The sequence below is a fragment of the Moschus berezovskii genome, chromosome 16 (genome assembly GCF_049115385.1).
Source record: "Moschus berezovskii isolate FMDL1 chromosome 16, NW_MosBer_1.0, whole genome shotgun sequence".
NCBI lineage: Eukaryota > Metazoa > Chordata > Mammalia > Artiodactyla > Moschidae > Moschus > Moschus berezovskii.
The window spans coordinates 82,206,333-82,275,359 of NC_142475.1; the positions used below are offsets into that span (position 1 = coordinate 82,206,333).

Consider the following 69,027-nt stretch of genomic DNA (forward strand, 5'->3'; position numbering starts at 1 on the left):
TTGTAGGCAATACATTTTATCATTTATCCCCAATTGTCACACAAGCATTGCATATGAGCTTTAAGCAGGGCACTTGAAACAAGCAGTAATACGTGTCTGTGACAGCTTCACCAGAGAATTTTCTTTTTTAATCTTGAACACTGGGGTCAAAAGCATGGTTAAAAGTGAAACAATACCTTTCCATTTTGCTGGGAAGACAAACATTGGGTGGACAGTGCAGTTGGATTAGCTGGGTGGCTCTCACAGGCCTGATCCAGGTTGAAAAGCAGCTGTCTGCCACTGTTGTTGTCTTCTTCTCGTCTTAATAAGGGTGCTATTTGGGGTCAACAGTCTTTTCTATGGACAGTCCAATGCACAGGCCTTTCTCAAGTGGGAAATATGAATTCAAGAGTCAGTCCCCTTCAGTGCTGCTGCACGGGTACTAGTTAAGAGTACCTGGTATGGGCACTTTTATTTAGTTTGGAGACAGTCCTTTAAAAGATGCCTTTTCCAGCGTCCGTCATCTTTTAGTTGTAACTCACAGGGCATCTGATCTTCATCTGAAGGTAGATTATTGTGACTGGCTTCAGAAACAAGCTTAGAATATTCTTCTACTAATTCTATTAAATTTTATAATAGCCAAACAGAGCAACAAGGAGTCATCTTGGACATAGCAAAGCCTCAGTAAATACAAAACTTCAATATCCACAAAGGTATACTATTGAAACAAAGTTTTTCTCTCTAGATTATCCTCATTTTTATTAAATCCAGACAAATCAAGCCTGATTTGTTCCAAATAAGTCTGTTTTCAATAAACATGGCCTGCTTATTCATATAAATGTAATTGTTCATATAGGCTCTTTTATGCCTTCAGATTTTACCTGTGCTTCTCTGGTGGCTCAGATGATAAAGAATCTGCCTGCAATGCAGGAGAATTGGGTTTGATCCCTGGGTTGGGAAGATCCCCTGGAGAAGGAATGGCTACCCACTGCTGTATTCTTGCCTGGAGAATTTCATGGATGAGGAACCTGAAGGGCTATAGTCCATGGGGTTGCAAAGAGTCAGACGCAGCTGAGCGACTAACACACACATCTCTTTTTTTGTTACCCAGAATATCTGACTCATGTGAAAAGACCCTGATGCTGGGAAAGATTGAGGGCAGGAAGAGAAGGGGACGACAGAGGATGAGGTGGTTGGATGGCATCACCGACACAATGGACATGGTTTGGGTGGACTCCAGGATGGACAGGGAGGCCTGGCGTGCTGCAGTTCATGGGGTCGCAAAGAGTCAGGCACAACTGAGCGACTGAACTGAACTGAACTGAATATCTAGATTCTTGTATATGTCAAGGGACAGTCTTTTTCATTCACTTGATAAAGTTGCTTAGACCTCAAGGGTCTCCAGTTTTTGAAGAAATCAGGCAGAGAGAAAATAAAAATATTTTAATTTTATCCACAGGTGTATATTACCAAATTGTTATAAATCAAAAGTCGCTTGAGGAAAAGGGTTTTTCTATATCTGAAAAACAAAGATTAGAGGCCATTAGTATGTTAGACAAGTCATAAAAATTATAATCAGATTTAGCTGTTCATTGAATCCCATATAATTCATCTTTGTTCTGTTTGAGTCCAGTTTTCCCATTAGTGTCATTGACCATGCCTAATGATTGAAGATCGTAGTGACAGGGATACTTTCAAGACGTTTGTAAATTTTTTCTTAAGGTTTCTATGATTTTTTCCAGTTAAGTGGGTGTCTTGATCACTGGAGATTGTAGAAATTATATTCCAGATAAGAAACGTATTTTCTAACCTTTTATTTTTCATTGTGAGGACATCAGCCCTGAAACCAGGGAAGGCTTTAACCCTTCAGAAAGAAAACGAGGTTGTCAGGGAGCTGGGAAAAAGCCAAGCAGCTGTCTTGGATTTCCCACACCCTTGACTTTTAAAAAATTTATAGTTATTGTTTATTCATTTTAAATTCCCTGATTTAGGAGTAGACTGTTGTCGTGTTTTAAGGATATCAGGATAACAAAAGTCTGACAACAAGGGATTAATTTTTTGTAGACACAGAATGAGCTTTATCTATGTGTGCCATAATCTTCATAGATCATTGTGAAATAATACTCATTTACCTTATCAAAGTAACAGAAGATTTTAAAAACAAATATAAATCACTTGAAGGCAAAGAAATTTATATAGCCTGTTGTTAAAAGCTGCATTCCAAGAAAACTTTGTTCTCCTAACAGAGAGAGAAAGCCAGATTCCAGTCTGGTACCAGCTCATTGTTAATAACAAAATTTGTTCATCTAGTTAATTTTAGTTTAATCTTAGAAAGACCCTTCAATAAATCTTGAAGAGGTAGTATTTTTGTAAAGGCATCAGAGTGAAACTATAGATTTCTATAATGAAAAAAGGCTCAAGAAGACATGTATAAAACCTGATTACAATGAAACTGACAAGGCAACTTGGTTACTACTGTGACATGTGATTAAGATAGTAACTAGAATTATGACTGATAACATTTTACCAATACATATCAAATCTTTATGAATTCTATGTAATTTCTAGATTATCTCCATTAGTAACATTTACCATACAATTCACCTGAGAAGATTTATTACTTATTTGACAGTACTTCCCATGTACATTTAACATACCAAATTAACCTAATTAATTTAATATCTTTCTTTGGGATGCCTCAAAAGTCCTCTGAAGTACCCCAAAGTTAGTTAGAGATCAAAAGAAGTTCATCAGAATTTGCTTTTAGGAAGTTCCATCAAAAAATATTAGAGAGTTTAGAACATTCAGTCAGATCGATTCATAAGTCACTGTGAAAAAATAGTTATTCTTGCAGCCAGAGTAACAATAAAAGAGATTGGATCAAGATGGCAGAGCAGAAGGACGTTTGATAATCTTCTCTTGAAAGAGAACCAAAGTCACAAATAACTGTTAAACAATCATTGATCAGAGGATTCTGGAATCCATCAGAAAAAGATACCCACGTCCAAGCACTCAGAATAAGCCATAATGAGATGGTAGTGAGTGAGTGAGTGAAGTCGCTCAGTCGTGTCCAACTCTTTGCGAACCCATGGACTGTAGCATACCAGGCTTCTCTGTCCATGGGATTTTCCAGGCAAGGGTACCGGAGTGGGTTGCCATTTCTTTCTCCAGAGGATCTTCCCAACACAGCAGTTGAACCTGGGTCTCCCACATTGCAGGCAGACGCTTTACCGTCTGAGCCACCAGGGAAGCCATAATGAGATGGTAGGAGGGGCACAATCACGATTAGATCAAATCCCACACCCGCCAGATGGGCACCCGACAAATGGGAGAACAACACCAAAGAAGTTCTTGGACAGTTATGAAGGTTCTGAGCCCCGCATCAGGCTTCCCACCCTGGGGATCCAGCAAAGGGACTAGCAATCCCCAGGGAATCTGAGCATGAAGTCCAGTGGGATTTAATTGCAGGATTTCCACAGGACTGGGGAAAACAGAGACTCCACTCTTGCAGGGCACAGGCAAAACCTTGTGTGCACCAGGAACCAGGGGAAAGGAGCAGTGACCCCACAGGAGACTGAGCCAAACTTACCTGTGAGTGTTGGAGGGTCTCCTGCAGAGGTGAGGGTCAGCATTGGCTTGCCACAGGAACAGGGACACCAGCAGCAGCAGTCCCGTGAGGTGACCCTTGGTGTGAGCCCTCTTGGAGATCGCCATTTGCCCTACCGTAGAGCCTGTGGACTCCAGGGCTGAGTCCCCTCAGGCCAAACAACATGGAAGGAGCCCAGCCCATCAGTAGACAATTGGATTTAAGTTTTACTGATTATGGTTTGCCCACCAGCTATGTAGTCGCTCAGTGTCCGACTCTTTGCAACCCCATGGACTGTAGCCTACCAGGCTCCTCTGTCCATGGGATTTTCCAGGCAATAGTACTGGAGTGGATTGCCATTTCCTTCTCCACTGCCCACCAGAGGGAGACCCAATTTTCTCTGCCACCAGTTCCTCCGATCAGGAAGCTTGCCTTTTAGCCTTATCCACCAGAGGGCAGACGAACTACAAGAAGCAAGCAAGCAAGAAGTACTATAATTTCGCAGCCTCCAAAATGGAAAACCACAGTCACAGAAAACTAATCAGAATGAAAAAGCATAGGATTGTCTTCCAGATGAAAGAACAAGATAAATCCCCAGAGAAAAACCCAAATGAAGTGGAGATAGGCAATCTTCTGAGAGGGTGACAGGCAGGAAGGCCAGGGGTCTCCAAGGAGGAAAGAGCCTGCAAGTGTCAGACATTTTTTATCTCTCTCTTAAGCAGCAAGAGGAAACAAACTAGTTTTATATATTTTTCCCTTCTCTGTACAAATTTAAAGAGGTTTCTCTTAAAATTCTGTGTTGCCATAATGACACCTGGTACCACCTGAACTTCAGTTCAGTTCAGTTCAGTTCAGTCGCTCAGTCGTGTCCGACTCTCCGCGACCCCATGAATCACAGCACGCCAGGCCTCCCTGTCCATCACCAACTCCCGGAGTACACTCAAACTCATGTCCACCTGAACTTAACTTGTCTTAAATCTTGAGATAACCAATGCATTTTTCTTATGGAAATATTTGTCTTAAGCTATGTTAGTGTACTTTGCATTTACCCTAAATTCTGTCTTCAAGTCGGTTCTGAGCTCCTCAAGTCAGTTCCACCTAAAGGCTCAGAACCTACTTGACAAACTAGTTTGTTACACTCATACATTGTTCTCCTAATCTATGTTAATGAAACTATATATCTGTATGGAAATCTTCCTTTCTTCAAGATTCATGTCAATTGTTTCATATGCCTGGATGACTCACCTGGTGCCAACCTTATCTCAATGCGTGTTGTGGGTGAGGGGCCTGGTGCCATTCTCTGAGTTTTGAGACATTTCCTTTCTCTAATTAGCAGACTGCTAGTAGCTATGTAACATCCAGCTAAAGACTAGCAGGGGGGCACTCTTTCTGCTCCCTTCTGACGTCTATGTCAGAAGCTTTCCCTATCTCTTAAAAGCTCTGAGAGATCAAGCCTTGTCACTGGCCCCGGATTGAATTCTTTTCCTCCAGAGGCCAAGAATCCCGGTGTCTTTCATGGTTCAGCGACAACCTTTCACTTCCAGAAAAATAATTCAGCATAACGACAGTGAAGATGACCCAGGAGCTCAGGAAAAGAATGCAGAAGATGCAAGAAATGTTTACGAAAAACCTGGAAGAACTAAAGAACAAACAACAGAGATGAACAATGCCCTAGAAGGAATCAATAGCAGAATAACAAGGGCAGAAGAATGGATAAGTGCCCTGGAAGACAGAATGGTGAAATCACTAAAGCAAAACAGAAAAAGACTAAAAAGAAATGAAAACAGTAGAAGAGACCTCTGGAACTACATTAAATGCACCAACATTTCATATTATAGGGGTCCTAGAAGGAGAAGAGAGAGAAAGAGAAAGGACCCGAGAAAATATCTGAAGAGATAATAGCTGAAAAGGTCCCTAACATGGGAAAGAAAATAGTCAACCAAGTCCAGGAAGTGCAGAGTCCCAGGCAGGATAAACCCAAGGAGGAACACACCAAGACACACAGTAATCAAACTGACAAAAATTAAAGACAGATTAAATATTAGCAAGAGTTCCCAGAGCTCACACAAGGTTGGAGGACAAACATTGTGTCGACTGAAAAGCAAAACAAAACCCTGCACAACTTAAAAGCTATGCATTAATGTTTTATTTGGGGACCCTACTAAGGACTACTGGGGTTTCCCTGGTTGCTCAAAAGGTCAAGAATCCACCTGCAATGCAGAAGACCCAGGTTCAATCCGTGGGTCAGGAAGATAACCCTGGAAAAGGGAATGGCAACCCACTCCAGTATTCTTGCCTGGAGAATTCCATGGACAGAGGAGACTGGCAGGCTATAGTCCATGGGATACCAAAGAGCTGGACACAACTGAGTGACTAACACCTCCGCTTTAGTTATCTAGGGCCAGTATTCTGTTTTCCTCCACCCTGAATTCCCCTCAGGGAAACTATCAAACCCATGGAACCCAGAAGTTCAATGAACTTCAAGCACAAGAAATTGAAGAAAACTACACCAAAGCACATTGTGTGATTAACTGCTTAAAACCAGTGGTAAAGAGAAAACACTAGAAGCAGACATTACATGATGCACAGAGGATTGAGGACAGGGCTGCCAGCAATTTCTTATCAGAAACAGTGAAGCCAAGGCAGTGAAGCAATATTTGAAATACCAAAGCACAAAAGCAAGACAAGCAACTTGGAGTTACATGCCCAGTGAAAACATCTCTGAAAAGTGAAGGGGAAATAAAGTTTTCAGACATGCAAAAGCAGAAAGAATTCCTTTCTAAAATCAAAAAAAAAAAAAAAAGAGAGAGAGAGAGAAAAGACAGAGGAAGAAAAGAAAAATCAAAGAGCTCTGCTTAATAAAGTAACAAAGGAGATAAAATGGAATCACAAAAGATTAATCTGTTCACAGAAGAGAAGGCAGAAAAAGAGGGGAAAGGAAAAAAGAACAGGTGGACAGAGAACAGGGAAGGCAGGATGAAAACCTTAAACCCATGACACCTACATTCACACTGAACGGTCCAAACACGAGGTCACTAATTTAGCTGCTGGAGACACAGACACCGGCCGGCGGCTGCTGTCCAGCAGTTCTGGAAGGCTACCCTGCCCTTCACTGCCGCCCTCACTCACAGACCCTGCTCCCGCCTGGGGGCAATCGGCGCTCCCAGGAATTGGAATGTACCTCCCACGTCTCAGCTCCTCCTGGGCCCCGAGGCCTGGGGTGTCCCTTGAGGGATGTCCCCTCTGCGGAGCCTTTCCTGATCCCACGTGGCGACAACCTCCTCCTCCGTTGGGAACTTTGCCGGCTGCCCCGGGCTTCCGAGGGGCGGGGGTGGGGGTCCCCAGTGGAATCACCCTCCCTTCCCTCCAGGTGAACGTCCCTGTCCCCACTCCCCACCTCTTGATCCGAAGCCCAGCCACACGGGCAGCCTGCCGTGGCACTGAGGACAAAGCACATCCCTCGCCCGGCGCGCCGCAGTCCCTCTGCCCGACCTCCGTGGCCCGCGTGTCTGACCCGTTCTTTTCACTCCCTGCTGCGGGTTCCCGGGCGCCCAGGGCCTCTAGTGGGCTCCGAGTTAGGGGCAAGGCACCCCCCTTTGGCAGCTCCTCCCGAGGACCGGCTCCCGCGTGTGGCCACCGGGAGGCGCGCTGGTCCTCGGAATATTCCCGGCGCAGCAGGAGCGGCGGCCGGATCGCAGGCCCTGCGAGGGCGGAGAGGGAGAGGCCAGCTGCGGCCGGCGCCGGGACCTTGGACCTCCGACACAGCGGCGCGCTGGCTTCCCCGGGCGCGCGCCGCTGGCACGCGTAGGGCTCCCAAGCTCCGGGAGCGGAAGGGTCTTGCTCAAGGCCACCTGGTAGGACAAAACGGGACCCTAGCGACCCTGGACCGGCGGGGCTTGGACGTGGGCGGTGGGTAAGGGCTGGCAGAGTGGGCGGGGTGTTCCACTGGGTGGTCTCAGGCAGTCAGTTGGAGAGCTCGGCCTGCCCATCACGGCTGCACCCACCAGCTTCTGTGCCCTGCTTCTGCTCAGGCCTCCCCCAGGAGGGCCTTCCTTGTCTGGGGCTACAGAGGAGGGGCCTGGGGAGGGTCATGTCCCCTCCAGCAAGGCGGGATGACGGCGGCACTTCGGGCCTAGTGCATGCTGCCCAAACTGGTTCTGGGTGACAAGCCTTGGGACTTGGGGGCCTGTGTGTGCGGATGTCCGCCGCCCCCCATCCCTACACCCCGGAATAGCATCCACACGTCCACACTGGTTTTCAGTCATTTATTCGAACGCTGGGCTTTGAATAGAAAAATAAACAGAAAGCAAACTGAATGAAGATGAGGGAGCTCTCAGGAGGGAGCGGAAGGCCTCCTGTCCCCTCCCCTACCCCGCGGCTCCGCGAGGGAGGCGCGGTCTCTTGTGCCGGGGCGGCTCCAAGCCTTCAGCTCTTCCGGCCCCTCCGCCGTCTGCCTGGCCCCAGACCTTCTGTGGAGCCCCCAGCCCCGAGTGTCTGAGCCTCCATCCTGGCCAGGGAGAGGAGGGGGTGGGGCCCCAATTCTGGGGGTCACAGGACAGGGGCCCAGAGGAGGGCAAGGAGGCCACAGGCCAGCGCCAGGCCGAGGGTGGCACTGGTGTGGGTGGGCGCCGCGCTCTGCAGACCCTCGTTGCACAGGTCGCCCTTGCAGCACAGAGTGGTCTCCTGGCCCTTGCTGACCTGGCCCTGCTGGCTGTTCGTGGGCGTGCACCATACGGAGCAGTTCTTCTCCACCAGGTTCCCAGACAGAGGCTCCACTGGGGATGGGTGGGAGAGGTCAGGCCAGGTGTCACCCCTGTCCCCCAGGGCCTCCCAAGCCCCAGCTGCCATCACCACAAGAACCAGCCCATCACTGAGATCCCTTCCACAGGCCTCCCCAGGGATGATCTTCGAGCCCTGGGGTGCCCCACAGGGCCTCCTTCCCTCCCCTAGGTCGCTCACCCCTGATTACAGTCTTGCAGAAGCTGGAGCTGGCTGAGCAGATCTGCGGTTTCTTGCAGTTGCTGGAGCTGGTGCACACGTGGCAGTGGAGTGCCTGGGCTGGGGTGAGAGCCCAGGGCTTCAGCAGGCCCCAGGGAGCCCTCCCAGAGAGGCTAGGAAAGACCCCTGCTAGACAAAGCCCTCTGCCACCCCTGCCCTGGGCCAGTCCCTCTGTGGTCCCCGGGCCCTACCGGGGCTCACATCTTGCACACAACCCCGGGAGGCAGGAGGTAACATCCCTGTCCCTACCGGCTGGGGCCCTGGCGCCTCCCGCTCCCTGGAGGAGCTGTCCAGCATGGGTTGTCTCAGGACTGGCGAGGCGGCCAGTGCGGTTGCACTGAAGACCGTCCCCAGGGGCATCAGAGGCTCGGGGTGGAGCTGGCTGCTGGCCCCTCCCTGGGGACTGTCTCTCAGTGGGCAGTGGGCAGCCCACGATGAGGGCCTGAGGCTGAGTCGGCACCCTGGGGGCTGTCAGTTTGGCCATGCTGAGCCTGCAGGGAGATGGGTGACCCTGGGAGAGCCCGGGGTCCTGTGGGCGGGGGACGGGATTTAGGGCTGGCCTCTGGCCTCTGTCTTTCTCGGGGAGAAGCATAGCAAGACAACTACCAGCATTGCTCCCTCTCCGCGTGTCTGATCTGCTGGGCTGACTCTAAGATTCTCTGATTCTTGTTGTAAGTCTGTGATCCCACAAAGTTAAGTTGCGGGTTTCACTTTGTTCTAGCCCCCGCAAGCCAAGGGTTCTCCGTGCCTAGAGGGAAGCCACTCCAGGCTTCCAGGGCCTGGCTCCCCACTCCCCCAGCCCCCACCCAGCCCCTCACCTGGCCCAGCGGCCGCAGCCAAGGTGACAAGGAGCAGCAAGGCTGTCTTCATCTTGGGACGCCTCTGGGAGCACTGGCGCCCCCTCCCCCCTCTGGAGGCCTTATAGTTGGGGCAGGTGCTGGTGGGAAGGGCGGGGACCTGCCCCACCCTTCCCGGCCCACACCCTCCAGCCCAGCACACCCCTGCCCTGCCAGCTGCAGGGCTCTCTGCCCCTCTCCACCTCCTTCCCTCTCCCCCTCGGCGGGCTGTAGACAGAGGCCTCAGCTGGGTCTGCAGCTCACCCTGCTCTCACCCTCTGCCCAGCTCTGGTCGCTGTCTCCAACTCCCACCCTCAGATAGGGTCACAGAACCCCAGGTCTGTGCAGGAGTCCTGGGGGTGCTCAGTGGCATGCTCGGGCCAGGGTGGGAGGCAGGAGGAGGCCCTAGATTCTTGCGCTCCAGGGGCTCAGGGTTGCTAGTTCAACCACCAGGTCTCCTGAGAAAAAGACTCCAGCGTCGACTTAAAAAACAGTCACAACCTAATAGTTGAGAGTTATGTTTTATTCTGTGGGAATGTTTAGGACTTCAAGCCTGGAGGGCAGCATCTCTAGTGACCCTGAGAGAACTGCTCCAAGGAGCAGGGCAGAGAGGAGTCAGCTTATATAGGAGTGTGTAACACAAGGCGTGTAGTCTGAACATCCGAAGTATTTCTTGTGAATTAAAGAAAACCAGTTATCTCGAGTTAAGCATTTTAGGGTTTTCCTCTGTACGGAAAGGAGCTCAGCCACCTGGGCATCTTCAGTGCTCACTGCAGGGGAGCGGCTGCAGCCCAGTGGCTGCCCGGTGGCAGGCATCCTTCTCCTTCCGGTTGCCCCGGATGGCCGGGGCTGCTCTCGACTGTGATGTCCTTGTTTCTCACCTGGAGGCAAAGCGTTCACTAAGTTGTCTGGACCCGGGTGAACAGGGAAGGAGAAGCCCTCGGGGCAGGAGTGTGGATGCTGGATGTGCCTGCAGAGAGGTGGGCACCACAGCTGGGGGGGGGGGGCATGTGATCCAGTGGGACCGGGAGTTGCAGAGGAGGGAGTGGGCCGGGCTGCTGGGGAGGGGGCGGTGTGAAGCAAAGGACTCGGGCCCTCATTGTGACGGGTGTGTTCTGTGTCTGCTTTGGTCCTGAAAGGCAGCGTGCTCTTCCCGGCCAGGCCCAGGGGCCCGTCTGGTGCGGGGTTTGCCTGGGGGTGCCAGGCAGATCCCCACCAGCATCCCGCTCTCGCAGTGTTCACAGGAGGGACTCGGGCCTCTGGGAGGCTCCCGCCCCCTGCCCCTCTCCTCTGTCCACTCGCTGGCCTTGAAAGTGCACGTGAAGTCGCTCCGTCGTGTCTGACTCTTTTGCAGCCCTATGGACTGTAGCCCGCCAGGCTCCTCTGTCCATGATTTCCCAGGCAAGAATATTGGAAAGTGAAAGTTCCTCAGTCCATGTTGGACTCTTTGTGACCCCATGGACTGTAGCCCACCAGGCTCCTCTGTCCATGGGCTTCTCCAGGCAAGAATATTGCAGTGGGTTGCCGTCCCCTCCTCCAGGGGATCTTCCCAAACCAGGGATCGAATTCAGGTCTCCCACATTGCAGGCAGACTCATTACCGTCTGAGCCACAAGGGAATCCCTTGCTGGCCTTAGGACCCCACCACTTCTTTGTTGTGCCTGGAGAGCCTGCTGGGTTGTGTGGGTGAGATGCACAGAGGCAGGCCGTGAGGACCGCGGGTTTGGCTGGAGCATTGATGAAGGTCAGCCCTGGGCCCGTGCCAGCAGCGAACGTGCCAACGGAACTGCCCCTGAAGATCTGGGGGCAGAGCCTGCCGAAGGCTCCCTGGGGCACCGGCTCAGGCCTCTCCTCCTCTTGGCCCCCAGCGAGCAGATGGCTGAGCTGGCCCCTGCTCTTCCCTGCATGGTGGGGCCAAATCAGACCGCAGTGGGGAGCACGGAGCTGGGGCCCAAGCACCGCCTGCCCACACGGGGCCTGCAGGACCCTCCTGACGGTGGAGAGGGTGTCCCAGTGCCTTTCGGAACCCCAGGGCACAGGAGGGGGGCACCAGAGCCCATGAGGCAGCCCCACTCAGCCTGCTGAGCCTGAGAAGGCTGCCTGTCCTGTGGGCTGATCCCAGGGCTTGTTTGGGGGTATGGACTGAGAAGGTAGGCAACGTGGGGATCTCATGCCCTGATCCAGAGAGAGAAAGTCACCCCGCGCTCTGGGGCCTCCCCACAGGCAGGAGGCAGGGGCAGGCGGGAGGGGGCCCTGGAGGCCTGGGAAGCGGGTGCAGCGACAGGGCGAGGTCTGGCAGGGCTGGGGAACGCAGGAGGGGATGGGTGACTCACGCGGGCCTGGGGGGAACAGACACTGCTGGAAAAACAGGTTTAGGGGATTGGATTTCCTGTCAGCCCCGTGCTGCTGCACAGTAGCGGCTGGGAGTAGAAGTCTGGGCATGAGGCCTCTGGGCAGTGGGCTCCCCGCATGTGGGGCTGGGGTCCCTGTACCCCGGGCCCACCTCCGGGGCAGTGGCTGTGTGCCCTGGCAGCAGGGCTGCTCACTGGAGCAGAGGCGGTGTTGGATCCTGCTCTGTGGGGAGAAGGCCTTTGCCCTGGACAGGGCTCTCGCCTCTCCTGGGGGCTTCCTAGCAGAAACATCAGGCCCAGATACCCTTTACTTGTGGGAGAAAGTGGGAGATCCCAATGACAAGAGCTCTCAGAGGACTGGGAGTTACCAGGACAGTGTAGTCAGGAAGGGCTTCCTGTAGGCAGTGACCTGGCCACTTCAGTCTTGGAGGCAGGATTCAGGTGAGAGAGGAGCCCTGAAGTTGGTCTTTCATCCTCTTTCACTGGTAAAGAAATGAGGGGTCAGAGAGCTCGGGGTTGGCGCCAGGTCACCTGGGAGTGGGCAGAACTTGGCACTTCTCTCTACTATCGGTAGCCCTTTCTTCCCTTCCCTTCCTCCTCTCGTGCTGGAGAGAGCTGCTGCTTTCTGGGCCCCAGCCCTCCCGTCAGCCTGGGTCCCTGGCCTGACCGTACCAGCAGGCATGATAGCCAGGAGAGGCCTTGCAGGGGAACCACCCCCTCTACCCCCCGGCTCTGCTTGTTCCCTGGACTCAGGGGGCCAGGAAGCCAAGACAAGCCCTGCCCCTGCCTGCTCCTTGCCACCCTGCCCTCCTCCCCGGTCTCAGCCTGGGCACGGGACGGGACTGGGCTCAGGCCTCCTGGCCATCAAGACCACAGGGCAGGAGGGTGGCCCAGAGAGGGAAGGGCCCGGCTCAGCATGGCACAGCGGCCAACCCAGGCCTCCTGGAAGTGTAGCCCTGGGAAGGCCCCGAGGCCCATCCTGGGCTGAGGGTGGGCACCAGGGCGGGGGAGTCAGGCCCAGTCTGGGCCCCTTGAAACCTGGCACCGGAACAGGCTTCTTCAGCTTCAGGTCACTACAGGGACAGCGTCGCTCCAGCTGTACCCCCAGACTTCCCTCCACCTCAAGGTGCACAGTTCACCCTTTCCTTCGTCCCTTCAACAGCACTTTAGATGGACTCAGCACAGGCCAGGCACAGAGGGTGAAGGGGAGACCAAAACGGGGGAGCCAGGGTCTGGCCCTGGGCCCCCGACCAGCTGGGGAGGCGTAGGGGTGCGCCTGTGGTGCCCTGTGTGTACCGCGCGTGGGCATGGTGACCGGGGAGGCCAGGGGCCTGGGTGGCGTAGGGCAAGGGCACGCCAGCCAGGGAGCCAGGGCCTGGCTCAGAGGCTGTGCGCGGCCTACGGTCGGGCTCCGTCCCTATCTTCCTTCCTCTGCAGCTGGAGAGCTGTGACTTCCCCGTGAGTCAGGCCTCCGATGACGCGGCACCTCAGGCCTGCTCTGTTCCTGTAAGTCACACACCTGCCCACACTTTCGGGCCCCTCAGTGATGCACAGAGGCATGGGAGCAGAGCGGGCCTGGCCCCCTGGCCCGGGGCTCTTCCCTCGCCCAGGCCTCCCTGCTCCTCCCTCCTGGTCAAGGAGAATCATCTTGTCACCCAAGGCCACGGGCCAGCTACTTCCCAGGGCCTGAGGTGGTCCCCCACCCCCCATCCTAGCCCGACCCCAGGCCCACCAGCTGCCCTTCTCCAGGGGGGCTCCCCCCACTCTGAGTGAGGCTCCCAAGTGCCCTTACTGTCCTTGGGACGGGCTGAGGGGTGGGGCTCCAGGCCACCTCTGTCCCACTGTGCTGGCCTTGCCTGCCTGCAGGGCCCTTCTTTCCTGCTCTGCTAGATGGGAAATCCAAGGAGTAGCCACATGGGCAGCCTTCCCTGCCTTGGGGCGCAGCCTGTTGCCAGGAATTGACAGACAGGAGCCCTAGCTTTCTGAAGGCCAAGAGAGACAAACTCTCCCGAGCCCCTGCAGGACCCCTGCCCACACCAGCACCTAGGACCAGCCCCGGGCACCGCTCTGTGGAGCCCTGCATGGGCCCTGACTGTCAGCTCCTCTGGCTGCATCCCTGAGAGGACACCGGAGCTTTTGGATCTGGGTGATGAGGGCGAAGCCCTCAGGTGTGAGCTGTGTCCTTCTTGAAGGCCTGGGTAGAGGTTCTAGGGTCGTGAACGTGGGGCCCTTCTCACCTTCCTCCCTCACTCCACTGCCATCACTTGCTCCTAATACCCAGCCACCCAGCCACCCACCTATCTATCCATCATGCATGCATCCATCCATCCATCCATGGACCCACCCACCCATCCATCCCCCCACCACCCATTCACTCGTCTGCCTCTCCATCCGTGTAGCTACCTACCCTTTTATCCATGCATCTTCCATCTTCCATCCATCTATCCATCAATCTATCAGTGCATCCATCCATGTTTCCATCTCCCCGTCTATCTATGCAGTCATCTTTCTTCCATTCATCCATTAATCTGTCTGTCTGTCCATCCATCTACTCATCCAGGACTTCCCTGGCGACTCAGATGGTAAAGAATGTGCCTGCAATGCCAAAGACCTGGGTTTGAGCCCTAGGTTTGGAAGGTCCCCTGGGAAAGGGAATGGCCACCCACTCCAGTATTCTTGCCTGAAGACGTCCATGAACAGAGGAGCCTGGTGGCCTACAGTCCACGGGGTTGCAAAGACTTGGACATGACTGAGCGACTAACACACACACTCTCTCATCTGCCACTCCATGTATCCATGCATCCGTCTATCCGTCTGTCCATCCACCTACCCAACCACTCACACCACTCACGTGTGATCGTCACAGTGATGTTTCTCTATGTCCGCAGTGCTCTTCCCTTTCTCATTATGTACACGTCTAGTCATGCTCCAAGGCCACGGAGTGAGGCCTGATGGGGCTCTGAGAGCCTTAGGTCTGTGGGTAGTTGGTGGGCAGCTCTGGGATTTGCATTCCTAAAATGCAGAGTCTCCCTTTTTATTAAGATTGCCGCAGTCCATGGGGTCGCCAAGTTGGACACAACTGAGCAACTGAACCCAACTGATACGAGAAACCGGGGAGGAGGAGGCTTTGGGAGGACATCACTGACCATAACCCTTGCTGCTGCTGCTGCTGCTAAGTCGCTTCAGTCGTATCTGACTCTGTGTGACCCCACCAGGCTCCCCCGTCCCTGGGATTCTCCAGGCAAGAACACTGGAGTGGGTTGCCATTTCCTTCTCCAGTGCGTGCAAGTGAACAGTGAGAGTGAGGCCGCTCCGTCGTGTCCGGCTCTTCAGACTGTAATGAGTATCTAATGAGAATCATGGGCCCTGCTGGTCTGCCCATCTCTGGCACTCGTAACTCTTATCCAGAGCACTGAATAAATTCCTTTCCATGACAACCCTCCATCCTCGTCACTCTGTCCCTTGCCCCTTGGGAGCAAGAAATGGCCCCTTATTTGGTGATGCTACTCTTTAAACCCCAGTGAAACATAGCCAGGACAACCTAGAGTTTTCTTACAAAAGGTCCTCTGGAAGCTGCTGATGAAACTGTGGAATGGGGACTGCTGTTTTCCCAAGCGTGTGTCGCGGTGAGAGGGCTTCTGCCTGTCAGTGAGACCCAGATTTCAGACGTGGACAGCCTCTCTTCAGACCTTACATTTTACCGACAAGGTTCCTGGGTCCGGGATGATGGGGGTCAGCAGCATGGCCCCTGCGGCAGCCGTGTGGCCTGGGAACTAATGGCGCGTTGTCCTCATGTGACCCAGAGCGGAGGAGACCTGGTGTCTGCTGCTCCAGGCCTCAGGCTGCTGCTGAGCGAGAAATCTGGAACCGCCCAGCCCAGCCGCTCTCTGCTTTGCTTGGTGGCCTTGGGGGCCCGGCACTGGCACCAGCCTGGTCCAGGGGTGTGTGTGTTGTTGCAGCCTGCTCTGGGTGTGGGGACAGGCCCCTGGGCAGGGAGGTGGGTCCCCACCTGGGTCTGCCAGGAGTTCAATCACAAGAGCTTAGGGGATCAAGGCGTTTGTGTCATCTTAACTTGGGGATGTTATATAAGATGGGAGCAGGGGCAGCCCCCTGTGGAGTGGGGAGAACGTGACTTTGGGGGCCCCTGGAGCCCCAGGGCTATGCCCAGGCCAGAGGAGGCAGCTCTGAGAGTAAACCCCAGAGCACAAGCAGGGCTCAGGGCTCCCGGACCCCTGCTGGCCGGTGGTCTCTCTGAGCTGGTGCCTGAGCTCCTGCCTTGGCCCTCCCTTAGGGACGTTATTCCCTTAGGAATAACAGGCCGCAGCCCGAGCCTTCCACTGGCAGCCCCACCCCCACGCCACCCGAAACGCCACTCCCTAAGCCAGCAGCAGGAGCAGGGCCTCGAAGGTGAGAGCCGCCCCCCTTACCCTGCCACGCTGCCCAGAGCCTGCCCTGCGGGGGCGTCTGCCGCCCGCCCTCCGGTCTCCTGCTGGGGGTCAGCCCTGCCTCCCTCCAGGCCTTTGCACCTTCCGCCATGCTGCCTTCCCGCGGTCAGGATGGCCGCCACAGCCCCGCCTCTGAGCCCTCCAGCCCCCGTGGGAAACAGCGCGCCTGTCGGTCTGTGGGCCGTGGCTCCGGGTGTGTCAGTGTGGGGTCCTGCCATGCGGGAGGCGCTCTCCGGGGCCTGCGGACTTGAGACAGGGTGGGGGGCGGGAGCGGGCAGCTGTGGACAGGGGTGGACAGAGAACTCAGAGAGGACTCAGGCTTCCAGGAGCCGGCCGGTGTGGGATCGGGGGTGGGGAGTGTTCCAGAAAGCTCTGAGATCTGAGGACATGTGAGCGACCATCCGAAAACAGTCTCCTCACCCCACCCGCTTTGCGGAATACAGAAGAGGCGGCCACAAGTCATGGGGGGTGCATCCAACATGGTTTTCCGTTGGGACTTGTAGGGGTGGGGCCTGCCCTAGAGGGAAGGTTGGTCTGACAGGAGAATCAAGAAAGGAAATTTCCACTTTCCTTAAGAAGAGAAACCCCAAGCTTCTCAGGCTGGGCAGAGTGGCCCAACCCTGAGCTCCAACTTTGCTGCGGGGATGGCCACCCTGCAGGCTCACCTCCTCCTGGATCTCCAGCCTGGTCTGTGCAGGCAGCTTGCGCCAGTGGCTTGGATGTGCCCCAAGGGCATCCTGACTGCCTTGTTTCAAGGCAGGGCACCAGCAGCCTGTCTTGTCCTCCACACAGCCAAGATGCAACGGCAGGAGGAAGCCCCACAACAGGGCAGGGCCCCCCCGCCCCACCACTGGCCTGACTTCTGCTGTCCCGCACGTCCTGGGACCACTATGATGGAATGGCCACCACCGCGCTGTGACAAGCACAGCAGCCCTGCAGTGGCTGGGCACACAGGCCCTGGGGCCAGAGAAGGGCCTTCCTCCCTTTGGGGCAGGTAGGGGGGCTCCCAGAGGCCCTAGGCAGAGGGTCCGGGGAGCAAACCATTGGGAGAACTGGAGACCTTGGAGCCTAGAAGGAGCCCCAGAGCCCTGGGTGCCTGGTGTGCCCTGATCAGGGAGGTAGGGTGGGCAGGGGAGAGGGGCGCAGAGCTGACCACCTGTGCTAGGGGAGGCTGAGGCTCAGAGGGGCGCCCCAGGGGCTGCCATGTCATCCCCCCAACTCGGGGTTTGTTGAGAGCGTGTTTCTGCCACCCTGGCCAGAGGGCTTGGGGACAGACCCTGCTCTTCGAGGAGCAGAAGTGCTGCTTCCCCACCTGAGCATATGCGCTGTAGTTCCCCCACACTTACAGCATGTCCCCCGCCCGCCTTCAAGGCATGGGGTTCCCCAAGACCAAGGACGAGAACCCTGCCCGCCTCCCCAGACTCAACATCTCAGACTGAGCTGAGAGCAGCCTTTCAGCTTTATTCCTTCTCTCTTGACATACTCCGGGAAAGCCCCCAGGAAGATAGGCTCATCCCCGCAGTGGTCGGCCAACCTGGCAGGGCTGGCAGGGGCACTGGTGACTCCAGAAACCGCATCCCACCCCTGGACTTCAGCACCCCGAGCCCCAGGGTGAGAGCCCGAGGAGGCAGCCCCACTGGCCCCAAGGACGTCCCCTCGGTCTGTGAGGCGTGGGTGCTCCAGCTGAGCAACGGACAGGTGGGTGGGTGAGCGAGCGTCCATGTGGGGCAGGAGCGGCCGGTGGGGCGCGTGCAGAGCCCTGCTGTCAGGTCCGCCTTCGCCCTCACAGGAGTGGCCAGAGCGGGGGTTGCCGTGGAGCACAGGGGGCCCTCAGAGGCAGGGCATGAGGGAGAGGGGGTCCCCAGGGGGAGCCCCTCAGTGGGCTGGAGGGGGCTGGGGAGAATCCAGGCGCCCTTCCCACTGCTCTATGGTCAGGGGACCCCCAGAACCCAGGAGAAGGCTGAGTGGGGGTGTTTCTATGCTGATGGTTCCCTGAGGCGGGGAGAGCTTCTCGTGGGAGGGGGCTGGTGGGGCCTGGGGGAGGTGGAGAGGAGAGATGGGGAGACAAGTGCTGCAGACAGATCCCATGCAGGCTGCGAGGACTTGGGTGAGACCAGGGCTGGCCCTGGCAGGTGGGCTCAGCAGGCCGCCTAGAGCAGAGCCCACAGCAGGCTGGCCGCGGCGGTGACCCACAGGGTGCCTGGGCCTCCAGGCAGCCCCACGGCCGCGCTGCTATTGCACTGGCTGTCCTGGCAGCAGGAGACGGAGAGGGCCACGCCGTCCGAGGTCACAGTGCTGTTGGGGCAGGTCGGGGCGCAGGACTTCATGACCAGGACGCCACTGGGGCTGGCTGTAGAGAGAGGGGCAAGGGCCCGTGGGTGCCTGCTCCACCACCCAGCTGGCCCTCGGGGAGGGCCTGCCACTGGGGGCCCCGGATACTGCAGGCACAGCTGGCTCCAGGCTCCGGGCTCTACAGCGTGAGTGTGTGTGTCTCCCGCTCACACCGGCTCACTCACACTGACTCCTCCATGACGCCTGGGGCCAGGGACTGACACAGCGACTCCCACACCCTGCCTGTCTTCCAAGCCCCTCTGACGGATGTGGGGGTGCTTCTCTGCTCTGGGTTTCAGGCTCCAGAGGGAAGGCCAGGCCCTGTGTTCACCTGTCCCTGTGTGGGTCTGGCAAGCCCTAGAAAAGGTAGGTGGGGGCTAGAGGACACGGGGCATCCTGCACATTTGCCTTCAGAGCTTCACATCCCTTGTGCAGGGAGACAGGGTGAGCCGGGGCCCTGGGGAGTAAGCGGGGCATTTTGGCAAGGTGCCTTCCTCCATGGACACTGGCTCAGCTTCTGCACTTGTCCTGGGGTGGGGGGCTGCTGAGTGGGGCCCCCGAGATGATGGTGCTGGCAGCTCAGAGCCCAGTGGTGCTGGGTCAGCGTGAGTCGCTATTCTCAACGCAGAAAATGCTGGAAACTGTGAGCCCACCCGAAGGGGACTCCCATTCACAGTCAGCCCAGAGGCCAGAGAGGATGCCGGGTCTGTCTCCAGGCACCTCGAGTTCCTCGTCTGGAGAGTGTGGATAATCAGAGAACCAACTGTGCAATTTTTCAGGGTCAGATGGGTTCATCCGTGAGGAGCGCTGAGAGCAAGCTGAATGAATGTTGGCTTTCAGCTGACATGGCTGGGACCCACGTTTAGGGTGCTGCCGTCAGAACCACCAGTGCCAGGAAGGCTCTCACTCTCTAAGGCCAAGGCCTTGGCCAAGGAGGACAGAAACGCCTTCTCCCAGCAGGTCAAAGCTGTGCCCTGACCAGGAGGGTCATAGGCCAGTGCGACCCTCTGAGGGGCCTCGAGCAAAGACCAGGTTGCCCAGGTGGGCAGCTGTCCCTCCCCAGGAAGCCCCTGGCTGAGGGGACATCCCAGGGCCGCACACTGGATGGGGTATTTCTTTACCTCTTACTCCAGCAGTGGATTCAGTTAACACAATGATTAATTGCGATTAACGATTAATAACTCTGCTGAGTTATTTGGGTAAGGAGCTGTGTTTCTGTGGGCAGAACGTAACAGGGGTGGTCTTGGTGAAACCAGTAGGGCCTTGGGGGTCTCCTGGATACAAGCCCTTGGTGTCCTTGCTTCTTGTTTGGCCCTCCTCGAGCTCCAAAGAGCAAACTTGAGCAGCTGATGATCAGGACGACAGAGCCAGGGTGGCTGGCTCCTCCGGAAGGGCCACGGATGACACTCTGATGCTTGTCATGAACTGTTCTGTGGAAGCTAAGACCCCCCCGCCAGTGGAGGATGATGACTGCACGCTGACCACAAGCACTGGACTCCAGATGGCTTGAAACCAGGTGGTCAAGATTCCAGAAAATACCGCAGTTAAAAACTTCGCCACCAACCCATGCTCACGCACCTTCCACCCTCGTCCCTAATGTTGCCTTTAAAATCGGCCTTTGGGAAGTTTGGGGCCTTTGAGCATGAGCTGTCCATTCTTCTTGCTGGATCCTCAGTAAATGCTAACTTCCCGTCACCACCACCCGGTGTGAGAGACTGGCTTTGCTGCATGTCGGCTGAGCAGACATGAGTTCTGTTTGGTAACTGGCTAACCCACTTCTGAGTTACAACTGAGAAGACATCTCCCAGTGTGCCACGTCCTCCCCTGAAGGCTCTGAGCTCCAGCTTCCTGGCCTGAGGAATGGCGTATTAGGCCGGGGCTGTCAGCGACTGACGGAGAAGATAACTAACACTCTGGGCCTGGTGCCCAGTGGGGGCTGGCTCTTTGCGGCGAGGACCTCTGTGGGGCCATGGTCTCAGGCCCCTCCTCAGCAGATCCACAGAAGTCGAGGCCCAGAGACCACCCCAACTCCCAGGATTGCCCAGCTGCCGTCCTCACGATCAGATGAGAAGACCAAGGCTCGGGGAGGACTCACAACCTGCTGGAGGCGCTTTGGGTGACACAGGGGGTGACCACCTGTCACAGAGTGGTGACCACCCCACCATTGCCCAGGCCTGAACCGGCCAGAGGGCCCTTGTCCCTCCACTGGCTGCCCCAGGCCCCCGGCACCATCCCCCTTGGGCGGGGTCTCACTGCTCCGTCCCTACTTGTCGGTCCAGGGAACCCTTGACTCAGGTCAGGCTGAGGCTGACTGCTGGCCCTGGAAGGGATACTCAGGGAGTGCTGCCTGGCCAGACAGGGGGATGGACAGACAGATGGATGGCGAGGGGCAGGTGGGAAGTGGGGTGAAGGCAGAGACAGCAGACCTGGGGCATCTAAGGGAAGCCCCCGACCCTGGGATGGAACTGTGGGCCTTCAGGGTGTCAAGTCCTGTCCAGGGTGAAAGAGCTGAAGTTCTTGGGGTGAAGGGAGCTCCAGGGGGCATCCTGGGCCTGCTGGGAATTGCTGGGAAGAAGCAGCACCCATCCCCCCGCCTTATTCCTTCTCACTTCAAGGCTCACTGTGTCCTGGCCACCTCCCCCTAGTAAGCCCCTTGAGACCAGCAATCTTGTGGTCCCTGCCTCACACCAGGGCCAGAGCCAGGGGCACCTGGTGGGCACTCAGGGCCACCTGCCAGGTAACTTGGAGGGGGAGTAGCTCACATCTGTGGCCCCGGCAGCTGGGACTCTGCCGGGAACAGGGCTCGTCTCCTAGTCACAAGACAGGGACATGCTCATGCCTCTGGGTGAGGTCTTTCTCTGCCCGACAGAAGGGGAGGCTCCAAGAGGTGTCAGAGGGGTGCCCTGCTCCCGCACAGTGTCTCTGGGCTGAACATGGCCGATGGCCAGCTGGGTTGGGGGAGATAGACCCTAGCGTGGGTCCCAGCACTGCCGTGCACTCATCAGGGCTCTGGGCCAGACCCTGTGACTCCTGTCATGTGTCCTGGCTGCAAGGCCTTTGCATCATTGGGACTGACAAGGAGCGGTGGCCCAGAGGGTGACCCCTGTGAGGCTGTCTGGCTGCCCTGCTTCACATGGGGAGCCTTGGGGACTCTGCGGGGCCTCTGCAGACATGACCCCTGTGGCAGCAGCTACCTGCAAGGAGGAAATGGCAGCCCACTCCAGTATTCCTGTCGGGAGAACCCCATGGACAGATGAGCCTGGCAGGCTACAGTCCATGGGGTCACAGAGTTGGATATGAGTGAGCGACTAAGCACACACTTGCAAGGGGAGAGGGGCCTCATTCCCTCCCAGAATCGGACCAGCTGCCCAGCCTGCATCTCTGGGTCCTCACGCAGTGCCCACATCTGCCCCTCACCGTCATGTCTCTTCTCTCTGAGGGGTCCCCTTCATTTCAGATCCTTACCCAATCTCTGCCACCCATCCAGGCCAGGCGTTCCCACTGAGCAGACTCCTGCCATGCGACCTCCTGGGGCTTCACCTGCACCCTGACCCTACCTATCATTGGCACCACCCGGTCCATGGCAGCTCAGACCTGAGGAGGGATCCCAGGAGGTGGGAGAAAGGCGTGGGCCTGCCCTGGGGAAGGCAGGGTCCCGGCGTGGCTGGGCAGGCAGTCTGGGGGCCCGAGCACAGCGCAGGGTGCCCAAGTAAGGGGTCACGTGTCCTGCAGCCCACGATGCAAGGCAGGCAGCCCGGGAAAGGCACACTGTCCGAGCTGCCGACCGAGGCCAGGCTGTGCAGACGTCCCCCTGGCGCCCTGGCCCTGTCCTGGAGAATCCACGGGCTGCCTGCTCCCTCCCTCCCTCCCAAATACTTGACATTGTTGTTGTTCTCAGTCACTCGGTCATGTCCGACTCTTGGTGACCCCATGGACTGTAGCCCGCCAGGCCCCTCTGTCCATGGGATTCTCCAGGCAAGAATACTGGATTGGGTTGCCATTTCCTTCTCCAGGAGATCTTTCTGAACCAGGGATCAAACCCCAATCTCTTGCCTTGCAGGGACTCACTCAAACAGGGAAGCCGGCACTGGGACCTCAGGGTGACAATGTTGTTGGGTTGCTGAAGGAGTTTTTCTTAACCAGCCCTTGCACGGACGCGTGAAACCTACAAAGAAGGATGGGTCGTCCCTGCCCCCTACAGCCCCGGGTGGGCCCCACTGCCGGGTTCCTGCAGGAGGACATGTTGTCCCCGGGGTCCGGGCTGGGCCGAGAGGCCCACGTGCGGGGTGTGGGGCCGGTGTGGGTACTCACCGGCCCGAGTAATCACACAGTACTTGTCGGGCGGGGCACACTCCACCAGAGGCTCGCACTGCAGGGCCCGGGCTGGGAGGAAAGGAAGCACAGACCCACGGTCAGTCTGGGCTGGGGGGTCAGGCAGCCATGTGGGGGTGGGATCCCTGGGGGCCTGGGGCTGGGCTGGTGCCTCCTCTCCCTCCTCCTGCTCTGGGGGTGCTCCCGGTCAGTCTGGGCCAGGCCTCGGGCAGTCATGGGGGGCAGGGACCCTGGGGCCTGGGCCTGGGGCTGGGCTGGGCGCCTCCTCTTCTCCTCCTGCTCTGGAAGCGCGCCTGGTCCCCTGAGATGAGCTGCAGGCTCGGGCTCTGCTTCAGGACAGTTGCCACAGGCCCCCTGCAAGTGCCAGTCTGGCAGCAGGAGTGCAGGTGGAGATGGTGGGCGGGGTCTGCAGGTGGTCCCCAGAACAGAGGCGATCGGAGTCCTCCTTCTCGGCCCCTGGCCCTCTTGGCCACAGCGTCCTCTCCTGGCCCAGGACTGCTGCCTGGACCGGAGGACCGCGGCTCTGAGATTCTACACACAGCAGGTGCTACAGGTTGCTGACTAACAGGCGGGTGGATGGGGAGTCTGCAGCGAAAGTCCAGTCCCGGCCAGCCCCTGAGTGCTGAGCGCCTGGCTCCAAGTCCCACAGACACGGAGATGGGGACAAGGCTCCCGGCCTGGAGACCCCACAGGCCATGCAAGTGTGGCCGACGGAGGGACAGCATGTAACCTGGAGTGGGCTGGAATGGGGCGTGCACTGGGCACTCTGTGGGCACCTGGCCAAGAGGGACTGTGGTCTTCATAGAGGGTGGGGCCATCTGGGAAGGTTTTCTGGACTGGGTGGCCCTGGAGCTGGGCCCGGAGAGATGAATGGATTTTTATTTGTCATCCGAGGAAAGAGCTCTTGGGCAGAAGGTGCAGCATGGCGGAGGCCGGACCGGCAGGGACCAGGCTGGGAGGGCCCAGGAGCTGTGATGGGACAAGTGGGCAGGTGGGACCGCCAGAAGCCCCTTACTGCAGTGTGGGGGCCGTGCTACAGGAGCAGCACCTCTCTGCCAGGGTTTTGGGCAGGGGGACCTGTGGGGGTCCCTGGGGGTTTTCTGGGAGGGGTGCCCTATGGGGGTGTTCTTGCACACGTGGATCGACTAATGTCAAAATCTCCCCTCTACATGGGGAGTCGGGGTTCGGTGGCTGCAGCGTGGGTAAGCAGGAAGGAGGCCAAGTGCAGACCCTCAGAGCCCCAGGGTCAAAAGCCATCCTTCCCAGGTCAGTGTTCTGGAACTCCCAAGAAGAAGAGGCCTCTCTGCCTGAGGGTGAGCCCCAGGCATTCCTAGTCCCACGTGTGCAACTAAGTCCTGGGTGCTGGTGGGCAGGAGACACTCTGAGGTGCCTCAGTTTCCCCCACAGGGTCCAGGTAGTCCCCATATGCTTGAGCTGTGCTGAGCCTTAGTGGGTTAATCTCCCAGGAAACCCAAGACCAGAGGTCACCCGCCCCTCCTCGATTCCCACCGCTGAACTGGGCCTCCCAGCACCCGCTCTCTGTTCCCACTTCCACCTCTGCACCAGGCTCTCTTTTTAGAAGCGAACTTGCACACTGCCCGGGCAGCCTAACATCCTTATACAAATGTCCATCTGTCTTTCCAGGCCCCCCAATCTGGGGCTGATCCCCAAGGAGCCCCCTTCCAACTGCAGCGCCCCCCCTGCCGCCGCCCTCCACACCTGCTCACCCCCTGGCCTTCCCCAGACAGCTCCACCTCCACACCCGCCCCCCAGCCAAGCTGGGGGTGGGGGGAAGCGATGGGACTAATTACCCCTGGGTGATAATTATTCAGTTAATAATCACAGGCTCTATCACCCCTCCCCAGGCCCCATTTCCGGTGACCTCAAAAGCTGCAGGCGCTGATGTTCAGTGTCATAAAGCCAGGTCATCAGGTAGGGGCAGAGCTGGGGCTGAAGAGGGGTGACCAGTTTCTTTTCCTGGTTTAGCACTGGAGTCCCACTTCCCAGAAATCCCAGGGAAACAGAACACTAGGTCCCCCTGGCTAGAACCCAGATCCCCCTGCCTGGCCCAGAGCTCTGCAGCCTCAGACCTCTCACTGCAGTCTGTCACCTCCACAGGAGGCAGGTGTTCAAGAAACCGTGCCCCAAAGAGTGCCAAGGTCTCTGTGTCTGGCTGGTCAGGGAGCAGCCTCGATAGCCTCTCCCTCCACTCTCTAAAGCCTCCCATCCAGGCTGACGCCACAGACCCTCAGACTGGAGCCAGCCCTTCCCGGCACTGCCCACCCAGGTCAGCGTCCCTTACCCAGGTCAGTGCACAGCATGGCCAGAAGCAGAAGCACCAGGAGTGGCCTCATTGTGGGGTATCCGCCAGCTGGGACTGGGGAAGAGCCAGCAGCGGGCGCCTTTATATGGCTTGCTTCCCGGCCAGGGCAGACCTAGTAATTTAGCTGGAGATGAGCTTGGGCCAGCTGGCCAGCCTGACTCACGCCGCCTGGGCTTCCCTTTGCCCTGCCCCCATGGTCCCCAGGGGCTCTCAGAAGGTCCCCTACGCCTCGACCCCCCTCTCTCTGTCTGAACCATCTACTTCCCTGTCTCTGCAGTCATCACGAGGCCCAGGTTGAGCTGGGAAGAAAGGAGGAGGTGCAGGAATGGTGTCTATGGTGACAACCCGCTCTGGGAGTCTTAGGGACAGTGTCCTGCCTGGGGTCTGGGGGACACAGTCCCCCAGAGCTCTTCCAAGTAGGCATAGCCATCTTTCCCATGCTTCTCCCCTGGGCCAGGGCAAGCAGGGAGGCCCCAGACTCATTTTAATGGAGAAACTGAGGCATCACAGGCTTTAAGCTGGTTTTGGACCAGCATGCACATGGATCACCTGGGGCTCTGCTAAATGCTGCTGTGATTAGGAGACCCGGGCAGAACCTGAGCCCGCATTCCTAGCAAGATCCTTGAGGAGCTGGTGCTGCTGGTTTGGGGGCCAACTAACCAGAGGCGAACAGAGCCAGGGGCCACCCGATATCCTGTTGGGAGCTGTGACACTGCCCATCAGGCGTCTAGGCCAGGCTTGTGGGAAAGTGGGTGACCAGGGTGCCCTGGGAGGGTGCAGCCTGCTCACAGTGGGTGGCCTGCGTTTGGTATCTTGTGGAGGGCGCTCACATCTCCTGAGGTCTCTGCTCCACCCACTCCGGGGGCCACCAGCCTCTCTCTCCTGGCAACTATGGTCCCCTCCCCAGTGACCACAGCCACCTTTCTGGATGCAGCTCTGACTGGGTCTGTCTGCTCGGAGTTAGCACCGTCTGCTTTGAGTAACTCTGCCCCCGGGTCAGCCCCCAGCGTGGACCCCCACTCACCTCTTGGCCCTCCCTCACCCAGACCTGGCCAGTGCCCATGACCCTCTCCCCAGCGTCCCCTCCCCAGGAGAAGTGTATTGTCTAGAGTGCCCTCAGACCCCGCTTCCCTGCCTGTGCCCTCAAGGTGCCCAACTGCAGCCTGTGGCCTTTCCCAGTCTCCATCCCCCTGCAGAGAATGGGCTGAGCTGCTGAGCATGGGGCAACTGTTGGTGAGGGTGGGAGGTGGAGTTGTCTAGACTGGGGGCCACATGCACGCATGTTGGGCCCCTGCAGAGAAGGATGGGTCAGGTCTCCGGCTGGGGCCAAGCTCTCTGTGCAGCCGAGGAACCTGGAACCTAAATTCACACTAGACTGTTGTTTCTTTTCTTTCTTTGCACACGTGACCCATGGGATCTTAGTTCCCTGACCAAGGATAGAATCTGTGCCCACTGTGTTGGAAGTGCAGAGTCTTAACCACTGGACCACCAGGGAAATCCCTGTCCAGTTTGTTTTGATGGTATATTTGTCAACGATATTTTAGCTTTTCTGAAGCTTCTCTTAAAGCAGTCACGTTTTTGGCTCTATGGTGTGTGGGCTCCCATTTGTCCCAGGTCCCAAAAGATGAGGGTGGGCAAGGAACCAGAGCTCTGCTCACTTCCCCTGAGACTGTGCGCGTCTGTGTCCTGAGACGGGAGACACTGGCTGAGCAATCCTGGCATCTACCCCATCCCGTTTCCAAGGCAAACCATTCAATATTACAGTAATCCAGGCCTATGCCCCAACCAGTAATGCTGAAGAAGCTGAAGTTAATCGGTTCTATGAAGACCTACAAGACCTTTTAGAACTAACACCCAAAAAAGATGTTCTTTTCATTATCGGGGACTGGAATGCAAAAGTAGGAAGTCAAGAAACACCTGGAGTAACTGGCAAATTTGGCCTTGGAGCACGGAATGAAGCAGGGCAAAGGCTAATAGAGTTTTGTCAAGAGAACTCACTGGTCATAGCAAACACCCTCTTCCAACAACACAAGAGAAGACTCTACACATGGACATCACCAGATGGTCAACACCGAAATCAGATTGATTATATTCTTTGCAGCCAAAGATGGAGAAGCTGTATACAGTTAGCAAAAACAAGACCAGGAGCTGACTGTGGCTCAGATCATGAACTCCTTATTGCGAAGTTCAGACTTAAATTGAAGAAAGTAGGGAAAACCACTAGACCATTCAGATATGACCTCAATCAAATCCCTTATGATTATACAGTGGAAGTGAGAAATAGATTTAAGGGACTAGATCTGATAGATAGAGTGCCTGATGAACTCTGGATGGAGGTTCGTGACATTGTACAGGAGACAGGGACCAAGACCATCCCCATGGAAAAGAAATGCAAAAGAGCGAAATGGCTGTCTGAGGAGGCCTTACAAATAGCTGTAAAAAGAAGAGAAGCGAAAAGCAAAGGAGAAAAGGAAAGATATAAGCATCTGAATGCAGAGTTCCAAAGAATAGCAAGGAGAGATAAGAAAGACTTCCTCAGTGATCAATGCAAAGAAATAGAGGAAAACAACAGAATAGGAAAAACAAGAGACCTCTTCAAGAAAATTAGAGATTCCAAGGGAACATTTCATGCAAAGATGGGCTCGATAAAGGACAGAAATGGTATGGACCTAACAGAAGCAGAAGATATTAAGAAGAGGTGGCAAGAATATACAGAAGAACTGTACAAAAAAGATCTTCCCGACCAAGATAGTCACGATAACGTGATCACTGACCTAGAGCCAGACATCTTGGAATGTGAAGTCAGGTGGGCCTTAGAAAGCATCACTACTAACAAAGCTAGTGGAGGTGATGGAATTCCAGTTGAGCTATTACAAGTCTTGAAAGATGATGCTGTGAAAGTGCTGCACTCAATATGCCAGCAGATTTGGAAAACTCAGCAGTGGCCACAGGACTGGAAGAGGTCAGTCTTCATTCCAATCCCAAAGAAAGGCAATGCCAAAGAATGCTCAAACTACCGGACAATTGCCCTCATCTCACACGCTAGCAAAGTCATGCTCAAAATTCTCCAAGCCAGGCTTCAGCAATATGTAAACTGTGAACTCCCAGATGTTCAAGCAGGTTTTAGAAAAGGCAGAGGCACCAGAGATCAAATTGCCAACATCCGCTGGATCATGGAGAAAGCAAGAGAGTTTCAGAAAAACATCTATTTCTGCTTCATTGACTATGCCAAAGCCTTTGACTGTGTTGATCACAATAAACTGTGGAACATTCTGAAAGAGATGGGAATCCCAGACCACCTGACCTGCCTCTTGAGAAACCTGTATGCAGGTCAGGAAGCAACAGTTAGAACTGGACATGGAACAACAGACTGGTTCCAAATAGGAAAAGGTGTACGTCAAGGTTGTATATTGTCACCTTGCTTATTTAACTTATATGCAGAGTACATCATGAGGAATGCTGGGCTGGAAGAAGCACAAGCTGGAATCAAGATTGCTGGGAGAAATATCAATAACCTCAGATATGCAGATGACACTACCCTTATGGCAGAAAGTGAAGAGGAACTCAAAAGCCTCTTGATGAAAGTGAAAGAGGAGAGTGAAAAAGTTGGTTTGAAGCTCAACATTCAGAAAACAAAGATCATGGCATCTGGTCCCATCACTTCATGGGAAATAGATGGAAAAACAGTGGAAACAGTGTCAGACTTTGTTTTTTTGGGCTCCAAAATCACTGCAGATGCTGATTGCAGCCATGAAATTAAAAGACACTTGCTCCTTGGAAGGAAAGTTATGACCAACCTTGATAGTATATTAAAAAGCAGAGACATTACTTTGCCAACCAAGGTCCGTCTAGTCAAGGCTATGGTTTTTCCCGTGGTCATGTATGGATGTGAGAGTTGGACTGTGAAGAAGGCTGATCGCCGAAGAATCGATGCTTTTGAACTGTGGTGCTGGAGAAGACTCTTGAGAGTCCCTTATACTGCAAGGAGATCCAACCAGTCCATTCTAAAGGAGATCAATCCTGGATGTTCATTGGAGGGACTGATGCTAAAGCTGAAACTGCAATACTTTGGCCACCTCATGCGACGAGTTGACTCACTGGAAAAGACTCTGATGCTGGGAAAGGTTGGGGGTGGGAGGAGAAGGGGACGACGGAGAATGAGATGGCTGGATGGCATCACCGAGTCTGTGGACATGAGTTTGAGTGTACTCCGGGAGTTGGTGATGGACAGGGAGGCCTGGCGTGCTGTGATTCATGGGGTCGCGGAGAGTCGGACACGACTGAGCGACTGAACTGAACTGAACTGAACCCCCTCCCACTCCATTTTCCAACCTAGCTTGGTGACTTCCTGTGGTCATGAGCCATGGCAATGACCAGGCCTTGCCCAGCAGCCCATGGCTTCCCTGACCTGAAGCCCAGCCTTGCCTGGAGCTGTCCTGACAGACGGACTGGACTCTGAGGCCTGGGTGTCTTTCCAGATTCTGCCTGAGCACTCAGCCCAAGCCTGAGCAAGTTCTTTGATCTTCTTGGAGGAACATGTGGTTGGGAAGTGCAAGATGGGGCCCAGACTGGAGAGTTCTATCTGGAGCAGTGGGCCAGCCAAAGACCCAGCTTAGGGTCCAGAAGGCGGAGGCCAGATGCAGCCTTGGGTCTGTGTGCGCAGCAGAGAGGCTGTGGGGGCAGAGACAGCACCTGGAGCCCCAGTCCCACTGCTGCAGGTGGCGAACACTGACTAGTCAGGTGTTGCTGACTGCTGCTCAGTGCCAGGCTTGGGTTCTGGGGTGCAGGGACGAGGGACTGGGAGAGTCACATTCAGAGATCAGTTGGTCAGGGCACACACAGGGCAGCCGTGTGCACAGCCTGGAACAGATTCCAGGGTGGGCTGCATTTTGAAGTAGGGTGGAGAGGGGGTGCCTTGAGGAGGAGGAGCCAGGGCAGAGCAGTAGGCAAGGGAGGTAGACTACCAAAACCCTCTGACAGGCAAGATCAGCAGGGTCTCAGCCAGCGGGCACAGCACTCCTCAAACTGAGGTTGATATCCCTGGGGACCCGTGAGAGCTCCTTTCCCCTAGCAGGTCGGTATGGAAAAGCATGGACTCTCAAAGGGCCTTCTGCAGCAAAGCCTCAGCAGTCCTGTGGGGTGGGGGTCTGAGAGGGCCAGCTACCTTTAGAGACCTCTTCCAGGGATGGGGTCTTCTCCTCCCCACAAAGAGAGCAGGAGGGCAGAGGCTGCCTGGCCTGGGTATGGGCAGAGAAGTGCATCCAAGTACCTGTTCACCCAGGGGCTGGGTTAGGGGGAGAGTCCACCCAGCAGGCATCTAAAACTCACCCTTTTACAAGCTGGGTGCTCTCCTGTTAAGGTTAGACTCTCAGCACAGACCAGTTAACATAAGGCCTCCTCGGGCTGGCACTGCCGTCCTCTCCCCAGAGCAGCTGAGAGGAGGCATGAAGCATCTTGCCCCACAGGCCTGCGGGGCAGGTGAGGAGACTAAGGTGACAGTGAGACCCGAGGCTGGACACTGCCCAGAGGAGCTTGATCCCACCTCTGGGAAAAGACCTTGGCCCAGTGACAAAGCCCAGGACCTCCCCTTAAACAGGAGGCTGAGGCCTGCTCCTGCTCCCTCCCTGCTTCCTACCCAACCTCCCACCCTGTGCTGGGCATGGGGCAGTGAGGTCCCAGGTGGGACTCAGATCCCCTGCAGTTCAGAGGTTGGGAACAGGGTGTTCCTATGTCTGTTCCAGCAAGGAGTCTCCAGTGCCCTGACCCTGGTCCCACTCTGAGCCCTGACCCTGGTCCCACTCTGGGCCCTGACCCTGGTCACACTCTGATCCCTGACCCTAGTCCCAACTCTGAGCCCTGACCCTGGTCACACTCTGGGCCCTGACCCTGGTCCCACTCTGAGCCCTGATGCTGGCCACACTCTGAATCCTGATGCTGGCCACACTCTGATCCCTGACCCTGGTCACACCCTGAGCCCTGACCCTGGTCCCACTCTGGGCCCTGACCCTGGTCACACTCTGATCCCTGACCCTAGTCCCAACTCTGAGCCCTGACCCTGGTCACACTCTGGGCCCTGACCCTGGTCCCACTCTGAATCCTGATGCTGGCCACACTCTGAATCCTGATGCTGGCCACACTCTGATCCCTGACCCTGGTCACACCCTGAGCCCTGACCCTGGTCCCACTCTGAGCCCTGACCCTGGTCACACTCTGGGCCCTGACCCTGGTCCCACTCTGAGCCCTGACCCTGGTCACACTCTGGGCCCTGACCCTGGTCCCACTCTGAGCCCTGACCCTGGTCACACTCTGGGCCCTAACCCTGGTCACATGCTGAGCCTTAGTCCTGGCCACAAAGAATGGAAACTCTTCTCGTCTTAGGGCCCATAAGCAGAGTGCTGGGAAAGGAGAGGAAGTCACTCTGGCATCCGCCCTGACCAGTCTCGCCTCCTCCCTCTCTTCCTTCTCACAGAGCCTGGTCCCTGCTCCCAGCACTGCAGCCTTCTGTTTTCCTGCAGCAAGGACAATTTCAGCTTCTCCATACTGATCCCGAAGGACCCCTGCCTTGGGGTGGGTTTCTCTGAGTGTCCACGTGGACAGGACTGTCCCAGCTGCTTCCTTCCAAGGAGGGCCAGAGCGAGCTGCAGGACGGGATCATTCCCTCTGGGTCCCGCTGCTCCGGGTGGGCAGGTGCTCCAGTTCCAGCTGGTTTGGGCAGCAGGGAACCAGGGTGCCAGGACGCCTGGGCCCCTGAGCGTGGGCAGCTGGTATTTTCCAGGAGCGGGAGGGTGGTAAACTGGATAAACAAGGGTGTCCCAGCAGCCAACATCCTGTGGGGCACACCCGGGACAGCCTGGCACGCCCTCCCTGCAGGTTGAGGCTGAGTCACGGATTTGGGGGCCCTGGAGGTGGGCCAGGAAGCTCACCAACCAGAGCAGGGGCCAAGGCCTCCAGGAAGTGGTGCGTGAGAGAGGCTCCCTGTCTGAGACGGTGCCCTTGGGTTCTGTTTCAGCAGCACGTCATGGAAACTTTGGCACACCCTGGGCAGAGACTGGCCGAGGAATTTCACTCTCCGTTATCCTGTTAAATGTAATGCCAAGGAACAGCCAAGTCAAGGCAAGCACTTGCCCTCCAGCGTCCAGCTCCTTCCAGCACCCCCTGCTGGCAAAGTGGGAGTGTGGCAGGCAGTGTGGCTGCCAGGAGCTGTGCACCTGCGGGGTTGTGGAGGTGAGCCTGGTTCACCACCAGGCCCGTGAGAGTAACAAAGGGAAAGTCCCTGAAGTGGAGGGCCTGTGTCGCGGCGGGGCAGGCAGCTCCTGCAGGAGCACCCGTGCACGGCACGTCCTCCTCGAGGTCAGTGCAGGTCCCGACAGGAAGACATCTACCACGCCTCTCTGGCAGGCGGTGACTCAGACCAGAAGGAGGAAGGAAGATTTTCTCCCTGCCCGGCAGCAGCCCAGCCAATGAAAAGCCACTGCGGTGTGAACTCCCAGTTTCCTCCAGTGGACATTTTGTTCATAACGGCCCCTCCCCACTCCCCTTCTCTGCAAGAGTTTCGTCTTTGCTTTACTAGACGTATGTAGCTCACCAGAGCTGCGTTCTTTGAAAATCCCAAGTTGTCATCCTTTGCTGTTCCTGAATAAACCCATTTGGCTGGTAAAATAATGGCTGCTTTATTGTTAGCAACCCCTTCCCCTGGCAGAGACCACATGCCCCTCAGGGTTCCATCAAACCTCAGGGAGTGGAGTGGACTGACGCTCCAGTTCAGGACTGGAAGTGTTACTGAAACCATGGCGTTGGAAAGAGACAAGCGGCACTCAAAGATGCAGAACGGCAGGGTTTATTCAGCACCGGTCCTGGCTCGGCAGTTACCTCCAAAGGCTGAGTGTCCTGGCTTTGTTCTGGGTGTCTTTTATGTACCAGAAACTTCCCACTCAAAAAGCTCAGATCCTTCCCCTGCAACAAACAAGCAAGATCACAGAAGCAAAAGTGGTGATTGATGAGCAGCAGCTGTTTAAAACAAGATACGGGAAGAGAAAGCAAACAGTTGTTACTTTAGTCGGGGGCTTTGATCTCTCTCCAATCTCAGAAAACCCCTCTGAGGGCGTCTTGGGCCTGGCCTGGAGCATACTTCTTGTCACGCTTCTAGGCCTCCAGAGGGTGAGGCCACCTAGGGGCAGGAGCAGGGTGGCTCCAGGGCCACTCTCCCCACCCACATGAGGATGCAGGGGATAGCTGAGGCCATGCTTGTCCAAGGAGTGGGCTGTCTCTGCCAGGTCCAGACCTTCCGCTCGTGTCCCCTTTCCAGGTGGGGGAGGGTCTTGAATGGGCACTGACATGGCTGAATGGGCACAGGGTTGCCGCCTGTCTGTCCCCAGCTTGGAGGATGCCAGGAGGAGAACCTTGTGTCTTTAATGCTGCCCTGAGGTTCTTCCTTCCCGTGTTCAGGTGCCCTCTAGGCTGGCAAGGGTCCCGTCCTAGCTCCACCCCATGCAATTCCTGCCACCACTGGGCCCCCTGTCTTCCTGTGCCTGCTGTGCCCATCTTGGGGCCGGCCACCTGGGCGGCCCATGTCACTGTGGAGCAGGCGGCCCCTGCAGGACTGCACCTCGGCCTGGAGAAGCCCACTGGCCCCCCTGAGGCTGAACGCCCCAAGAGCGGCACCACCTTGCTGGTTCTGCTGCAGAGGTGTAGACGCTGGGCACGCGGGGCCTTGGCACCTCGGCCACCAGGACCCTGGCAGCTCTTCTCAGTCTGCATCTGGGAGACAGGTCAGGGAGGACAGGCAAGCTGGAGACAGTGAGGGCCCCTGCACACTGTAATCATGCATTTATTCACTCATCCTACAAATATCTATTTATGTGCCTCCTACACGCTGGGCACTGTGCCCAGCCTTGGCTCATGCATCTCTGAACACACTCTGCACAGTCCCAGGGGGCAGAGAAGACCTGGAGAGGGGTCTGCATGTGGCAGGGGCAGCAGCCCAGAGGCCTGACTGCAGCCGCAGGCCCCCAGCGGTGGGGCCTTAAGCAAACTTCTTGCTTCACTTCCGTTCTTACCGAGGAGTCCCATGCGGCCAGCCCTGGAAGGCATCTACAGCAGCACCCACAGCTGTGCCCGAGGTTCCCAGGCCTGGTCGGCACTTCCTGGCCTGGACCCCACCCCCATCCTCAGTCCCTGAGGCCCCAACACCAGCCCCTGGGGTTGGGGAGCCCGCATCCCCACCCCCTTGCCCAGGTGGGACGATTCTGAGGATCTCGGATGCCCAGGACAGAGTGCGTGGCCTGCCTGTGTGGGCCGCAGCACAGCTAGATGGTGCCTTCCCTCCCCGTCTCCCCTGGAGACGTGCCATCCCCTCCAGAAGAAACCATCAGCCCTCCAGCCCTCATCTCCGGTCTGCTTCTGGGGGGCCTTCGGCACCTGGCCCAGAGCTGACTGACAGCCTGCAGCCACAGCCCTGAGGCTCATCATTATTCCAGGAATTACGGAGCCACCAGAGAGGCCGCGGGGACCCGGAGAGCAGACCAGAGGTCTGTTTGACTGTCCACAGCCGAGGACTCAGGAAACTGTGGCTGGATCTGCCCTGGGCTGCTGAGTCCGCAGACCCTCCCTGAGCGGGACCTGAGCCGAGCACGTCCCTCAGACCATTCTGGAGCTGCCGAGACCCCATGAGCAGGGAAAGCCATGCACTTAACTTGCTGTTTAAACTAACAGGACACAATGAATGTACTTGGTTCAGTTTAAAAACTGCAACAAACAGCAAGACACAGACACTTAAGATCTCTTAGGATCATGTCCTGACATCCCCTGGTATTAAAATCAAATTAATTCAAATTAAATAACGTAAAATCAGTTCCTCCATCACAGCAGCAACCCTTCCTGCCCTAGGCACCTGCGGGCGGGCGGCGTGGAAGCGGCCCAGGCGCAGGGTGGTACTGACAGTCGGAGAGTCCCCAGCCCTGCCCACCTGAGCTCTCCTTCTGCCCCCACCCCCCCAACCACACACAAACCAGCGCTCACATTGGGTGCACAATTCTTCTGCTTGCAAACCAACCTTGTCTCTTAAGTTCCACCTGTCCCAGTGATCCTGTGGGAGGTGACCATGATCCCATCTTCCTCCGTTTGCCATAAGGGAACAAAGAGCCGTCCAGAGTAACTGGCTGTGCATGAGGAGGCAGCCCTGCCATAGGACTTTCCAGCCCAGCCCTTGGGCTTTCTGCCGCACCTTCTGAAGCCCTGAGTATGTTTCCCAAAGATCTGACAAGGAAAGCAGAGCCCAGAGGGAGCCACCAGAGCCCGTGGATCAGTGCTGGTCTAACCACTTCTTTTTCCTGTAAAGTGTCCTGAAGAGGAAGAACGTTTCTGACTTGGCTTGTTCTGGGGCTTTACCCTTGTGGCAAGCTTGCAATATGTGTTCAACTGAGCCTTCATTTTCTCACCTGTCAGCTGGAGAAGGTGGGAGTGCCCTTCTCACTGGTGGGTCTGTGAGTGGCGAGCTCAGGACAAGAGCCTGCCACATACAACTCACTCATTTATTGATCACCAGCTGCAAAGACTCAGCTGCCTTCTGATCATCAGGGGATTCTACTGTGAGATTTCCCCATAAGAAGTCCTGGGCTTCTGGATGGTTTGAGGAAGTCTGTGTCACTTTGCAGACGAAGCTCCATAATGAGACTGGCGGAGGGGGAGATGGGTTGCTTTGTTCACTCAGCGTCACTCCCTTCAGGTTCATCCATGTTGCTGCCTGTATCACGGGTCTGTTCCTTGTTATTGCTGAGAAGCATTCCATGACATGGACGGACCACAGTTGGTTTAAACACTTGCCAATTGAAGGACATCTGGGTTGTTTCCAGTCTGGGGCTGTTTTGAATGAAGCTGCAATAAACATTTATCCACAGGGTTTTCTTGTGAACGTAAGTCTTCATTCTCTGGAATAAGCACTCTAGAGTGCAGCTGTAGGCCATCTTGTGGTTGCATATTGAGTTCTATAAAGAGCTGTCAGACTGCTTCCCCTGCTTTCTTTGTGATGATACCATGTTACCTTCTCACCAGCATGGATGGTGATCCTGTTTCTATGCCTCCTTATCAGCATTTGGTGTGGTCACTATTTTTTACTTTAGCCACTTAGAAATGTGTGTGGCGCTATCGCATTGTGACTTTAACTTGCATTTTCATAAAGGAGAGTGATGTTGAACATCCTTTCATGTGCTTATTTCCCACCTACGTCTGCTTATTGGTGAAATGTCTGTTCATGTGTTCTAGCCCATTTTCAAATTTTCATTTTTTAATTGTTGAGTTTTGAGAGTTCCTTATAATTTTGGATGATATTTTGTTGGATACATGGCTTGCAAATCTTTTCTCCATCTGTAGTTGGTCTTTTCATCTTCTTAACAGAGACTTTAGCAGAATATGTTTTTAATTTTAATGAAGCCCACCTTATCAATCATTCCTTTTATGGATTGTGCTTTTGGTATCAACTCTAAGAACTCTTTGTCTAGTCCTAGATGGTACCTTTTTTCAGTGTTTATAGGACCTGTAGACATGTCATCCTTTTTATTCCCTACATTGATAATTTGTGTCTTCTCTTAGTCATAATCATTCTTTCTAAGGGTTTATCAGTTTTATTATTTTTTCAAAGAAGTAACTTTTGATTTTTATTCTTTTGTGCATTTCTATTTTACTAGTCTGTTTCTACTTTTTTGGAGCTTGTTATTCTTTTTCTAATTCTTGAAATATATACTCAGATCTCTGACTTTCAGATTTTCCCCAATAATATATGATTTCAGATAACAAATTTCTCTTTATAAGTATGGCTTTAGCACTCTATCACAGATAACAATGTGTCAGATACACTGCAATTTAATATAAATATATTTACATTATATTTATATTATATATAATATTATATTATATTTATATATTATATTATACAATATATTATGGAGAAGGAAATGGCAACCCACTCCAATGTTCTTGCCTGGAGAATCCCAAGGACGGGGGAGCCTGGTGGGCTGCCATCTATGGGGTCGCACAGAGTCAGACACGACTGAAGTGACTTAGCAGCAGCAGTATACAATATATTATATAATATATTGTATAATATATTATATAATATATTTTAATTATATTTATATTATATATAATATTTAAATATTTTCTATTATTATTTTTTTAGTCTTAGGCTATTCAAGAATGTATTGCTCAATTTCCAAATATTTGGGAGTATTTTAATTTTTGTTCTTAGTTTCTTATTTAATGTCGCTATGGTAAAACACATACATACTCCAGATTTCAATCCATTGAAATTGTTGAGAATTCCTTTACACCCACGCATATGGACAAATGTTTGGTGACTATTCCATGTCCCTTGACAACATTGTTTAGTACTTGGATGAAATAATTCATATATGCTATGTGGAATTAAAGAAATCTCAGCTAAAGTTGTTGCTGGGACAGACCTGAAGAGGGGAGTTCTCCCCCTACATGCATTATCAATTACTTCAAGGGGAACAGACAAGGGGCTTACATCTTCACGGGAACTGACCTCTGCTTACTCTCCTGCAGAAAAGACACCTCTCCGTAGCGTGCAGCTCAGCCAGTCTGCAGCAGCAGAAACAGTGGGAAGCCTCCATCAATCGCACTCTCAGTTCCTCTGATGGACTCCGGTGATCATCACGGCCCCGCCCATCTCCTCCTTTTTCATCTAAAGCCAAGTTCTCCGTCCTTGTCCTGCGGGTTTGCTTACTATCGGCACCAGATTGCTTGTCTGAGGTGGAAATTTCTGTTGCTGTTCCTGAGTAAACTCGTTTTTGCCAGTAAACTATCTGGCTGTTGTATTATTGAAGTTGACAGTTACTAGGTCAAGACTGTTAGTCATGATGTGCAAATATTCTACACCTTTATTGATGTCCTGCCTTGTTCTATTGATGCTTTTGAACTGCGGTGTTGGAGGAGACTCTTGAGAGTCCTTTGGACAGCAAGGAGAGCAAACCAGTCCATCCTAAAAGAAATCAGTCATGAATATTCATTGGAAGGACTGATGCTGAAGCTGAAACTCCAATACTTTGGCCACCTGATGTGAAGAACTGACTCATTGGAAAAGACCCTGAAGCTGGGGAAATTGACGGCAGGAGAATGGGATGACAGAGGATGAGAAGGTTGGATGGAATCACCGACTCAGTGGACATGAGTTTGAGCAAGCTCCGGGAGATGGTGAAGGACAGGGGTGCCTGGCGTGCTGCAGTCCATGGGGTCGCAAAGAGTTGGGCACGACTGAATGACTGAACTGAACTGAAATTGTTCTGTCCTAACAGAGAAAAATGTGCTGAAATCTACCAATTCGTCTTTTACTTCTGTTAATGTTTGCTTTAAAATTTGTGGCTATGTGAATAGATGCTTGCCCATTTAGAATCATTTCAGCCTCTCGGATTCACCCTTTGGTAATTAGGAAGAGCTCTCCATTATCGTAATGCATCTTGTGTTGGAATCACCTTTGTCTGACATTGGATGCTCTACCACCCTTCCTTGGTTTACTGTTTGCAGCCTATGCCAGTGACTGGCTTTTGACTCAGCATCTGCACCAGTCCAGGAAGCTGACCATCCTCCACCCTACCCCCAACCGCCTACTCGAGATCCCACTGGAGCGTGCTGGTGCCGCCAAGCGGGGCTGGGCCGCTAGGGGCGCCAGAGGGGCCGGTGGGGCTGGTGCGGTGGGAGCACACGCTCCTTCCGTCCTATTTCCGGTTGTGTTTGGCCGCTTCCTACCCGAGAGCGTGTCTGCCAAGTTTGGGGCTTGAGGCCTTAGCGCAGGTTTCAGCGTTTCCGTCCGCAGCTGCTTAACGGGGCCGCGGTTGTGCTGGCGTGGAAGCCTCGGTCTCCACTCTCCCCGTGGAGCGGGGGTCTCGTCAGCTCCGTGAGCTGGCCCGTTCCTTGGCGCTGCTGCGTGTTAGCGGTTTCCTGCGGCCAGGCCGGCCGGCCGCTTGGTGTTACAGCCCCTGGGCGCTGAGACTGGCTTTCGTACACGTGAGCGGTGGGGGGGTGGGGGCGCGGGGGCAGGGGAGGGCGGCATCTTTTGTGGAAATCTGTGAAACGCAGATTTCGTTGACCAACAGTAATGTATGCATGTGAGAGTTGGACTGCGAAGAAAGCTGATCGCCGAAGAATGGATACTTTGGAACTATGGTGCTGGAGAAGACTCTTGAGAGTCCCTTGGACTGCAAGGAGATCCAACCAGTCCATTTTAAAGAAGATCAGTTCTGGGTGTTCATTGGAAGGACTGATGCTAAAGCTGAAACTCCAATACTTTGGCCGCCTCTTGCGACGAGTTGACTCACTGGAAAAGACTCTGATGCTGGGAGGGATTGGGGGCGGGAGGAGAAGGGGACGACAGAGAATGAGATGGCTGGATGGCATCACCGACTCGATGGACGTGAGTTTGAGTGAACTCCTGGAGTTGGTGATGGACTGGGAGGCCTGGCGTGCTGTGATTCATGGGGTCGCGGAGAGTCGGACGCGACTGAGCGACTGAACTGAACCGAAAGGTGTCTTTGAAAGGCCGCGAGGCTTGTCTATTTTCGTGTTTACCGGCTCTCAGAGCACTGGCCCAGTGTGTTGGTTTCTCGCTGATCCCTGTGCCGCTCCTGTCGTAGGCAGCTCTTTACACTATGATATCATTGGGTTAACAATGTATGTAGTTCTTTGTATGTAGTGACACCCCAAGACCTCATTATTACTGCTTCAATATTCATTTAGATTGACTCACATTTGCTTCTTTTCTTTCCTTTTTTCTCTGCATTTCTGGGCTTATGTTTGAGATCGTTTTTCTAGCTCTTATGTATGTGTGTGTGTGTGTGTGTGTATATATATATATATATAATTTAATGTGGTCTGCTGGGGATAAGTTTTTTGAGATTTCTGTTTCATTGAATTTGCTGTTAACCTTTGCGGACTTACCAAAAAAAATTCACAACCTAAAAGTTGAGACTTATGTCTTATACTGTGGGAATTTTTAGGACTCTCAGCCCAGGAGACAGCATCTCAAGTAACCCTGAGAGACCGTTCGGAGGGGATGCGGGGAGGAGTCAGGTTATTAGAGGTTTTGCAGCAAAGGGCAGTTAGTCTGAACATCAAAAGATTATTATTAATTAAAATAATTTTTAAAATATCCCAAATGAAGGAATTTAGTGTTTTATTATGTATGGGAAGATGCAAGAGTCTGGGCTTACTGAAATCATTACTGTCATAGCATCTCACTACCTGGGGCCAGTATCCTATTTTCACATCTTGAGCTTCCTCAGAGCTCTCCAGCTCACCATGCATGGTAGCTGCAGTCACTGGTGACTGGGACGTCATTGGTTACTGATATGGCAGGAAATGTTTCATTTCTTACCTTTGAATTTTGAGCAGTATTTTTGTTTCTAGATTGGTAGCTATTTTTTGCCAGTCTATTGACGATGTCATTGCACTGTCCCCTTTCATTGCTTACTTTCTGTTTTGGAACTGTTATTAGTTTTGTGGCTATTTTGTCTGGCTGTTCCTCAGATTTTATTCTTGGTGTTCATTAGTTTCACTGTGATGTGCATAGATATGATTTTTCTTGATCCTACTTCAATTTTTTAAAGAGTGCCTTAAATCTGTGGGGTGATAGGTAATCAGTTTTGGAAAAGTTTTAGCTCCTGAACCTTGAAACGTTGTGTCTGATCTGCTCTCCTTCTTTTCCACTTAATGGGTCCTCATCATCCCAACCGCTGCTGTGTCACCAGAGGCTCCAAAGTTCTCAGAGTTTAAGCACTGACAGTCTCATCTGTGCCTCTGAGGGTAGGCTGGGCCCAGAGGGTAGCTCTGCTTCTCACTCAGAACTGGGCTCAGCTGAGGTTATTCAGCCATATGTGTTTCTCATCCTTCCACTACAAGGGCACTCATGAGCATTTTCTCATCATGATGGTGCATTTGTGCATACATGCTAAATCGTTCAGTCGTGTCCGACTTTTTGTGACCCCGTGGACTGTAGCCGGCCGGGCTCCTCTGCCCATGAGATTCTCCAGGCAAGAATACTGGAGTGGGGTTGCCATGCCCTCCTCCAGGGAATCTTCCCAACCCAGGGATTGAACCCGCATCTCTTGTGTCTTCTGCATTGGCAGGCGGGTTCTTTACCACTAGTGCCACCTGGGAAGCCCCACTGATGATGGTCATAGAGGCATAAATAAGAAAGTCAGTCAGTCAGTTCAGTCGCTCAGTCGTGTCCAACTCTTTGCAACCCCATGAATCACAGCACGCCAGGCCTCCCAGTCCATCACCAACTCCCGGAGTTCACTCAAACTCATGTCCATCGAGTCGGTGATGCCATCCAGCCATCTCATTCTCTGTCGTCCCCGTCTCTTCCCGCCCCCAATCCCTCCCAGCATCAGAGTCTTTTCCAGTGAGTCAACTCATCGCATGAGGTGGCCAAAGTATTGGAGTTTCAGCTTTAGCATCAGTGCTTCCAATGAACACCCAGGACTGATCTTCTTTAGAATGGACTGGTTGGATCTCCTTGCAGTCCAAGGGACTCTCAAGAGTCTTCTCCAGCACCATAGTTCCAAAGTATCCATTCTTTGGCGATCAGCTTTCTTCACAGTCCAACTCTCACATCCATACGTGACCACGGGAAAAACCATAGCCTTGACTAGACGGACCTTTGTTGGCAAAGTAATGTCTCTGTTTTTTAATATGCTATCTAGGTTGGTCATAACTTTCCTTCCAAGGAGCAAGCATCTTTTAATTTCATGGCTGCAATCAGCATCCGCAGTGATTTTGGAGCCCCCAAAAATAAAGTCCGACACTGTTTCCACTGTTTCCCCATCTATTTCCCATGAAGTGATGGGACCAGATGCCATGATCTTTGTTTTCTGAATGTTGAGCTTCAAGCCAACCTTTTCACTCTCCTCTTTCACTTTCATCAAGAGGCTTTTGAGTTCCTCTTCACTTTCTGCCATAAGGGTGGTGTCATCTGCATATCTGAGGTTATTAATATTTCTCCCGGCAATCTTGATTCCAGCTTGTGCTTCTTCCAGCCCAGCGTACCTCATGATGTACTCTGCATATAAGTTAAATAAGCAGGGTGACAATATACAGCCTTGACGTACTCCTTTTCCTATTTGGAACCAGTCTGTTGTTCCATGTACAGTTCTGACTGTTGCTTCCTGACCTGCATACAGGTTTCTCAAGAGGCAGGTCAGGTGGCCTGGTATTCCCATCTCTTTCAGAATTTTCCACAGTTTATTGTGATCCACACAGTCAAAGGCTTTGGCATAGTCAATGAAGCAGAAATAGATGTTTTTCTGGAACTCTCTTGCTTTCTCCATGATCCAGCGGATGTTGGCAATTTGATCTCTGGTGCCTCTGCCTTTTCTAAAACCTGCTTGAACATCTGGAAGTTCACGGTTCACATATTGCTGAAGCCTAGCTTGGAGAATTTTGAGCATGACTTTACTAGCGTGTGAGATGAGTGCAATTGTGCGGTAGTTTGAGCATTCTTTGGCATTGCCTTTCTTTGGGATTGGAATGAAGACTGACCTTTCCAGTCCTGTGGCCACTGCTGAGTTTTCTAAATTTGCTGGCATATTGAGTGCAGCACTTTCACAGCATTATCTTTCAGGATTTGAAATAGCTCAACTGGAATTCCATCACCTCCACTAGCTTTGTTCGTCGTGATGTTTTCTAAGGCCCACTTGACTTCACATTCCAAGAGTTCTGGCTCTAGGTCAGTGATCATGCCATCGTGATTATCTTGGTCGTGAAGATCTTTTTTGTACAGTTCTGTGTATTCTTGCCACCTCTTCTTAATATCTTCTGCTTCTGTTAGGTCCATACCATTTCTGTCCTTTATCGAGCCCATCTTTGCATGAAATGTTCCTTGGAAACTAATATTCTTGAAGAGAGCTCTTGTTTTTCCTAGTCTGTTGTTTTCCTCTATGTCTCATTACTGTTTTTTAACTTTCAAAATGGAATGTCTAATTCCTTGATTTTCTGATGTTCTTTTCTTCTGTTATAAAAATTTAGGTTTTAAAATGCTTGTCAGTTTTCCCCTGGAAGATGCTATAGCTTTATACCGATGTTTCATTGTGTGTTGTTTTGTTTTTTGTGTAGACTTTAACTGTCCAATTTACAGTACTTGAAATTTTTCATTCGGGTGTCTTGTTTTTGAGCAGAGTGGGTACACTGTAACTGTTGGGTGCAGATTACAAGACATGTTAGTTGTATTGTTCAGTGTTCTTACTAAACTGCCCTCTGGTCTGTCAGTTGTTGGGAGAAATGTGTCTATATATTCCACTTTGTTGCTAGTTTTGTCCATTTCTCCTTGTTCTAACACTTTTTACTTTATGTATTTTGGAGCAGTTACATTAGATACACATAAATTTTAAGTTGTTAAAAAATTTTTTCTGGTGAGTTGAACATTTTGTCATTTACATCTGTTAGTGATTTTTGCCTTAAAGTCTATTTGTTTAACATTGATAGTTTAAGTCTACTATATCTTCTTCTGTCTTTTATGATTAATTTTTCCATGGTCGTTTGTTTTGAGTATTTCTCTGGATTAAAACAAAAACTTCAATCTGATAATCTGTCTCTGAGCTGGTGATTTTATTTACTGTGATTGCTAAGGCATTCAGATGCATTTCTATCATCAATTATTTAGTACCTTTAAATTTCTTCTATCCATTTTCTCTCAAGTATTGATTTCTTTTTTCTATTGCTAGGTAGAAGGTAACAAACTCCATTTCTGTGACACTTTGGCATTGACCCTTTATGCCTATGGTTGTCTCTGATTTCTTTGTGAACCACGTAGAAACCAGAGAACATTTCATTGTTAAGCATGTCCCTCATGCCTTTTCACACCATTTGTATCCAGTATTGTCTTATTTTCTTTAACCTTCCAAATGAGAAAATATTATTTGGGGGCTATCTTGTTAGTGTTATTTGGCTTTATCCATGATTGGGCTTCCCTGGTGGCTCAGCTGGTAAAGAATCTGCCTGCAATTCAGAAGACCTGGGTTCAGTCCCTGGGTCGGGAAGACCCCCTGGAGGAGGGAACGGTTACCCACTCCCGTATCCTGCCCTGGAGAATTCCATGGACTGTATAGTCCATGGGGTCGCAAAGGGTCAGGCAGGACGGAGCGACTTCACTGTGTCTTAGTGTGCTCCAGCTGCTGCAACAAAACACCATAAACTAGGGGGTTAAAGAACAGACGCTTGCTTCTCATAGTTGTGTAGGCTGCACGTTCAAGATCAAGGTACCGCATGATTCATTTTCTGGCAAGAGCCCGTTTCCTGGCTTGCAGATGGTGGCCTTCTTGCCGTGTCCTCACGTGGCAGAGATAGCTCTCTGGAGTCTCATCTTCTAAGGATATTCATTCTTTTGTATCAGGGCCCAACCATTATGACCTCACTTAACCTTATTTACTTTCTTCCTCCACATACAGTCACACCAGGAATTAGGACTTCAACACAGGAATTTGTGGGGATACAATGCAGTCCATAGCACCATATATTAACATGTTTTTTAAAAACTGATTCTTTCTTGCATTCCATCTTGCTGTCTGGTATTGTTTTCACTCCTCTTAATGCTTTTGGGGGAGTTCCTTTAGTAATTACTAGTCAGTGGTAAACCATTTTGTTTTTTACTTACTGTAAAAAGCCTTTTAGTATTCAAGTCCAAGTTACTTTCTGGTTATTTTCTTTCAGTGCTTTGAAGTTACCACTGCCTTGTCCTCTGCCTCCCAGTTTGAGCTGCAGCCTGAGCAGGGTATAACTGCTTTTCCCTTCAAGATGTATATTTTCTCTCTGGAGGCTTTTGTAATTTTCTCTTGGTTGCAGGCTGGATGTTTTGCTCTGAGTGTGTCTGCTTGTGACTGCGTGGCCTGAGTGCTCCTGCATCACTTTTGGAAACCGCCCACCGCTCTTTCTGTGAGCACTGCCTGTGCTCTGCTCTCTCCTCTTCTGGAGCCCTGCTTGTTTTCCCTGTCAGCTTCTCTCTTATTCTGCATGTCTTCTAGTTTCTTCTCTGTGTTTCCCATCTCTTTTAACCTCTTGGTTGCAATGGACTCATTTGTTCAGCTCAAATTCCAGTGTATTGTTGTCTCTTCATCTATGTGTGATCTACTGTTTAATTTCTCCTTTGAGTTTTTATAATCAAAGCTTACATCACTCACTTCCAGCAGTTTCCTAATTTTTTGCCTAATACTTTCGATGGTCTGTCATTCTTTTCCTCATGTTTTCTATGCTCTTTTATTTCTAAAAGCAAATTTATTTTGTATCACAGACCCATGATTTCCAATGTTTGAAACTTTTGGTGATCCACTTCTGCTTACTTGTTGTTTCTTGTTTTCTTGTGTCTATTGTGAATTTTGATTTTTAGCAGATATTTATTGAGATAATACCTTTGGGACTCTGTGACTTCTGAGCTGAGTGAATATTCCTTCAGAAAGGATTTTCCTTTGCTTTTGTAGGTATCACAGGGTGAAACTCATCCATTACCACTTAACATTTATTTTGTGGCTTAGGTTTATTGGAATAAACCAGTAGTGGAAATACAAGCCCCAAGTGATAATGAGAGTAACTAATTCTCAGGAAAAACTTCTCTTCATAGATTTTTCTCCATGTGGAGCCAATACTGACATAGACAAGTTTCCTTGTGAGAGTATCTTTTCCCCTAGTTTAGTATTTAATTTAGAGCATATCCCCTCTGAAGCTCCTCATTTTTTACTTTCACTTCCTCTGTCATGGAAACCCAGTGCCTTGTCTGCTACCCAACCTGAGGCTCTAGGTGATAGAAAAAAAGCAAATATGCTGAAGGCAGCTGCCAGCTTTACTCCTTGCTGACTGTATATTGTCAAGATTATTTTCTTTCCTTTCCTTTCCTTCCCCCGCTTCTTTCCTTTCTTCCTCTTCTGAAATGTTCACATTAGCTTGGTGTACAGTTAAAAAGTATTCAGAATGTTTTTTTCATGTGACATTTTTAAGTGGAGGGATTTTAGCTGACAGGGTTGTTGCTGGGAAGAAGTGTTTTTGCAGTCCTTCCTTTGTGATGTGCCTGAGCCCCCACTGTCAAGGCTGACTATGTCTGACTAGCTGGGACAGTGCGTGCACTTGTCACATCCTTGGATTACGTGAGAGCATTTTGAATGCTTCACCATGAAATATGGTGTGTGTTTGAGGTTTCTGGTTGGTACCTTTTATTAAATTATTGACTTTTTCTGTTCCTAGGGGTCACAGCATTTTTAAAAGATCAACTAGTGAATGTTAATCATCCTGTGATTATCATCCTTTCTTCCTGCTGGACATCTTTTTCTAAGACTGGATCATTCTTACATTTCTGGAGCCAATTGTACTTGGTAATAACCTGTTATTATTTTAATACAGCCAATTAGTCAGTTTTTGGTTTTTGTTCACAAGTACGTTGGCCTCTAATGTTCCTTTCTTGTACTGTTTTTGTTCTGCTGTAGTATCAGTTATGTGCTTGGCCTGTAGAAAGAGTGAGTTGGAAGGAGTGTTCCATGTGCCTGAGACAGACAGCAGGTGGGTGTGCTTGTTCAGAGACACGGAGGCTTTGGAGTGGAATTTGTGAGTGGCTCCGTGTGTCTCAGAGACGGGTCCTTGGCTGTGTCTGAGGGGCAAGGTTTGAAGGCTGTACTCCCGAGCTCCGCCACATGTCTTCTTGGGGCCCATCAAGTCCAGCAGTCCAAAGGACTGGCAGCTCACAAAGCTTCTGAAAGGCTAGAAAGCTGCCTTCTCCCTGGAAAGCTGCTTTCTATTGAAGTGGACCCTCAAATTCTCCATTTTCTTTGTTTTTAAAGCCTACATAAAGGTGATAGTTTGGGCATGGATGTGTATCTTGTCACTTTGAAAAAAAAATGCTGCCTTTACAGCTCCCACAGTTTCGTTTCCCCAAAGCATGTGCTCTGAGCTGCTGCAGCACTCACAAGGGGGAGCTTGCTTCCCATGACACACAGCTCTGGGCTACTTAGCATTGGACTTTGTTTACACAAACAGGAAAGAAACACTTTCTGCTCTTGCTGAGTCCCCCTTGTTTGGGGTTTTCTGTCAGTTGCATCACACTTGCTCTTAAAGAGCACAGTGGCCACCTTAGCAGTGCCACTTACAGAGTAACACGTTTCCTCCCCCTCACATGAGCTCTCCCTCTCTCTGCATGAAGCCGTGAGGTCTCCAGGGCGCTGTAAGCCGCTTCCTTTCGGGCCCTTCTGTCAGCTCTGGCCAACATTCTGCTGTCCGCCTCCATGTAGCCGTCCAGGCCTGGCCTGGCCCTGTTCACCTTGGTTTGACCTCCTTTGTCCAGCTAAGTTTTGACAGATCGTTTGTTCCTCAGTTGCTCTCTTGAAACCAGGTGTAGTTCCCTCTTGCCCTTGTGACCTTGAATTGGTGAACATCCAGACCTCATAGAAAGTGTTCGTCACTCAGTTGTGTCTGACTCCTTGTGACCCTATGGACGGTAGCCCACCAGTCTCCTCTGTCCTTGAAATTTTCTAGGCAAGAATACTGGGATGGGTTGCCATTTCCTTATCCAGTGCATCTTCCGGATCCAGGGATTGAACCCGGGTCTCTCGCACTGCAGGCAGGCTCTTTAACGACTGAGCCACTAGAGGCCCCTCCATTTCAGCTCCTATCCCGGGACTGCTCCTGGGTCCTCTTGCCAGCAAGCTCTTCTGGGTCTCTGCATGGTCTCAGCCACGACCTTCTCTCTCTCGTGCCTTCAGGGCCTATTCCAAGCTGACATCATGCCCACTTCCTCTGTGTGCAGCAGACACCCCTGTCTTCAGCTTCACAGAGAAAATGTGACTGTTTGGGAATGAATTCTTTCATTTTCTTGGCTCTTTCCAACATGTGAGCTTTCTGTGCACTCCTGCTTGTCCCTCTACTCACTCACAGAAGTGTCTGCTCTCCTGCCGGAGTTGCAGCCTCTGCTTTGAATCCTGTTCCATTCTGCCTGCACCAGCTGGGCCCCTGTTGCCTGTCCTTCACTCAACTGGCTTCCTGCTCTTCACAGATAAAGATTCCCAAGTCTTTACAGTCTTGGTGTGGCATCGATGTTGACCTGTGATCTGTTTTTTCTAAACACTATCCTCTTAAAACTTCTTCCTTCCATAGTGACTTCTAGAAAGTGTATCTATCACACTGGTGACAGCATTTTCCCCAGTTCATTTGAACTCCTTATCCTGCACTAATCTGGTATCTCTCATCATCTAATCATTGAAAATGCTCTTCATCAGATCACCAAAGACCCACAAGATCCAAACCTAGGGATTCTCCATGTTCATGGGTCTTGACGTCCCAGTTACCTTACATTGCACGTAACCATCCTCCTGGTGAAGAGACACCAGTGTCCAGTTGCCATGGCAACTTTTCAATAGTTGACCTCTTGCATCTCTTGCCTGCCCTAACAAAAGGGATCCTACTTAAAGTCCTATCCTAGGCTGAGAGTGGGGAGTCCTGGGAATGCTGCTCCTGGACGGGGCATGAGCGGGAAGGCATGAGTGCAATGCCTATGCTTGGAAAGGGACGTGCACATAGCAGGAGCCTAACAGAAACTGGAAATTGTCAGCTGTGGAATTGCTGACCAACACTCGGGGGCCCTTCTGGTTCAGAGGGTCTAGATGTGACAGAGACAGCCCTGCTCCCTGCCTGCCCCACAGTATCCCCTTCTGGGGCCAGTGAGACTCTCTGGAAGGTTCCCAGGATGCCCCAAACAGCAGTCTCTCTGAGTCAGACCAGGTGGGGTGGGCCAGAATATGGGGGGGAGGGGGAGGCAGGAGAGCTGCAGATGGGGCTGCACCCAGTCAAGGCCACAGGGGAGAAAGCATCTGATTTGCAGAACTGCGACTCTGAACTCTGGCTGTCTTTCCATGGCTGCATCTCAAATGGAGCCTGGAAAAGGCTGCAGTGTTAGCAGCAGCGTTGCTGTCTACCTGCCCAAGTTTCAGACGCTGGACAGATGCATGGGAAAGAATTTGTGAGTCCACACACCAATGCTGGTTGGTGGGTGAAATCCATGGTTAACTCAACAGAATTTCTTGTCTTCTGTCTCTTGGAGTCTGGAAGCAAGAGCTGAAGGAGAGCAGCCAAGGGGGCCACCCCTGTCAGAAGGGGTCTGTAAGCAGGAGGGGGTCCTCCTACCCCACACTGAGCAGTGTTTCTTTCACTCCAGAGATACGTTATGCCCAAATCATTCGGTCTCCCCCACTGACCCTGGCCCCCCCCCAAAGGTCAGAAGTATCTGAGGACTACTCTTCATGGGTGAGCCTCAGGCCCTGCCTTCCATCAATACCAAGGCCCCCCAAGGTGAAGAGGCGTCAAGAGTGATTGTCAGCAATAAAGAGTTACAAGGTTTGATTTCAAAGAGAAACAATGTGTAGACAGAATTGCTATGGGGAAGGTTTGCTGCTGCTGCGTCACTTCAGTCGTGTCCAACTCTGTGTGACCCCACAGACAGAAGCCCACCAGGGTCCCCCGTCCCTGGGATTCTCCAGGCAAGAACACTGGAGTGGGTTGCCATTTCCTTCTCCAGTGTGTGAAAGTGAAGTCGCTCAGTCGTGTCCGACCCTTAGCGACCCCACGGACTGCAGCCTACCAGGCTCCTCCATCCATGGGATTTTCTAGGCAAGAGTACTGGAGTGGCTTGCCATTACCTTCTCTGATATAGTCACTAGCTAAGGTTTAGCCTTGCTCTAATTCAACCTGTGAGGTAGGGCCAAATGGACTCATTCTCCCCACCCCACGTCAAGGTCCCTGGAAAGTCAGACCACCATTGAGCTAATCGATGGAAAATAAATTTAATGCAACAAATTCCAACCACCTGCAGCCAGTTGGCTTCGTCACAGCAGCCTGAGGCCCAGGAGCACAGAGGCCAGTGTCAGGAAAGGCATCAGCCCGGCGCTGCTGCCCCTGCCCTGCCCCTTGGACATCCAGTAAGCATCTTCTGTGTTTTCACTGATGACTGGTCTCTGCATGTTGCACAGGTTGAATGTACAGCATGCCAGGTACAGAAAGGGTGTGGGCTTTATGAGCACAAACGACCTGGCCATCCGCGAAACTGTCTCATGCAACCCACAGTTCAGGGCACACTGCTTGGAATTAAGGAAGTACCGTGGAAATATTCCTAGTGGGAAATAGGACAGAGAGATGGGGGTCTCATGAATTGAAAGCAGCAACGCCAACACCATTTCTGTCTGAAGTCTGCCTAGCTCTGACCCTTCCATTGCCCCTTACCAGAGCCCCACTCAAAGAGGGCACCTGACAGGGAGTTGGGAGCCGTCACTGCAAAGGAAGAGGGTCAGGCCTTTGTGTTCAGAGTTATTTTGGGGGGTGCATGGCATCAGATGCCACCAGCTCTGACCTGTCTGCACACACCGGGCCTGGCAGTCTCCATTTGGGAACACACAGGTTCCCTGGGCCTCAACTTCTCAAACACGGTTGCTCAGGCCTTTGTGACCACAGACAAGACACATGGGAGCAAGGGGCACCTGGCCATCCTGGCCACTGCCCAGGGCTTGGAGCTGGCCTCTCAAGGAGCCACTCCTGCGGCCTGGGTGTAACTGCTGTGACTGTGAGCCCGCTGCCGGCACAGCTCAGCACTGGGGGCAGGGCCCGTCTTCTGACTTCTCTCATATTTCACTGTGCAGTCATCTTTCCACACTAAGTTATCCAGTCCACGTGGGGCTGCAGTGGGGCTTATGCCTCAACAGACTCAGCAGCCCGCACACTTCTTGGAACATGGAAGCCCCAGAAGTGGCTGATGAATGGAAAGTGAATTCTCTGGGCCAGACAAGGCCACTGTTGGGTCATGCCAGGGCCTTCAAAGTCACCCTCGGGAGAGAGCTCTTCATGAGGCCAGAAGTGCTTGGGGGAGTTACAGATGGCAGAGCAGCAGTCTCCAAATGTTTTAAAGCATGCATCCTCTTTTCAGAACATATTTTAAGCCCTGACTATGTACATCTTTAGTGAAAGCTATTCTTGGTCAGACACTGAAGTCATTAAGGCTCAACTGCTCACTTAGAAGTGAATAAAAAGAACTCTCTGTCACTTTCCCCCTACACCTCAGTATTGCAGCCTGACTGGCGGTTGCTGCATGCCGCCCTACATTGGCTCTGCTGTTACTTATGGAAGCTGGGTCTCCTCAGTGGCCTGCTGGCCCTCCTGGCTTCACAGGACTTTGCTCTTCAAATTCTTAAAAAGGATCATTTTTATGTTAGTTATTCTTTATTGAGGAAAACTCGACAGGCCCTAAGTCCTGAAAGCATTCTGCTGGACCTGGGTGTGAAGCCCCGTTGGGACCCAGGACACTTACTCACAGCGGCAGAGATACAGTACGTAGCGCCGTTCTCACAGTTTGTTGGCTCTTGGCATTCAAAACTGTTCTCCTTCTCACAAACATGACACCTCAGGGTAGAATCTGAGAGGAAGAATAAAAAGAAAGTGGAATGTGGCAGCTCTCAGATCCCATCAGAGCAACACCTGCCAGCCTCTCCTTCCTCTGAGTGAGGACAGATCCCTGGGTCCCTCCATCTTTCTGGCGCCTCACAACTTGCCCCATCCTGCAAGCTCCTCCTGTTCTCTCTGGGCTTCCCTCGTGTGCCCACTGGATGTGTCTCACAGACCCACACCACACCCACAGCATGAACACAGATGAGCACAGACCCTCAATCCAGAGACATACATACACTGTCATATGGAAACACCTGAGTCCTCCCCTCCCCCCAACCCCCACTCAGGGACATCACCACACCTCGCTGGCATCTCACATTAGACTAGAAAAAGAAATCTCATGACTTTGGAGTCTGTGCCCATGCACCCTTTCCGCCTACCTTCCTGGCCAACCCCACTGCCTCCAGTGCCTGGCTCCATGCTCTTTGGCCTGAGACCCTGCGTCCTACGTGACCCAGGAGCTGAGGCAGCCCACTATTGGGTCTGTGTCAGGGCAGGACTTGTTCTTAGGGAAGAAACTGGTCACACTCCAGCAGCTCTCCATTTTCAGAGGCAGCCCCAGAAGGCTCGAAGATGGTTGGTTTAGGCTCGGCCTCCAGTCCAACCATCCCCAGGAAGGCAGGGCCATGGCAGGGAGAGCTGGGTGCTGGGCAATAAAACCAGCCATCCCTGCCTGCCCTTGGGGACCCCACATCAAGAGGCTCCCCCACTACATATCTGTATCAGCTGGCTACCCTCCTAAGGCTGTCTTGCCCACTGAATTCTCGGCTACAACTGTTGGACCCACCTGGGGCCAGGGCAGCATCCAGACATGGATGGCCACCCTGTGTCTGCACAGGTGTTCCAGACCTCCTCCTCCCAGCCCAGGAGGCTCAGGGCCAGAACTGACCTTGTCGTCCAGACACGGTGAGATTGCTCTCCACCCATGGCAGGCCCAAGACCAGAAGCAGAGCAAGGAGGGTTATCATTTCCAGGGATGCCTGGTCCTGGACATGAGGAACAAGCAGGGCCACCTGGTCAGCCCTGTGGCTCCAGAGTTAGATTTGACCCTCGTTGGTCTAGTACCGTTCAGAGCCCTCCCCACTGGTCACTGGGGCAGACCCTCTCCTCCTCATCCATGGGCCAGGGGCTGGGTGTGGCCTCTCGATGCTGGGGTGGGGGGCTGTCACTACCACCACCAAGTCCCCTCTGTCCCCAGGGAACCCACCACTCCCTGGAACTCTGCCTTCACCCAAACTTGCTCGGGAAGTGTTCCTGCTGCAGCTCCCCCAAGGCAGTACCAGGTTTCCCCCACCCCTGATTTGAACTCCTGTTCTCTTAGGAGACACCATGGGGTACTCTCCCACCCAGCACCACCACCCTTCCTCTTCCCTCTTCATCTTCCTCTCCACCCATGGCCAGGTCTTCACTGGTACAGGGTACAGGAAGGCTTGGCTACCCCTGCACCTCCCAGCCCAGCCTTACTGCCCAGATCGGTGCTGAGGCTAGCCCTCTCTCTCACCAGGCCTGCCAGCCTTATGCCCTTACACACTCATACCCGGCTGCCTTCTGGGCTCCCCATTCCTGCTCCTTCCCCAGGTTCCACACCCCACCTTCACCCCACTATCTGGCAGGTGGTGGTGGGGCAACAAGCCTCTGTTAATGCAGTCAACACCTTTGCAGGAATTCTGGTTTTTTACGTAGCGAAGCATGCCGTCACCTGGATGTAGGAGAGTGCCTTTTCAGAGCCTCTTTCGATGAGCCTTTGTGTTGTTTACACTGTGTTGTACTAGAAATAAAGCTGCAGTTGTCCATAGTGTTATTTCTTACAAGTACAGGTACACCGGAAAGTTTCCCAGAAATAAGACTGACAGTCACAAGTTTGATGTATTTGCAATATAGATGCACTTGCCCAACAGTTCTTCAGTTTTCTCACGAGTGCCTGTTCCGACAGTATCATCAAAAAAGGGTACATTCCTATCCATCCTTTGGGTTTTCACCAATCTGGTAGGTAAAAATAGTATCCTGATAATTAACGATCAGAATTAATTATGAGTGACATTAAGTTTTTGCATTCAGATAGATGTCTGCATTCCTTTTTCTGTGCTTTCTATTTAAGTCTGTTATCCAAATACACTGTGACCCTAGTCCATTGTCTGCCATAGAAAGTAAAACTGTTTTTCCTATTTGATTTAGGCCTTGGTATTAATGCCAAGCAGAAGTGGTTATGCCAAGCTTTTCAAGGTTAAAGGTAAATAGAGCCAGACGCTAAAGTGATAAGGATGGGTTTTAATCAGGAGCATTCTACTTCAGTGGGAAAAAGAGTCTTCATGAAGGGAACTCCACTTGAATTTGCACAGGGGTGACTGGGCAGTTTAAAGGAAGAGTGAGGGAGTAGGGAGGTGGTGAGCAGGGCTCAGTGGAGTCAGGGAAATGAAAGTTACAAGAGCAGGAAGGCAGAGTTGGTCCCTGTGAAACCCACCTGGGTTTGCTAACTGGCATGTACCAAAGTTAAGCACCCACCCTCCACGGAGGCTGGGAAAGGGGCCTATCTTCGCAGAACACAGTTCTTCAGGAAGGGATTTAAGGCCAGGGTTTGGGGCAGGGGGGAGACTTGGATCATCCTAGGGATGTGGCCTTCAGTTGTTGGAAGGCATTTAGTGTCTGCTCTAGTCTTTACAGACCAAGTTTGAGGCCTAGTGGATAAAGGGCCCAGAGGAGCCTGGCTGGAGTTAGTCAGGAGAGAAGCTTTACCACCACTTTTTATTTTATGGTTCTGGATTTTGAAACCAGAACAGTTTCAAAATTCAGAACCATAATTCTGCTAGTTAGAGAAACCTTCCCCCCAACATCTGATCTCAGAAACTAAGCAGGGTCAGGCCTAGTCAGCACTTGGATGGGAGAAACTTTCCCTCAAACAAGGTTATAAATGAATTCTCTCATATTTTCTGATAGCGTTACAGGAAGCTTTTTTTTTTTCTCTCTTTTAACATTTGAATCTTTGATCCATTTGGGACTTACCCTTCAGTGTTATATTTTTTCAGACCATGACTTAAGTTATCTCAACATCATTAATCATAACGTCCACCCCATCTACTGTCAATTTGGAAGCCCTTTCATCATGTATTGGATTCCAGATGCACCTGATTCTCTTTGTGGGCTGTCTTCTTTTAGATACTTTGTCCATTCACACACCAGAAATACCGTTTTGGTGACTGGGTTCACAGCCCACCCTTGAAGGTTGGGGAGGCCCTCACCATACCTTTCAGAATTTATTGTTGCTTGATTCTTTTTTGGTTTGTCTGGTTAGGTAGTAGAAAGCCAAATGAGAACCTGTATTAACTCTAACAACCACAAACACAATGACAGCAAGAAGAGAAAACCAGAAAGCTGAATTTGCAATGTCACCAGGTAAACAAATCTGAAGAGTAGCAAGCCCTAAAAAAGTGGAATGATATGCTGTGTTCCCAGATCAGAAGACTTACTATTGCTAAGATGTCCATTCTCCCTAAGTTGATCTGTAGATTTAACACAATCTCAGTCAAATTTCCCAGAGATATATTTTCAATGTAGAAATAATCAACTGGGATTCTAAAATTTAGGTAGAAAAGTGAAAGACCTAGAATAGCCAAAATAATTTGGAAATAGAAGAGCCAAGGACTTACACTACTTGATTTTGAGACTTACTAGAAAGCTATGATAACCAAAGACAGTGTGATGCTGCAGAAAGCTTAGACATACAGTCAATAGAATGGAATAAAGAGTCAAGAAGTAGACCTACCCATGTGTGACTGTCTGATTTTAGATAAAGGTGACAAGCAAAAAAATGCAATGAAGAAATGGCCTCTTCTGTGACAAATAATGCTGAGACCTTTGAACAAACAGATGCAAAAATGATGACCCCAAATGCAAAAAAGAAAAACATAAACATGACTTTCCCTTTGAAAAGTGAAAAATGAAAATGTTAGTCATTCAGTTGTGTCCAACTCTTTGTGATCCCCCATGGACTGTAGCCTTCCAGGCTTCTCCATGAAATTCTCCAGGTAAGAATACTATAGTGGGTAGTCATTTCCTTCTTCAGGGCTCTTCCTGACCCAGGGATTGAACCCAGGTCTCCTGCATTCCAGGCAGATTCTTTACCAACTGAGCCACAAGGGAAGCCCTGGCTTTACCTCATCATACACAAAAATCCATTCCAATGGATTATAGATATAACTGTAAGTTTTAAAACTTATGTAAATACGAAGCCAGACAACTTCTAGAGAAAAACAGGAACAATGTTTTCAATCTTAGGTTCAGTTCAGTTCAGTCGCTCAGTCATGTCCGACTCTTTGCGACCCCATGAATCGCAGCATGCCAGGCCTCCCTGTCCATCACCAACTCCTGGAGTTCACTCAGACTCATGTCCATCGAGTTGGTGATGCCATCCAGCCATCTCATTCTCTGTCGTCCCCTTTTCCTCCTGCCCCCAATCCCTCCCAGCATCAGAGTCTTTTCCAGTGAGTCAACTCTTCGCATGAGGTGGCCAAAGTATTGGAATTTCAGCTTCAGCATCAGTCGTTCCAATGAACACCCAGGACTGATCTCCTTTAGAATGGACTGGTTAGTCAAAAGAATTTTTCAGTTCAGTTTACTTCAGTCACTCAGTCGTGTCCAACTCTTTGCGACTCCATAGACTGCAGCATGCCAGGCCTCCCTGTCCATCACCAACTTCCGGAGTTTACTCAAACTCATGTCCATTGAGTCGGTGATGCTATCCAACCATCTCATCCTTTGTTGTCCCCTTCTCCTCCCATCTTCATTATTTCCCAGCATCAGGGTCTTTTCCAATGAGTCAGTTCTTCGCATCAGGTGGCCAAAGGATTGGAGTTTCAGTTTCAACATCAGTCCTTACAATGAATATTCAGGATTGATTTCCTTTAGGATGGACTGGTTGGATCTCCTTGCAGTCCAAGGGACTCTCAAGAGTCTTTTCCAACACCACAGTTCAAAAGCATCAATTTTTCAGCATTCAGTTTTCTTTATAATCCAACTCTCACATCCCTGCATGACTACTGGAAAAACCACAGCTTTGACTAGATGGACCTTTGTTGGTAAAGTAATGTCTCTACTTTTTAATATGCTGTCTAGGTTAGTCATAACTTTTCATCCAAGGAGCAAGTGTCTTTTAATTTCATGGCTGCAGTCACCATCTGCAGTGATTTTGGAGCCCAAAAAAGAAAAAAGTCTGTCACTGTTTCCAGTTACCCCATCTATTTGCCATGAAGTCATGGGACCAGATGCCATGATCTTAGTTTTCTGACCGTTCAGTTTTAAGCCAACTTTTTCACTCTCCTCTTTCACTTTCATCAAGAGGCTCTTAGTTCTTCTTCACGTTCTGCCATAAGGGTGGTGTCATCTGGGTATCTGAGGTTATTGATATGTCTCCCGGCAATCTTGATTCCAGCTTGCGCTTCATCTAGCCTGGCATTTTCCATGATGTACTGTGCATATAAGTTAAATAAGTAGGGTGACAATATACAGCCTTGATGTAATCCTTTCCCAGTTTGGAACCAGTCTGTTGTTCCATATCCGGTTCTAACTGTTGCTTCTTGACCTGCATACAGATTTCTCAAGAGGCAGGTCAGGTGGTCTGGTATTCCCACATCTTTAAGAATTTTCCAGAGTTTTTTGTGGTCCACACAGTCAAAGGTTTTGGCATAGTCAATTAAGCAGAAGTAAGCAGAGACATTACTTTGCCAGCCAAGGTCCGTCTAGTCAAGGCTATGGTTTTTCCCGTGGTCATGTATGGATGTGAGAGTTGGACTGTGAAGAAAGCTGATCACCGAAGAATTGATGCTTTTTAACTGTGGTGCTGGAGAAGACTCTTGAGAGTCCCTTGGACTGCAAGGAGATCCAACCAGTCCATTCTAGAGGAGATCAATCCTGGGTGTTCATTGGAAGGACTGATGCTAAAGCTGAAACTCCAATACTTTGGCCACCTCATTGGAAGAGTTGACTCAACTGGAGAAGACTCTGATGCTGGGAGGGATTGGGGGCGGGAGACGGGGACGACAGAGAGTGAGATGGCTGGATGCCATCACCGGCTCGATGGACATGAGTTTGGGTGAACTCCAGGAGTTGGTGATGGACAGGGAGGCCTGGCATGCTGTGATTCATTGGGTCGCAAAGAGTCGGACACGACTGAGCGACTCAACTGATCTGAACTGAACTGAAATATTTTTCTGAAACTCTCTTGCTTTTTTGATGATCCAACAGATGTTGGATGTTGAATTTTTAGATAAGATGTATAAAGCATGAATCATGTGAGCAAAACTGCTACAGTTTGTAGAGGAAATAATGCTGATGCCTGTAGTTAACTTTGAAAGGAATCCAAAAGATAAAGTAATTAAAACATTGTTAGACAGATAGATAGATATGTGGGAAAACTAGTAAAATGTTAAGGTGGACAAGGTGGTGGGCTTCCCAGGTGACGCAGTGGTAAAGAACTGCCTGCCAATGCAGGAGACAGAAGAGACACCGGTTTAACCCTGGCTTGGGAAGATCCCCTGGAGGAGGAAATGACAACCTACTCCAGTATTCTTGCCTGAAAAATTCCATGGACAGAGGAGCCTGGCAGGCTGCAGTCCATGGAGTCACAAAGAGCAATGACTGAACAATTAACACTTTCACTTGCTTATACTGAACAGAGTTGGACACAACTGAACACACACACACACACACCTCCTTGCACTCACTGTAAACTATTTCAACATTACTGCCTCAGATAATTTATATAAAATAAAATCCCTGCCAGGGATTAAAAATGTGCTGTACAGGGAATTCCCTGTTGGTACAGTCGTTAGGACTCCATGCTTTCACTGCCACAGGCCCACATTCAATTCTTCATCAGGTTACTAGGATGCAGCCAGCCAGGTGGCATGACCAATTTTTTTTTTTTAAATGTGTTCTACATTTTTTTAGCCCAGATTTAACCCGTTATGAGAATCACGATATAGTGCAGAAACTATTTGAACAAGAGTCTTAATTCACCTTCTCAGTTAAAAACTAAAGGTCCAGAATTTGACTGCCTGTCCCTGGGTGTAGAAATCTAAGGCTTCTGCAGCATATAGGTTAAATGGGCTGGGGGTGATATTTAGAATGGTTTAACACTGCTAGTCACAGTCTTACAAGCTACAGTAACTTCTATGGGGGTAGAAAAAGGAATAAGAACATCATTAAATGAATGAGAATTAAAACAGGTGGCCTTTCACATTGCTTCACCTGCCCCTGATATAGCAAAGACTGTCCAAGAAGAAAAACAGCTCATGGGAGACTATTCAGGAAAAAGTTGTATTCTTTGGAAATGGGACTCATCACATATTGAGTTTTCCCACAGAGGTGTTTGAATTTGCCAGCATATTTGAGAACTCGAGTGTGGTGGATCTCAAGAATGATAATGATACGATTTAGTGAGTAGCTACGTTGATAATACCATGTGGATGAGTTCCCTTCAAGAAAACTGTGATAAGGAACCTTATTTGGTGCCAACTGGAAAGAAATCATCTGAAAGAGTCTCCGGAAAAAATATCTGGGGATTACTCAAGATCCTGGATTATTGTGACACCACCCCCTCCCCATTTTAGCTCCGGACATTACAAAAGGTTGTAAAAGGCAAAGCTCAGCAGCATCCCATAACGTCATTTCCCTTCTCTTTTGGTACCACTAGCTTGGTGAAGAAAGTGATGACCTGGTTAAATCTTTGTGCTGGTTGTCCACTGATGGTGTTGACTAACAGAAAGATAACAGAAATGTCATACCTGTGAATTGCTTTTAGCAGGAAATACCTGATCCTCCTAAGGGTGTGATTTAAGTCAATGTGGACTCTGCAGGTGACGGGTATAGGAGTTGGGGAGCCTTGGGACTCAAGGTCGGAGATGCTGGGTGGGGTCCTGGTGGGACGTGGCTTTCAGTGGTGAAGATGATGTGTGGGTTCCCGGGTCACCCATCCCCAGGAGGTGATGATGGACAGCCCAGATGGTGGTGGAAGGGACACCCACAGCAAGGGCTGCCAGGTAGGTAGAGGAAGCCATGGGACCCCAGTAGAGAGATGCATGTGGTCAGAATGGATAGGGATGGTAGCAGTTGAATCTGCCATCCTGGCTTCACGAGGGTGGGGCCAAACCATGGAATCTGTAGACACTGACCTGAGACTGAGTCCAAGCCTGACGCGCTGGGTCCACCACCCTACATCCTGCGTAGAACTTTTAGAACCTTCCAGCCCCCTCCCATCTGTTCCCCCATCCAGCTGTACCCTGCCAGCCATCTCCTGCCCAGGTTTTCTAAAACGCTCCCATGTTGTGCCCAGGCCTTTGGGACCTTCCCCAGCCCTGTGTTCTGTGAAGACCTTCAGGAACCTTAAACGTCTCTCTCCCCTCCAACCCTTCAGGGTCCTGCCCAGACCTTCTAGAAAAGTCTCCATGCGCCTTGTCCTTCCCAGGCCTCCCTAACCTTACCCTAGACCCCATGTCCTGGAGGACCTTTTGGAGCCTTCTTCAGCCCCCCCTATTCTGCGAAGACCCTCTGGAATCTTCCCGAATACTCGCATCCTGCCAAGAACTGTGGAAACCCCCGCAACCATATCCCAGCCAGAATTTGGGATTTCCTCTTTCTCTGCCCCGCCCCGAAATCGCCCCCAACCTTGTCTTGTATAAACCTATTGGAACCTTTCAGGACACGAACTCCAGCGGGGGCCACACGAACCCGCGGGTGTGTGAGGACTGGCCGCTCAGACTCGACGCTCAAACTCCACCCGGAAGCACAGAGCGGCGCTCCCATCAGGCTTCGCGCGGCTTCCGGAAGGTTTCGCCGCGCTCGCCGGGGCCAGCTCCCCCAGGGGCAGTCTCGGCAGAGCGCCTGGCGGAGGTCGATACCCGAAAGGGTTAGAGGACGCGGAGTGGGGCGATGATTCCAGAAGGTCTGGGCAGGAGCAGGGGTGGCGGGGCAGGTTCATGCCGTGACATACCGCAGCATCACAAGTCTCTCATGACTGACAGTACTAGCTTTCCTTCTCTGTTACAGTGAAACTGAGGGAGAATCGTTACTCAAGAGAGAACCAGCAAATCCCCAAATTCTTAGTAACTAGTCAATGGCACCCCACTCCAGTACTCTTGCCTGGGAAATCCCATGGACTGTGGAGCCTGGTGGGCTAGTCCATGGGGTTGCTAGGAGTCGGACACGACTGAGCGACTTCACTTTCATTTTTCACTTTCATTCACTGGAGAAGGAAGTGTCAACCCACTCCAGTGTTCTTGCCTGGAGAATCCCAGGGAGGGGGGAGCCTGGTGGGCTGCCGTCTATGGGGCCGCACAGAGTCGGACACCACTGACGTGACTTAGCAGCAGCAGCAGCAGTCCTAAACCAATTACACAGAAGAGAGGCCCCAGCAGAAACTGGGTAACAGTAAGGTCTAAAGGATTGTGAGGTTATCACAAGCTAAAAGTGCAGGGAAAGGAGCGGAAAAGGTGCTCAGTGAAAATATATCACATCACAGGCATCTAGTAGAACAGGGTGAAAATTTTTCAGCCTCCATGCAGGAAGTTAGATAAGAACAGATGACCTACCCAAAGAAATTACGAAGAAAATACAAAGAGGAGTGGAGAAATGAATAGGAGGTAAACCCACAAAGCCAAAGTTGGTTATCTGGAGGGATTCAAAGTATCGGCAAAATAAAAGATGAGAGCACAAAGAAGAAAAGTAAATTCTCATTCTCAATATCAGAAACGGAAAGGGAAGCATAAATCAATCGTCACCAAACTTATAAAGAAAACGAGTGGCTGCGCTGAGTAGGCTTCCTGTGATAAACGTCACATTCCTAATGAAATGGACTAAAACCTGAAGCACACTGGGAGCTAAAGCTGACTCACAATGAGAGTGTAGGCTGAAATAATCGCACTCCTTTTTGAAAAACTAGGTACCAAGTCTTCTGTTGAAGTTAAATCCTTGAAAAACAGAATGATAACCAAGCGGATGAATGCTAATTCCCAACAGAGTACAGATTAATCTACAAATTCATTGAAATCTCACTCTGAGGCTCAGCAGGGTGTGTGTGTGTTTGTGTGTTTATCTATGATGTACACACGGGAGGGGGAGGCTCTGGGAGGTGACCGAAGCCCAGGACATCCATCTCCTCCTTGAAAATGGGAATGGTGACATGAACATGCACCTTCTCAGAAAGCTGCCAGGGGATGGTGAGACAACTCGTGACCCCAAACTATGGACCCACAAGCACAGGGAGGGCTCCAGCTGTGTGCCTGCTGGGTCCCTGGGAGAGTGGGGAGCCCACGACCACGCCCCTGTCATAGACTTTCCCGCACTTGGAGCTCATGTTCCTGGAGGAAAGAAGGATGTGGGCTTTGAACACACACTCCATGCGGGGGTGGGGGGGGTGGATTGCTTGGGATCTCTCATTTTTCTGATTGAGAAGGGGCTTGCAGGCCACCCTCCCACTCCCTGCCAGTGACCCTGTCTTCTGGGTTCTCTGCTCCTCAGCTGGATCAGCCAGGTCAGACAGACAGGGCCTTGGCCACATTATTGCCCTGGCTGAAAATGTGCCAATGGAGTCTCTGAAGTGGCCCCCGTGGGACTGCAAGCCCCCATCAGGAGAGATCCTTGTTGGCTTCTCAGAGAGCAGGTGGCAATCAAGTGGAGTGGGCTCGGTAGTCCCACGGTGCAGAGTGCAGCCAAAGATCTGACTCTAGATCGAGCCTTTGTCGGCCATTGGTCTGGCGCCTCAGATTCCGTGTGCTCACTGCACAGTCCGTCCTCAGTCTCTGGACGCCAACTGAAGCCCTGCTTCAAGCTGCTGCAGGTCAACGCCACCTGAGATCACCACTACAAGACACGCTGACTCCTCACCCTGTTTAGAAATAAAACACATGACCACTACAGCCCGAAGTAGAAGAGGTAATAGAATTGAGATGTGGAAATGGCTCTGTTTGTATCAGCTAGTGTGAACTTCAAGGATAAAAAATGCATGAGAGATAAAGGAGAATGGAGATTTTGCATACAGAAGGGATTTTGAAACTCAGAGTACCTTTCCTAACTGTATTAAGCAAGAAAAGAGTCCTTTCTGCTGTTTGCTGCTGCTAAGTCACTTCAGTCATGTCCGACTCTGTGTGACCCCATAGACGGAAGCCCACCAGGCTCCCCCATCCCTGGGATTCTCCAGGCAAGAACACTGGAGTGGGTTGCCATTTCCTTCTCCAATGTGTGAAAGTGAAAAGTGAAAGTTAAGTCGCTCAGTCGTGTCTGACCCTTAGCGACCCCACGGACTGCAGCCTACCAGGCTCCTCCATCCATGGGATTTTCTAGGCAAGAGTACTGGAGTGGCTTGCCATTGCCTTCTTCTGCTGTTTACAAATTAAGAACACAATTCCAGATATCAATGTCCTCGTCCTCCCTACTTCCCACCCTCATCATTCCCAGTAGAAAATAGAAAATATTTGGGAAACATGATAAGAGAAGTATTACAGAACAAAACCAGACCTGGCAGGATAAGAAGGTAGACAACCACACAGAAACGCTACAGACCAGGGATCTCATTTTCCAACTCAAAACACCCGGAAAGTGACAGCAAATTCAACCCAAAACCAAGGGCCTAAAATAGAAACAGCAGAGAATAGAATGGGGATGGATTGCTATGTGTCAGGTGGAGGTTCCTGTACCCAGGGGTGGGGCTGCTAGATGGTTTCAGGAAGCCCAGGGACCCCATGGGTCGGGGTGCTTTGGGGTTTGGCTGGCAGAGTTGTGTCAGCAGGATTCTGCAACCTTGCTCTAGGAGAACGGGGTCATAATGCCAGGATCTGTCAACACTGATCTGAGGCCAAGTCTGGGCTCTAGCCCCCCACCACCCTTGACCTGCTCAACTTTCTAGAACATTCGACACTCCCTGTGATCTGCCCAGAACTTCGGGGACCTACCCCCTCCCCAAGGCCCTGACTCACTTCCCCCAAGCCCTTCCATCCTCTTGTCCAGAACATCTATAATATTTTGTGTCCTTTATCTGCCCAGACCGTCTGGAAGTTTCCCCATGGCAACCATATCTTGCCTCATATTCTAGAACCTTCCCAGTTGTGTTTGCTCAGATTACTGACCTTCCCTGTGGCCTTGGCTTCTGCTTAGACCTTCTGGGACATTTTCCACCACACCATTCTGCCCCTACTCCCCCGTGTCCTGCCTGGCCTTCTGGAACCTTCTCCAGAGTCTGTCTTCTTTGAAGACATTCTGGAGCCTTCCTTGAGACGCGTCCTGCCAAGAACTCTGGATCCTTCCTGTAGTCCATATTCTTCCCGGACTTTGGAACTTTCTACCCGCACCTCCCACCCCATGTCTTGCCCAGACCTCATGGAAATTTGCCTGCCCCTGTGTCCTGCCCAGACCTTCTGGACATGCAGACCTTCCCCGAGCCCTAGAACGTAGGCATTAACCTCCACGTCCTCAGCAGATCTGCTTTCCAGCTTTCCTTCACAGTAATCATCACTGGATCCTTCCACTCTTCCCCTTCTCATCCTACTTGAAACAGTTTTCTTTGGTGCATGTGTCTGGTTCAGTCCAGATACAGGGTGTTCTACAATGTTGCAAACTTCTGATCTGTGTTTCATTCATTCAACATTGTCTTGCTAGCTAGTCCTTCTATTTTGGGTCATCCTTCTTATTGTGTGTCCTGCGGTAATTCTGTCCATCATCATTAGAAATTCAATTGTGTGGTTGTAAGCAAAGGGGACACATTCTCTCTGTTCATATTTATTGAGCTAAGTATGTGAATGAAAGGTAAACCTTCGTTTATGTCATTCAACTGGGTGAATGTCCAACTTTCTAAAACTTGGAGTTGATGGAAGATACCACTTAAGTTACAGGTGTACGATATAGTGACTGAAAATGTTTCAATGCATAGTCCGTTCGTGCTCACTGTAAAATGTTGGCTCCGTCTCCCATCCTGCACAATATATGTTCCTGTAGCTTACTGTGTACAGAAGAGTCCCCCACCTCTATACTGCCCCTCTCCTTCCCTCTCCCAACTGGTAACCACTAGTTTGTTCTCTATATCTGTGAGTTGGTTTCTTTTCTGCTGTAGTTGCAAGTTTGTTTTATTTTTCAGATTCTGCATGTGAGTGATAACACAGCAGGATTTGTCTTATTCTGTATGACTTCCTTCTCTAGCACAATGGCCTCCAAGTGCATTCATAGTATTGCACATGGCAAAATTTCATTGTTTTTTATGGCTGAGTAGTATTTCCCACATAGTTCTGGTGGCTCATATGGTAAAGAATTCACCTGCAATGCAAGACACCTAGATTTGATCCCTAAGTTGGGAAGATGTCCTGGGGAAGGGCATGGTAACTCCAGTATTCTTGCCTGCAGAATACCAGGGACAGAGGAGCCTAGTGGACCTCAATCCATGGGGTGGAAAAGAGTCGGACGCGACTCAGTGACTAACAGTTTCACTTTCTATATATTCATATATAGATTATATATATCATATATATTATACATGTATATATTTATTTCTATATGTTCATATGTATCCACATATATATGGATATACACCACATCTTCCTCATCCAGTGCTTGTTTGATGGACACTCATCCTGCTTCTATATCTTGGCAGCTGTAAATAATGGTTCTAACATCTTCCCAAATGAGTGTGTTTACTTTTCTCAGGTATGTTACCCGGGAGTGGCATTCCTGGCACATTCCTCGTCTTGTTCTGTTGCACACCAGACTTCAACAGCATGGACCTTGCACATGCTGAGGTCTGTGAGGTCCAGTACGTCAAGAAGGGGGCCCCTGCCTCCTCGAGGAGGTGCCCCTGTCTATCCTGGCTGCGCTTACAAAGCAGTTGGCAGTCCATGCCCCTCAGGGGATAGCAAAGATTTCAGAAACCCAGGCCAAAGGATCCTGGGCCTCTACCTGCGTTGGCAGGTTGGGGCAGGGGCTGGGCCACTGCTGGGGTTCCAGTTGACTCCCCCAGCCCAGGGAAGGAGGGGAAGGAGTCTGAGAACTTTTGGGGGCACCGGCTCTGAGCCTGGAGTGGGGATAGGAAGGACCAGGGATGAAGTGTGGAGAATTTGGAACCCAGCACGCAGGGGAGGGGAAGGGTTCTGCCTGGGAACAGCCTAATATGGACACCAGGGCTTCCGGGCACTGATCTTGCCCTGGGATGCCCACTGAGCGGTGCTCTTCTCCAAAAGACCCTGGCCTGGCCCCACTGGGGGAGACCATCAGGGCAGGGCTCCCCTCTCAGGACCCTGGGCCTTCTGGGACTGGGCTGGGTCCTCACCCACGGCTGTGCCTCGGGGTGCGACAGCCCAGCTGGCTGGCCCTCAGCACAAGAGGAGGTCTGTAGGGAGGGGCTGCCAGGCCCATGCGGGAGGCAGAGCCCCACCTTCGGCGACGTGGGGACCAGGGGCCCTGAGAGTGCTCTCGAGTCTTCCTCTGTGACGAGTCATTGCGTGAAGATTCCCCTGGGACCTACACCCTGCTCTGAAGCTTGGGAGGCTCGGCACAAATTCAGGAGCCTTTGCTGCTAGTGCAGGTGGAGGGCACACAGACAGGAGCAGGTTCAGGAGGCTGGCCAAGGTGTCCTGGGCCAAGGCAGCAGCACCCCAAGGGCAGGCTGGGGCTCCAGCTGCGTCTCAGCCCGAGGACAGCTCTTACGCCACCTGGGGCTGAGGCCCATCATGCATCTCAGCTTGATGAGGGACCTTGGCAGTTCTGACTCATGGCCACAGCTGAATATCCCCCAAGGAAGTGTCAAGAGAGGGAATGAGTGAAAGTAGAAAGACAAGTAACACTCAGATCTTCAGCCACCCTGCTAGAAACACGCTCCCAGTCCTACCTCCAGAGCCTGCCTGGCGGTGTCTTCAGGGCACCATCCTGAATTCAGGGCCGGGGCTCCTGGGCACCTCTGCAGAAGCCCAAGAATGAGGGCCCTGGGGCCCCGCTGACACATGGGGTCCTGGGGGGAGCACAGAAGACCTGCTGTCCATCTCCTGCTTGAAAGCGGGGCCAGGGACAGCAACACTGACCTCCTGGGAGAGCTGCCAGGGATGGGTGAGACGACACGGGGTCTGAAAACTATGGACCCCCAGGCACAGGGAGGGCTCCAGCTGTGTGCCTGAAGTGTCCCTGGGAGGGTGGGGGGCCCACGACGTGCCTCTGTGATAGACTTTTCCCACTCTGGGAGCTGCTCATGTTCCAGGAAGAAAGAAGGATGCAGGCCCTGAGCACACACCCCGTGGGGGCAGGGTCCTCTCACTTTTCTGACTGAGGAGGGGCTTGCAGGCCACCCTCGCCCTCCCTGCTGGTGACCCCATCTTCTGGGTTCTCTGCTTCTCAGCTGGATCAGCCAGGCCAGACAGACAGGGCCTCGGCCTCAAACTGCCCTGGCCACCAGTGTGCCAGTGGGGTCTTTGCATCCCCCTAAGTGATCCCCGTGGGACTGCAAGCCCCCATTAGGAGGGTCCTCCACCCCTGGACCCAGCATCCGGCCCGGGCTAGAGTAGGCAAAACCCGGGGCTTCAAGAGATGAGAGCCCAGCCCTTCCCACTGCTCCCCATTCTGGTCCTTGTAGAAGAGAGATGAACATACCCAAGGTCCCCTTTCATCCCTTGCAAAGATAAGGCACCCATCCATCTTGCGCCTGTCCCTCACTGGAGGGGGAGGGGGCCTCTTGCCCCCACTGCCACCCCTTTGGGTCCCTGCTCCAACCCTGCCCTGCTCCCAAGAGCCAGCCGCCAGCAGGTCTGCGTCACTGCCGGACCCGGTGCCATCCATCTCCCTCCTCCTGCTGGAGGCCTTCGGCCTGAGCGCCGCCCCGGGCTTCCTGGTCTGGCCGAGAGCCAGTCTGGCCTGTGACGTGATCAGGCCGCCTGGGCCAGCAGGCCCTGTGAGATAAAAGGAAGGGACTGAGGGGGTGGGGGGGTCAGCAGGATGGCTCTGTGGGCAAAGGCCAGAGTGCAGATGGCAGGGCCCTGGCTGTCCCTGCTCGGGGCATGCCCACTGGGCACCAGAGCCGCTGCAGTCCCCAAGACGGTGCTGCCCTTCGAAGCTATGCCCCGGTGTCCCGGCAACAAGTGGATGCGGATGCTGCAGATCTGGAAGGAGCAGGGCTCTGAGAACATGCACCGGGACATGCATCAGACCTTCCAGGAGCTGGGGCCCATTTTCAGGTAAAGCTCTCCCTGCTCACCTCGGCGAGGACACCCTCACGTTCTGTGCCCCTGGTGGTTGAGTCCCACTGGGCCAGGGCTGTGCCACATCCCACCGCCCACATCCCGGCGAGGGCACCCGGGCCGTGGGGAGGGGGCAGGGAGGGGGCTCCTTGGGGCAGGTGTGCGCCTTGGCCACCGCACACTGGGGCCCTTGGTGAGCAGGAGCCCTGGGCGACTCGCTGCTGGGGACACAGAACGCAGACCCCAGAGGAGGGGAGGCTTCAGTGAGGCCGCGGGAGGGCCCACCTGCTCTGAGCCAGCTCCTGGCTCTGTGGAGCGGGGTCCAGGGCAGGACACGGCCCCCCAGCAGGCCGCGGAGCTCTGCCCCACAGGTACGACGTGGGAGGGAGACACATGGTGTTCGTGATGCTGCCCGAGGACGTGGAGCGGCTGCAACAGGCGGAGAGCCGTCACCCCCAGCGGATGCTCCTGGAGCCCTGGCTGGCCTACCGACAGGCTCGCGGCCACAAGTGTGGCGTGTTCTTGCTGTGAGGGCCGGTGGGGGCGCAGAGGGGGGGCTGGGCGGCCTGGGTGCAGAGAGCACGAGGGACGGGGAAGACCTCAAAGCGAGCCTGCCTGGGGCCCACCTGGGTGGGTGGAGAGAGGGTGCCCACCGGCTCCGGATCGGGCCCTTGCCCCAGGCAGCCTGTGTGCCCTGGAGCCGGGTAAGGGGCAGGCCACGGTGGGGACCCTCCCTGCAGGGCCAGAGGAGGGAGGGTGACGCCTGCAGAGGCCTCTGAGGGGCCTGATGGTGGGGTGCACATCTCCCATCCTCCAGCCCCAGGCCCTGCCAGCAGCACCCCCCACGGGCACTGGGCCCTGTGTGGGGAACACCAGGAGAGGCATGATTGGATTCTGCTATGAGGGTCAGGGGCTGTGCGGGGAAGGGAGCGGGTGGGCAGCATGGCAGAGGCCTCGCCCACTCTGGGCGTGCTGAGAGCATGCTGGGCCAGCTCCCAGGGGCTCGGCCTCCTGCCTCACAGACGAAGCCTCCAGGCCCGGAAGGTGCCAGGAAGGCAGGTATGTGTGGCAGGCAGGGGGCCTGCCAGTCTGCAGACACCCCAGCAGCAGGCTCAGCCAGAGGCCCCTGTCTCAGCCTGGGCAAAGTACACGACGGTGCCCCAAGGAAAGAGGTGCCGCCATGAT

At 52.4% G+C, this 69,027-nt stretch overlaps 3 protein-coding genes and 2 long non-coding RNA genes across 5 annotated transcripts in view; 3 read left to right on the top strand and 2 right to left on the bottom strand.

The window, feature by feature from the left end:
* Nucleotides 1-7,283: 7,283 nt before the first annotated feature.
* Nucleotides 7,284-32,825, top strand: LOC129560270 (uncharacterized). Its single transcript, XR_008686724.2, has 3 exons — nucleotides 7,284-7,419; nucleotides 31,650-31,747; nucleotides 32,193-32,825. It is a non-coding gene; the product is annotated as an uncharacterized LOC129560270 (long non-coding RNA).
* On the bottom strand, nucleotides 8,114-9,458 carry LY6D (lymphocyte antigen 6 family member D). The gene is made up of 3 exons (XM_055432340.1): nucleotides 9,382-9,458; nucleotides 8,525-8,623; nucleotides 8,114-8,340 (listed from the first exon to the last, which is right to left on the bottom strand). The coding sequence occupies exons 1-3, from the start codon at nucleotides 9,431-9,433 to the stop codon at nucleotides 8,114-8,116; spliced, it is 378 nt and encodes a 125-aa protein (XP_055288315.1). The 5' UTR covers nucleotides 9,434-9,458.
* A 6,105-nt stretch (nucleotides 32,826-38,930) lies between the features above and the next one.
* Nucleotides 38,931-40,340, top strand: LOC148775296 (uncharacterized). Its single transcript, XR_016039322.1, has 2 exons — nucleotides 38,931-39,199; nucleotides 39,289-40,340. It is a non-coding gene; the product is annotated as an uncharacterized LOC148775296 (long non-coding RNA).
* Nucleotides 40,341-50,040: 9,700 nt separating this feature from the next.
* Nucleotides 50,041-52,626, bottom strand: LY6K (lymphocyte antigen 6 family member K). The gene is made up of 3 exons (XM_088844592.1): nucleotides 52,539-52,626; nucleotides 51,513-51,617; nucleotides 50,041-50,324 (listed from the first exon to the last, which is right to left on the bottom strand). Exons 1-3 carry the CDS (start codon nucleotides 52,615-52,617, stop codon nucleotides 50,041-50,043), a joined length of 468 nt encoding a protein of 155 aa, XP_088700718.1. The 5' UTR covers nucleotides 52,618-52,626.
* A 14,974-nt stretch (nucleotides 52,627-67,600) lies between these two features.
* The window catches only part of CYP11B2 (cytochrome P450 family 11 subfamily B member 2), a 5,062-nt gene continuing 3,635 nt past the window's right edge, over nucleotides 67,601-69,027 (top strand). Inside the window, exons 1-2 of the mRNA XM_055432289.1 lie at nucleotides 67,601-67,839; nucleotides 68,214-68,369. Coding sequence (XP_055288264.1) covers nucleotides 67,601-67,839; nucleotides 68,214-68,369 — 395 coding nt within the window. The remainder of the gene's footprint in view (nucleotides 67,840-68,213; nucleotides 68,370-69,027) is intronic.

What these genes read in the sequence shown, in the direction of transcription:
- LY6D (XM_055432340.1), bottom strand. Translation starts at nt 9,433, where the DNA reads ATGAAGACAGCCTTGCTGCTCCTTGTCACCTTGGCTGCGGCCGCTGGG. An exon ending in GGCTGCGGCCGCTGGGCCAG is followed by an intron (nt 8,624 to 9,381) that starts GTGAGGGGCTGG and finishes CTCTCACCCCAG; the next exon opens with CCCAGGCACTCCACTGCCAC. An exon ending in CTGCAAGACTGTAATCAGGG is followed by an intron (nt 8,341 to 8,524) that starts GTGAGCGACCTA and finishes ACCCATCCCCAG; the next exon opens with TGGAGCCTCTGTCTGGGAAC.
- LY6K (XM_088844592.1), bottom strand. Translation starts at nt 52,617, where the DNA reads ATGATAACCCTCCTTGCTCTGCTTCTGGTCTTGGGCCTGCCATGGGTG. An exon ending in CACCGTGTCTGGACGACAAG is followed by an intron (nt 51,618 to 52,538) that starts GTCAGTTCTGGC and finishes TCTTCCTCTCAG; the next exon opens with ATTCTACCCTGAGGTGTCAT. An exon ending in CTGTATCTCTGCCGCTGTGA is followed by an intron (nt 50,325 to 51,512) that starts GTAAGTGTCCTG and finishes ATTTCCCACTAG; the next exon opens with GAATATTTCCACGGTACTTC.